The 69571-nt window shown below is 36.2% G+C and overlaps 7 protein-coding genes and 1 long non-coding RNA gene across 17 annotated transcripts; all 8 read left to right on the top strand.

Moving 5' to 3' along the window:
* Window positions 1-3608: 3608 nt before the first annotated feature.
* On the top strand, window positions 3609-5148 carry LOC125186456. Of its 3 annotated transcripts, none has more exons than XR_007170451.1 (2): window positions 3609-3778; window positions 4717-5148. XR_007170451.1 is itself a non-coding variant. In XM_048082823.1 (2 exons), the coding sequence occupies exons 1-2, from the start codon at window positions 3728-3730 to the stop codon at window positions 5083-5085; spliced, it is 390 nt and encodes a 129-aa protein (XP_047938780.1). In that variant the 5' UTR covers window positions 3609-3727; the 3' UTR covers window positions 5086-5148. The 3 variants fall into 3 exon arrangements, 2 of the variants coding, with proteins under 2 accessions (XP_047938780.1, XP_047938779.1); XM_048082823.1 differs by having other exon boundaries at window positions 3609-3748; XM_048082822.1 differs by having other exon boundaries at window positions 3609-3774.
* Window positions 5149-7102: 1954 nt separating this feature from the next.
* On the top strand, window positions 7103-20259 carry LOC125187951 (DNA ligase 4). Of its 4 annotated transcripts, none has more exons than XM_048084635.1 (27): window positions 7103-7538; window positions 8259-8350; window positions 8618-8703; window positions 8798-8934; window positions 9809-9883; window positions 10076-10167; window positions 10691-10762; window positions 11218-11297; window positions 11390-11427; window positions 11514-11520; window positions 11739-11894; window positions 12122-12197; window positions 12870-12994; window positions 13073-13107; window positions 13201-13259; window positions 15088-15171; window positions 15460-15555; window positions 15637-15685; window positions 15924-16011; window positions 16097-16297; window positions 16588-16713; window positions 16841-16940; window positions 17055-17160; window positions 17323-17450; window positions 17547-17702; window positions 18190-18345; window positions 19295-20259. In XM_048084635.1, the coding sequence occupies exons 1-27, from the start codon at window positions 7200-7202 to the stop codon at window positions 20190-20192; spliced, it is 3657 nt and encodes a 1218-aa protein (XP_047940592.1). In that variant the 5' UTR covers window positions 7103-7199; the 3' UTR covers window positions 20193-20259. The 4 variants fall into 4 exon arrangements, with proteins under 4 accessions (XP_047940592.1, XP_047940591.1, XP_047940593.1 ...); XM_048084634.1 differs by having other exon boundaries at window positions 7104-7538; window positions 17538-17702; XM_048084636.1 differs by having other exon boundaries at window positions 7250-7538; window positions 8240-8350; window positions 17538-17702.
* Window positions 20260-21017: 758 nt separating this feature from the next.
* Window positions 21018-26889, top strand: LOC125188222 (pseudouridine-5'-phosphate glycosidase). 2 transcript variants are annotated; one of them, XR_007170715.1, is made up of 13 exons: window positions 21018-21155; window positions 21228-21321; window positions 21775-21885; window positions 22634-22716; window positions 23319-23378; window positions 23469-23529; window positions 24253-24359; window positions 24610-24687; window positions 25195-25240; window positions 25327-25447; window positions 25818-25963; window positions 26078-26172; window positions 26542-26889. XR_007170715.1 is itself a non-coding variant. In XM_048084984.1 (13 exons), exons 1-13 carry the CDS (start codon window positions 21084-21086, stop codon window positions 26547-26549), a joined length of 1011 nt encoding a protein of 336 aa, XP_047940941.1. In that variant the 5' UTR covers window positions 21018-21083; the 3' UTR covers window positions 26550-26889. The 2 variants fall into 2 exon arrangements, 1 of the variants encoding a protein (XP_047940941.1); XM_048084984.1 differs by having other exon boundaries at window positions 25818-25903; window positions 26089-26172.
* A 2876-nt stretch (window positions 26890-29765) lies between these two features.
* LOC125188221 (scarecrow-like protein 3) lies at window positions 29766-31733 on the top strand. The gene is made up of 2 exons (XM_048084983.1): window positions 29766-30006; window positions 30083-31733. Exon 2 carries the CDS (start codon window positions 30149-30151, stop codon window positions 31565-31567), a length of 1419 nt encoding a protein of 472 aa, XP_047940940.1. The 5' UTR covers window positions 29766-30006; window positions 30083-30148; the 3' UTR covers window positions 31568-31733.
* A 4904-nt stretch (window positions 31734-36637) lies between these two features.
* Window positions 36638-48096, top strand: LOC125189515 (DDT domain-containing protein PTM). The gene is given in 9 exon segments (XM_048086788.1): window positions 36638-38336; window positions 38427-39047; window positions 40691-41768; window positions 44063-44348; window positions 44438-44562; window positions 44878-45338; window positions 45897-45925; window positions 46180-46770; window positions 47307-48096. Coding segments are annotated over 9 exon segments (5253 nt in total). The 5' UTR covers window positions 36638-36801; the 3' UTR covers window positions 47834-48096.
* Window positions 48097-49717: 1621 nt separating this feature from the next.
* On the top strand, window positions 49718-51686 carry LOC125188876. Of its 3 annotated transcripts, none has more exons than XR_007170797.1 (3): window positions 49718-50256; window positions 50708-50855; window positions 51176-51686. It is a non-coding gene; the product is annotated as an uncharacterized LOC125188876 (long non-coding RNA). The 3 variants fall into 3 exon arrangements; XR_007170796.1 differs by having other exon boundaries at window positions 50681-50855; XR_007170795.1 differs by having other exon boundaries at window positions 49718-50855.
* An 809-nt stretch (window positions 51687-52495) lies between these two features.
* On the top strand, window positions 52496-59707 carry LOC125189002 (magnesium-chelatase subunit ChlD, chloroplastic). The gene is made up of 15 exons (XM_048086163.1): window positions 52496-52816; window positions 53093-53271; window positions 53726-53810; window positions 53886-54202; window positions 54589-54712; window positions 55894-55986; window positions 56461-56556; window positions 57287-57427; window positions 57577-57789; window positions 57972-58127; window positions 58291-58398; window positions 58584-58718; window positions 59044-59199; window positions 59281-59401; window positions 59484-59707. The coding sequence occupies exons 1-15, from the start codon at window positions 52547-52549 to the stop codon at window positions 59567-59569; spliced, it is 2280 nt and encodes a 759-aa protein (XP_047942120.1). The 5' UTR covers window positions 52496-52546; the 3' UTR covers window positions 59570-59707.
* Window positions 59708-61560: 1853 nt separating this feature from the next.
* LOC125191130 (transcription factor BEE 3-like) lies at window positions 61561-62788 on the top strand. 2 transcript variants are annotated; one of them, XM_048088604.1, is made up of 6 exons: window positions 61561-61790; window positions 61896-62015; window positions 62085-62150; window positions 62252-62320; window positions 62406-62468; window positions 62550-62788. In XM_048088604.1, exons 1-6 carry the CDS (start codon window positions 61602-61604, stop codon window positions 62649-62651), a joined length of 609 nt encoding a protein of 202 aa, XP_047944561.1. In that variant the 5' UTR covers window positions 61561-61601; the 3' UTR covers window positions 62652-62788. The 2 variants fall into 2 exon arrangements, with proteins under 2 accessions (XP_047944561.1, XP_047944560.1); XM_048088603.1 differs by having other exon boundaries at window positions 62391-62468.
* Window positions 62789-69571: the final 6783 nt, after the last annotated feature.

Raw genomic sequence — 69571 nt, 5'->3', positions numbered from 1 at the left:
TAGAGTAAACTATTTCATTTACCCAGTCTAGGAATTAAAGCTCAACCCCAAAAATTGCGTGGCAGCAGCCAAAAATAGCTTCCAGGTCTTTGAACATGTTTTTCTTACACATCCGTCTCTGTGGATTCGATCCCTGCTTCCCTGTACTAATCTTTTTAGCTATATCGGGTTGAGGGTTTTGAAGGGCGAAGGAAGTGATTGTATGCCCAACGACAGGTTACCTAAGGATTCTATGAGTTCCTAGACCCGGTGTCTAGTGGATTCTCTGGATCGGGGGATTTTATTTCAAACACATCTCGCTTACTCTTCGACCGACTCTTCATCGGGTATCGGGTTATACCCGATCGAGTATACCCGAATTATCCGATTTGTTTTTTAAAATTAATAAATTATGGTTTTATTTTAATTAAATGTAATTATCTTTCTTAATTATATTTTAGTAAATAATTAGCATAGGCCCCAAAATTCATAGCGCCTCCCTCCCCTTCCCCTCTCCTGCTCTCTTGCCTACGTCTCCCTCCGCCACCGTCGTGTTGTCTCTTCTCCCAGCGCCGCGTGCTCTCCTCCCAGTCTCCGCTATCCGCGACTGCCAAAGCCATGGAAGACGCCGGAATAATAGTCTTGTCACTGCCTCTTTGGCTCTTATTGACATTGTATTAAATCCCCATGTCAAATTAAAGTTGCTGCCACCTCCACCTTATTTGAGTTGGATTTCTTAGATTATGTTTGAAGGGAAAATTTAATGTCTTGAGAATTACAATAAGTTTATAATTCAAAGCCTTGATTCTAAAACACAAACTAAAAATGGTGTATTGATTCTAAAAAAACAAGAAAATGGATCTTGATTCTAAAACAGAAGAAAAATGGCGTCTGGATTCTGAACACTAAAGAAAAAGGTGTCTTGATTTTGTATAGTTTAATTTCTTATACATATATTTAATATCCAACTAACAGTAAAAATAATCTAAATATAGATGGCAGAGGGTGAGGATTCAACTTTGTATTAAATTTGCCATTCGGGATAAATAAGAGTATTAAATCAATTTTAAAAGTTTGTAATTAATTTTAGAAAAAAATCAAAATCACAATCGGGACTGGATACCCGAGTCGGGTATCCGGTTATCCAAAATTAAATTCAGATAGGGTATCGGGTATTGATTTTTGGGAATTTTGGGATGCCCGAAAATTTCGGATCGGGTATCCACGGGTATCCGATTTGACAGGCCTAGATGAGGAGTGACTTTCCCCTATAAATAAGACCTCAAGCTTCATCAAATTAGAGCTTCTTTTTGCAACATAATTCCTAGAGATTAAAAGCTAGAGTACTTCATTGTGCCAGGAGTTGAAGAAGGATTCAAGAACATCAAGAACGACAAGGATTCAACCTACGGGTTTTATTTGCTTTAGTTTTATGTTCCAATTGTTTTACCTTCAATTTATGTGTTTAGATTATTCCATTATGTGTAACTAAACTCATAGGATTCTAGGGATGTGTTAGTAACGACGTTGGTTATACAATTCTTTTTTCTATTTAATATCCATTTTGTTTTTATTTTGTTCTTCCTTAAGTTATTCTTGATGCTTCACGTTTGAGTGACACATTCTGTGTTGATCCAATATAACTTGCTTCATAACTGTAAGAGAGTTCTAGCGAGTTAAGTCCAGTTAGTAGACACTACAATTAGCTTTCTTTAAAACGACATTGTTAATTGAGAGTGGAGACTTTTCAAAGGTCTTAGGAGCTTTTCGGAGTTACGTGTTAGGATTGACAACCCTAATGTTAGTAACCAACGTTTGCATCGCATTAGCATAAGCTAGGTGACTCGTCCTATCAAAGTAATAATTGTGCTAGGTTATTGTAGTTTGGAATTTGTATAACCATAACTGTGAACGCACATCCCTGGGATTCCCTTATCTCTATATTTTTATCTCCGTGTTTTATCTGCAACAAGTTGTTTATTGCTCTCTATTGCTTTCAGTTTTCAAAATTTTCAAAATCTTTCGGTTCTCCAGATAGTAATTGAATTTTAGTAGAAGGTAGACATTCTGTGTTTGTTTTCCCCGTGTTCGATATTCGGTACTGACCTTTAGCTATACTGTTGCTACTTTGTATACTTGCATGTATTAATTTAATAGTGCTAAAAAATAGTGCATCAGCTGGCATGGCACTACTCGATGCATCGAGCATGTCCGTGCCAGTGAGCACACTGACGTGGCATGACGGGATTGGCCAACGGCTTCGCATCGCTGCCGCCGCTGGCACGATGTTGCTCGATGCATCGAGCACGTCCGTGCCAGCGAGCACACTGACGTGGCGCGACGGGATTGGCCAACGGCATAGCCGTTGGCATTTTCAGCATTTTTTAAAAAATTATTTTTAATTTAAAAAATCAAAAAAAAAAAAAAATTATTTTTCCACTTCCCAAAAAATTATATCCTTTTTCTTCCCACTTTTAAAAAAAAAATTTCAATTTTTTTCCCCCAAAATTCACATTTTTCATCTATAAATACCCCCACTTCCACACCAAAAATTTCACACCATACTACACAATTCTCATCTAAATTCTTTCATCAATTCTCAATCTTTCACTCTTACAAAAAAAATGTCTGGCTCTCCTGCTCCCGCGGTTGGAACCACGATTGGTTCGGCTCAGATCCATTGCTTAGTCCGGAAACGCAATTCTCAGCCCCTCCTCAAACCCAAGGTTCTCAAGTTCCGGATGGCTACCGGCCTTACCCGGTGGACGACCAAGATTCCCCCGATGGGCGATACGGGTGGACACTCGAACCCGGATCGAGCGGCTCTCAAACTGCTTCTCCTCCTACTCCTCCCCCTCCTCCTCGTGGCACCCGAACCCTGTAGACACCAGCGGAGATGGATCCGTTATTCAAAGCCTATTTGATCATCTCCGAAGATCCCGAGGTTGGCACGAACCAAACCGGGGATAGGTTTTGGTGGCGCGTCTCTCGTCGGTATAATGAATACCGGCCGGTTGGAACCATCATGCGCAATGAGAGTATGGTGGGCAATGCCATATTCAGAGCCACCGACGAAATCCAAAAGTTTCAGGGGTATTACCTCCAGGAAGAGCGGATGGCGGGGAGCGGTAAGAGCGAGCTCGACATCATCAGTGCCGCCTTGGCGACCTAACAATCCATGAATTTGAAACCGCTCAAGTACCTTTGTAACATCCATGACCCTAAGTGAATATAATAGATGGAGTAATATTTATAATAAAACGTGTGACTGTGACCGTGTATAGTAATTGCATTATTGCATACACAAATACGGTAACATGAGAATGCACGTGTGTGGGAGGAAAAAACATACGTGTTTCTTATATGATATAGTAACATAATTATAGTACCTATATATTATTAATAAGGAGGTGGCTTATATTATCAATTAATAAGGAACATATAGTTTCGAAGATAGTGTACATACGTGTCAAATTTTAAGATTTGCATGCATAAGTAAATAATAAATTATTTACAAGGGTTCGGAAGCAATAGTTATTTGGTTTCTCCATGTCGGCCAAGCCGACTTAAGCATATATATTTCATTAACAGTTCATTTTTAAAAAAAAGAGGGAGGAAGAATAGTTAAAAAGGGAAGGGGAGAAGAGAAACAGGGGATTAGAAAGAGGGAAACTAGTGAAGGAAAAAGAAATGAGGAAGAGAAATATCATTTCAGTAGGAGAAAATTTTGAAGGAACAAGGGTCGTAGATGGCAAAGATGAATTCAAAGGTTTAGACAACTATTATCATAGACACGTGGGTATAAATCACACTTTTAATTTTACATATTTTATGTGATTGATTGCTATGTGTTAAAATTGAGTGAATATTTGGATTATATGATATGAGCCTAAAATAATTATGTGTTATTTGATATTGATGGTGTAATATGGATATGTAATTGGTGCAATGGATATGTTTGACATATGGTATTGGAATACTTGAATCATTGGATTAAAGAGGATCTGTGACAGTCATGCCCTGGGTCTGATATCAATGGCAATGGAACTGCGGGTCATATACAATGACAATGGACCTTGGGGTCATATACAATGACAATGGACCTTGGGGTCATATACATGTATACAATGGCAATGGACCTACGGGTCATATATACAATGGCAATGGACCTTCGGGCCATATATATGTATACAATGACAATGGACCTACGGGTCATATATACAATGACAATGGACCTTCGGGTCATATATATATGTACAAAGGCAATGGGACCTTCGGGTCATATACAATGGAATCCCGGGCAGATACCAGGCTTGATTTGTCACAGAATAATAAAATGGAATAGATTGGCATATGCATATGAACATGAAATTATTTATGATATTTGATGTTTGTTTATACATGTATTGATTAAATAATATGGTTGATAATTGTGATGTAAAATTAAATGTATGGTTTATTTTCACTAAGTTGTGACTCATGCAAGCTAATGCTATTATTTTTAAGGAGTAAGATATGGTTGATGTTTTAATTTACGCGAGTTATGTGTATTATCAAGATCGACAGTTGATGCATTTCTTTACATGAAATAAGCCTAATAAATGATAAATTTTGTAATTATAGTATTTTGGATGGCGAAATGATTAATATGTGATTTATTTACATAAATTTGTATTTATTTTATTATAAATATATACGTCAAAAAGGTTGGGGTGTGACAACCTCAGTTGTTGGCAGGAGTCGCGCCATCATCCGAAGTATAAGGGATGCGTAGTATCCTCCTCCAGCAAACGGTCAAGGTCGGTAGCCCTATCCGACAGTGCCTCCGATGAGGTGGCTACCCAGCTTGCCGCAACTAACTTGGGTAGTCCTGACGCTGGCCCGAGCAGTTCCCAACGCCGGCTGCAAGGAAGGAAGAAGGCGACGACCAACCGCCGTTGCACCGCGACTCCATCCGCCCCCGATCCCGATCCCGCTCCCTTTGTGCCACCTCAACCCTCCAACCACGCGTTGTGGCCCCTCTTGGCTCAACTCAATATGGCCGATACGTCTCGGATGACTCCCGAGCAACTTGATTCACATGTTCCAATGATATGGGGTCTCTGAAGAACATTGGGGATAGAGGACTAGTCTTCCACGAGGGTATTTTTTAGCTTTTAATAATGTAATTTTTAATTTGTAGGATTTTAATTATATATGTTTTTATTTTCTAAGATTTTAATTATGTATTTTTATTTATTAGGATTTTAATTATGTAATTTTTATTTTTTAGGATTTAATTATGTAATTTTTATATTTTAATGTATTTTTATATTGAAGACATGTTATTAGTAATTGAAGTATTTAAATTAAATAATGCAATGGTGGGACCCTTGAGCATGTCTTTGCGGAAAAGCATGAATGTGGGTGTTGTGCTCTTGCCTGAGAGCAGGGAGTAAAAGTCGGTCTGGGCTCACGTTCGTGCTCTTGCCAAAGAGCACAAATATGGATGCTCTAATGTCACGTTATTTTGAAAATTTTAATTTTGCCCATAAGTCTCACACTTGGTAAATAATATCACAAACTTTGACTTACTTATTAATTTCCCACTCGATAAATGTTAGCTAATGGGGCAAAATTTTGCGTAGGAGGCTAGTCAGAAAGTTGATGCAAACTACGGAAAATTATGAAAAGAGATGCAAAGAGTGAGGTGGAGATGGTCAAAACTCAAATGAAATAAGTGTATGTAAAAAGAAAAATTATAACTTGTTCACGATAGGTCATTTGTTTTTTTAAATAAATATTAAATGATTTTTCACGTCATCAATTAAATATCGATTCGTCTTCCATGTTACTTTCAATAAGCTAGAATCTATCATCAGTGGAAAGTTGATACTCTAGTTGAAATTTGTAATATTATTTGTTAAGTTTGAAGTTTGTGGGAAAAAATTAAATTTTCCAGAAGTTGCGCAATATTATATGCCAATAACCCTATTTTGTATTATACTAACTAATATTGAACTCTTAATGCAGTGTCAAATTATGAATAATCTGAGCAACCATTTAATTAATTATTAGCTCATGTTTAAGACGTCTAAGATTCTGTTATTAATTGAACATCTTGCTTATTTAATTTAACTAACCTATTTTAACATTTATTATAGGGATATTGGTCTCTAAAATCATGAACTTTACTCAAATTTTGGTATTTCTCATGAACTTTAAAATTGGACTATAAAATCACAAACTTTACATTTTGTTTGTTATTTCTCATGGTGGCTCAATCACCATATCCAACCAACTTCCGTGCTTTTTTTATCATACTTAGCACTACTAAGTCAACATGATTTTCTATATGGTCTTTTATCCTACTTGTCACGAATTTAAAAAGTAATCTAAAATATTATAAACATCTCACGATTGCCAAGTATAATAAGATTTTTGCCGAAGATTTCTTATTTAGGCTGCCATGGGAAATAACAAACAAAATGTAAAGTTTGTGATTTTTTAGACCAATTTTAAAGTTCATGGGAAATACCAAAATTTAAGCAAAGTTTATGATTTTAGAGAGCAATATCCCTTTATTATACTGCTATTAGATAAATTTCAAGACTTCAAGTGATATAGTTTAGGTAGTATATAATAAAACATCAATCTTAAAACACATATAATCAATATAATATCGATCAAGATAAAATTTTAATTCAATAACAATACTAACCTTCTGGTCAATAGTTACTATCCAAGATGTCTTGATCAAGTACGGTTGCAAAAAAATCAAACTCATGTTAACAAGACAAATCAATAGAAAATCAATATCATACACTCAATGATATAGATTAACCTATAAACAATAATTTTTGAGATGTTGTCTTTCACTATGACAAGAAAGATTTCTCTTAATATGGTATTTTCATTGCAATGCCACAAACTAGTGCCATTCCTCATTCCAAGGTTAGGAAGATTATTTAAACTTGACAAGGTAACCTTTCCTATTGCCTAATTTTTTTGCAAGGAACATTTTATATTTTATTTCCAATAAAAATATACACGTACTAACAAAATGAATAATTCTCATTAAAAATGAAAAAAAGGATTATGTAAAGAGTAGTAGAAACGCTTTAGCAAGTGGAAGTAGTAGAGTGTAGCAGATACGCTTTGGTCGTCGAAATAGATCAAAGTTGACAAACCGAGGCATTAAACACGAAGAGAAAAATAGCGTATTCCTTCTGCCGGCAAAAATGTCGGCCACAAAGTTCAGTGTGATGGTGAGCCTCTTCAACTGGATGCAGAAGAGCAAGTCCTCCTCCCTCAAGCGCTCCAAATTCCGCAAGTTTCTCGACACCTTCTGCCGCCCCAAAAACGGCGCCGACTACTTCGCCGCCATCCGCCTCATCCTCCCCGCTCTCGACCGCGAGCGCGCCTCCTATGGCCTCCGCGAGCACGTCCTCGCCACCTGCCTCATCGACGCCCTCGGCATCTCTCGCGACTCTCCCGACTCCCAGCGCCTCCTCAACTGGCGCAAGGGCGGCGCCAAGTCCGGTGCCTTCGCTGGAAACTTCGCTCTCGTCGCCGCCGAGGTCGGTTATGCAATCGATTCACATTTTCTTCCATAAAGCAATCACTTGTTTTCAATGTTATTTTAGGTTTTGTAGTTTTTATATGTCTAATCCGAATTACATTTTGTCAACTACTTTCACCGTTTTGGCCGCTTGTAGTTGTCCAACGATTAGGGGCAAATGAAGACAAATAGTAGTTTGATAGAATCTGAAATATTAAATATTAGGATAGATGAAACATAAAAATTGGTTGGGGGTGATTGCTAGTTTTCTGGAATAGAAGTGTTTCTGAAGCATAGTTGTCACTCTGATTACTCGTATCTATGTGATAGCATTATTATTAGGAGAAATGTACACTCATCATCAGTCATTCTATTGTTCTACATGGCTCCATTTGTTTTCGAATTTTCATTGTTGTTACGAATGTTATCTTTTGCTTGTGTTCATTGGTGCTGCTCCTGCCAGACATAAAGAGCGTCTAACTTTGATTTTCTAGCATTTATCATTCTTTTCCTTAATTGTTTGATGAGTCGGCAGGCTATGTACCAGTATTCAGACTCCAGTCTCTGCATGCTACTGTTTTCCCAATAGTTAGATAATAATCCCCTGCTCTCCTAATCTATGTCAATTTGTTGATTTAATTGACCATCATTGCATTTTTCACGCATCTTATGTACCCACATATCGGTGTCATGGTTTACTCTCTTATAAGATGTCATTAGTTCTTGCATGTGTTGGCAGGTGCTTCAGCGGAGGCAGGGAATGTCTTCAGGGGACCTTACTATACTAGAGTTAAATGAACTACTTGATCGTTTATCCACTTCTGAGAATAGGTAGAATTTGTCCTATAGGCCTATCACAGCATATTTTCTTATTTCCAGTGAAGTTATTGCGTTCATAGCTTGCCTTTCAATATATGTTCTTTTTTGGCCTTCCTTTTTAGTGTCTTGAAATTGTTTTTGATCCGGTCTCATGCATTTAGAAACAAATGGATCCTATTCTCACTCTGTAGACCACACATTAAATAATCAAGAAGATAGATACTTTGGTTGATTCATATGCATCAGAATTAATACATGGATTTGGGTTTCTTGGTGCAGATCAGAAAAGATTTCTGTTCTTTCTGAACTGATAAGGAAAACAAATGTTCAAGAAATGAAGTGGATAATCATGATAATTCTCAAAGGTGGTTTGGGTTTATGTTTAATTCATCTCTTATCTTGATGTTTTTCTCTTAAGCTTTAACCTTCTTCATCTTCTGCAACTCTTCCAAATTTCAGATCTTAAGCTGGGAATAAGTGAAAAGAGCATATTTCATGAATTTCACCCTGATGCTGAGGACTTATTCAATGTCACCTGTGATCTAAAACTCGTTTGTGAAAAGTTACAAGATCGCAGTCAGCGGCATAAGCGACAGGTTGGTCTCAGACTCTGGACTAAGTATCATATCTAATGACATTTATTTATCAAAAAACCATTAACGGGGGAGGCATCAAACTTCGTATGTCCAACTCTTTATAAAAAAACTATGCCTGTATGGCTGTATGTGTCCAGTATGTGTATTAGAATTGACCTAATCAATAGATGTATGTTATTTGACTAATGGAATTTTATTCACCTAGTCTAATTATTTCTAAGACTGCCAGTTGAGTTTGCACTGTCCAGAATCACAATTTCATATTCTCTTGGATTTTTTCTACGTCATGCTGCATTCACTGTATTTTCTTTGTTTTAGAAAGTGATTTACTGGACAGTTATATCTATTAGACTCTTGAAAAAGTAACTTTCATGACCGATATTGCTGTTTAGCTTTTCTTTATTTTCCTAACTAGGTTTTACTCCATTGCCAATATTAGGCTAAAAGCATGGGGCCTTTTTGACTTTAGATAGATTCTCATCTCAGCAGACTATGCTTTGTCAACTTCTGAAATTAATATCCAGATTTTACGGATAAATTAAGGTTTGTCAAGCTGTGACTTCAATTTCTTTCTCAACCAACCACAACACAAATGAGAGACCTCACCCACTTTCTTCCCTGCTAAAATGGAGCGTCTCTTTGCTTTTTCCTTTATCCCATCTGAAATCCCCTGATCGGTAGAGAAAACACCCTATTTAACATTATTCATACTCAGATAGCTCGGTTGTTTAATATTCTAAATTTCTAATCCATGCTCACATGTCTTTTCTTTTATCCCTTCTGTGTTATCTCTTTTCAAGTTTCGTATTAGATAATTAGTCCTTTCATCTGCAAACATGTGATTATGATCATGATGTTTTTTATTCTTATGTAGGACATTGAAGTTGGCAAACCTGTCCGACCTCAACTAGCTTTGAGAGTGAGCAATGCTGCTGCTGCCTGGAAAAAGGTTGGCCATTCAGTCAGAAGAATCATTTGTTAGAAACAATTTTATTTATATATTAGTATTATTTATATATTAGTATTATTTTTTTGTTTATTGGCAACATCGAGTTCAACTATTAGAAGGATATAAAATTGCCTTTTTGCCCCTGAATCCCAGCTTCTTAATTGTCTTGCATATTTCTTTCCGACCAAATAGCTTCATGGAAAGGAAGTAGTCGTTGAGTGCAAATTTGATGGTGATCGCATCCAAATCCACAAAAATGGAGCTGACATAAAATTTTTCTCAAGGTAGTTTGCTTTCTTAGAACCAACTCTTTAGTTACATGTGCTGAGTAGTTCAAATAATTATGCACCTTTCTAACTGGCTGGCTGGTACTACAAACTTTTATTTTTGGTTACCTGAGTGTCAATTTAGAAAGTAACTTGGGATCGTCTATATAAACAAAACAAAACTAAGGCGATTCAATCTAATTTAAAGTTCACAAGATGTCATGAAAGTGCTTGTAGTGCAGTTGATACTTGGTAAGGTGTTGCTTCAAAAAAATTTGACAAACCAGTTCAACTGGCTGACTGTTCACGGCCGAACTAACCGTTTTTCTGGTTCATAGCGGCAAAAAAGTTGCCAGTTTTAATGTTTGAATCAGACGGGACCAAGCACTGATTTGCGGCTGAACCGGCCACTCCAGTCCAGTTTTAAAAATAGTGTGCACCCCATACTTTAGTTGTCACCTTATAAGTTTCATGAATTATTAACAGCTATGCTTCAATAATTAGTTACTTCTTTTTTAATGTTGACACTTGAGTTTGACAGGAATTTTCTTGATCATCCAGAATATGGATATGGCATGTCAGACATTATAAGAGAGAATATTCTGGTGGACAGGTGAGTATTGCGAAAACCAGTAGTTTGCCTCAGCTTTTCGTTCATCTCTCTATATTTAACCTTTATTTAATTCTATCATCTAAAAAATGCTGATTACCTATTTTATTCTTGATTTATAAAGAAATGCTGTTATAATTTGAAAAAAAAACTCCATCCTTTGAAAAAATTGGAAAGGGCATCTTGGCTGGAAATAACATTTTGACCAAATAATGCTAATTAATAAATTGAACTTTCTTTCCCTCCTTTTGCAACCATGACTAATATTTCATCGGATCCCTCATTTTCCTCTCTCACTCTAGTCTCTACATCAAGAAACAGGGTTTTAGGAAATTCGAAATCATATCATGACCTTAGCAGTATATCCAAAAGAATCTGAACAGATTTTAGATGCCATTACTTCATCTTCATGTCAACTGATGATTACATGGCATAAATAGTTGCTATCTCTACTACAGATGTATTCTTGATGGTGAAATGCTGGTCTGGGACAAATCTGCAAATCGTTTTGCAGAGTTTGGTTCAAATCAAGAAATAGGTGTCATTTCACTGCCTTTGACTGTGTTTGCTGTATCTCTAGTTGCTATGTGTATAATGTTAAGCAGTCTTATGTATCCCTTGTTTTGTCAGCCAAGGCTGCCAAGGATGGGCTCGATAGCGATCGACAGGTCTCTTTATTTGTAATATATGCAAATAAATTTTCAAATTTAATTACATCCATTCTGTTTTTGACCTTCACTTTCTTCTAATGCAGTTGTGCTGTATCCATATATGGTTTAAGCAAAACGGGACATGATTTTCTTGAATTTCATGTTTGGTTCTAGTTGAGGTGTACAAGAAATAAAATTAATTCCTATCAGTTAAGAAGTTTTCTGGCCTTTGTTACAACCTTCTCTTCCCTTGTTCTCCTATTTTTCTTCACTGCTACTTCCCAGCCCTCCCCCTTTTTTGAATTTGCCTTAACATGACATTTGGCTAGATATTGCGTTTGACATCCTTTATGCTGGAGATACCAGTGTTATTCACCAGAGCTTGAAGGAGAGGCATCAACTTCTTCAGCAATTTGTCAAACCTATAGTAGGTCGTTTGGAAATTTTGGTTCCTAATGGCGGCCTTAATACACATCGTCCTGCTGGTAAAGATAATGCACTTGTTTCTTACTTCTTTTGCGGTATAATCTGTTGCAGTTATATTTATAAATGTCAATGTTAAGGAAAATAATACTCCGTTTTACTTTGTAATTATGATAGTGTGATAGGTTTTTACCATTGTATAGTACTAGTCGGCAGTGCTTTGATGTTGCTATAAGGAAACAAAATTCATAGATTTCCTGTCATTCTGAAGCATATTGTTATGACACAGGGGAACCATGTTGGTCTCTAATTGTTCATGATGTTGATGGCATTGAAAGGTTTTTCAAAGAAACCATTGATAACAGGTTATGTTTCCCATCCTTCTCACTTTCTTGCTTCCCCATTTTCTCTCCTCTTTGAGCTGTTTTTGGTGCTTGTGTCCTTGCATGAGCTTGTATTCCATCGATCAATTTGGCTTTTGCAATCTTTACCATGTGATTTTACTTCACGGAAGATAAAATATTGGGCACACTCACTTAACATTTTCAACGTTTACATTTCAGTTGAAATTATAACTAATGAAGTCCATTAAATTATCACGATTTATCTAGCATGTTACAAAGAAGACGATTTGCCCCATTTAATGATGCCATTGAACAAGTAGAATTGGTCTGTCTCTTGATATTTAACTAATTAATAATGATTAGAGGTTTGATTTCATTTACAGGGTTAGGTTCTTTGTGACCATCTTGTATATGCTGAAACCAAACAATATTTAAAGCCAGACTTCATACATTTATTTGTTTCTATACAGCACATATCTTTTTCGAGCTTCATTTCTAGGTTCTTGTTTAAATATAATCTACGATTAGGGTAATGGGACTATAAATATGAGGATGAAGGAGAGGATAGCAGACGTGGAGAATTGTCGCAGTTTTCATTTTCCAATGATGCTTTCACTTGAAGCTGTATTTATTTTGTTTAATTTCGTGATATCCAGCTGAACTTAGTTTCCTTTCTTCTACTGGTAATGTTAGAGATGAAGGAATCGTCCTGAAAGATCTCAGCTCTAAATGGGAACCTAGTGATCGTAGTGCAAAGTGGATGAAGTTGAAGCCTGATTACATCCGAGCAGGCTCCGATTTAGACGTTCTTATAATAGGTCTGAGATTTACACTTCTAACTTAATTTTAGAAGTAATTTTGGTGTTACCATCCTGTACTTAAGCTATTCAATGCAGGAGGTTACTACGGTTCTGGACGTCACGGAGGCGAGGTAAGAAAAGTTGCTTTAGCTGGTTGATTATGATTGCAATCTAACTCCCTCAAGAAACTATTTACATTGTGTTCAATGATTGAATCATTGAAGGTAGCACAATTTCTTGTGGGCCTTGCAGAGCGTCCAAGCCCAAATGCATATCCAAAACGGTTAGTCTTTCTGCAATCATTGGCTTCATTGTTTAGTCATGTGTTGCATCGGAGTTATGTATAGTGTTAAAAATGTATTTCTTTTACTTTATTCATCTGTTGCTTGTTGATTGTTTAACATTTTGTGGATGAAAGTTGTCTCTGCATCATGTATGTAAACTTCACCGGTTATAATAATAGGTATATTTGGGCATTACTCTACTTTAGCAATTTGTTACTAATCGTTTTCCTGAAATTATGTAGATGATTACATGGATTTTGTTATTATCTTTAGTTATTATTTTCTCAGTTGTTGATTAGTGGTGTCTTAGAGATAGGTTTAATTAGTAGAGTTCGAGTAGGAGTGGTGTCTTTATGTAATTGTGACAAATAGCTCTTCATTAGATGAGCTATGGGTCTTTGGAAAAATTAGATTATGCCGATAATTTATCTTAGCGATGGTAGTTTAGGCTAGCCGTAGGGCCTTGAAAGAGGATTATCTTTGTAATCTGTCGTTCAGTTTCTATCAATTATATTCAGTTTTTTTTTCTGTCCCTTGCTGATATTCCTGCTTGTCTTATGTTCGTTCTTCATAACAGCCGCCATATTTCAACACAATTATGCTCTTAAGTGGGATAGATTCCACCACCATAGTTCACCCAAGTAATATTATAAGCTAAGAAGCATAGTTTCAACCGAGAGAGCCAAGTATATATTTGTTGAGCAAGAAACGGCCTTGCTTTGATTAATAAATGTTCCATGTCCTAATATTAACTAGAAATCCCTAAGTCCTTCATTCAAATATCTTGGCCTGACATCTTTGAAGCTATAATCAGAAAGATAAAATTCTTAGTAAGTTATGCAAGAAAAAAGATGCATGCCATGGAAATTCAGTTCTAGAGTTTATCCATCTTTCTTTCAAGTAGTGGAGTTTCCAGCTGTAGGCAGTGTTTGAGATTTTTGGAGGATTTTTGGGGGGAGGATGTTTCCTTTGCTGTGTCTCCATCATTCTATCAGCACCTTCATTCCATAATCAATCGTTTGCTTCGCTTATCCACTTTTATTCGCCCCGCGTTCTGGATCTGCTCTCTCAGTGGAACTCTGGCACATCTGATCTTAGTAACATTTTGGGCCGATTGCAGAGTACCAGGATATGCAGGGATCAATTGGGTTTCTTCTGATGTTTTTTCTTGTAGACCTTTATACTGATCATACTTTTCTTCTCGTCCTTGTTTTCTTTTTCTTAATTTAAATAAGGATATAATATAATCGGTCTACCAAATTTTTAAAATAAGGTTCTTTTTAATAGACACAGATTTGGAGTGGATTCCTTACACTGTTTGTATCTTATCTTCTCATTTAAAATTTCAGCTTCTTCTAAACGACAATACATACAACACACTCATACACAAAACACCCTAAACGATCATTCCTGTTTTTTACTCATGTTAATTTTACGCTATTATCTTGCCATACTAACTATATTTATTTTATTTAAGATTCCTACTGCTTGTTTGGCATTAGGTAATTGGAATACTAAAACCTTGTTTATCTTGTATGCAATTTAATCAGTGAAGCTCCTGATGTAAATGGATATTTTTATTTTTGGACTTTGCAGTATATTTTTGTACGGAAGAAATGATGTACCATAGCTCATCTTATGCCTTAATTTTCTTTCTCCTTTTCAGAATGCATTTGCTTCCTCATATACTATAGCATATTAATGGTAGTTACTGCAGTCTACTCCTATAAGTTGAAATATATTTAGCGTTGGAATGCTGTGGGGGGTTTCATCATCAAAGTTGCAGTGTTGGTATTAGCTCCGATTCTGATTTTTCTGGTATTGCAGATTTCTTTCATTTTGCAGAGTGGGTACAGGACTTTCTGACGAAGAGCTCAATGCTGTTGTCACCAAATTGAAGCCCTATTTCAGGTGACTCTTAATTAACTATGTTTGAGATTGGGAATTGGGTATGCAATTTTTTTGGCTGCAAATTCATGCTGGGAAACTGTCACCATTTTTTATGTTTATCACAATTTACAGAGTTTGTTGTTTAGGAACTTGTGCCACTGTTTTATCTTTTTAATGCATTCCGTTACTTCTTATTTATATGCATACCACAAAGATGCATGCATTCTTACTCTTTTGCTGAGTTGTTTCTACTTAAACGGTCAACACTATGTCCTAACAGTTCCCTACATTGCATATACTCTATTCCAGGAAGTATGAATATCCAAAGAAACTGCCTCCAAACTTTTATCAAGTTACAAATAATTCAAAGGAGAGGCCAGATGTTTGGGTTGAGAGCCCAGAAAAGTGAGCTGAAAGCTTCAGTGATTTGTACAACTGTTTAAAGTTTTTATCTATTTGCTTACCATTACCTTGTTGTATACACAGATCAATTATAGTTTCCATAACCAGTGATATTCGAACAATCAGGTCAGAGGTATACAAATTGAACTGCTTCATTTTTTTCATAGTTGTGTACAAGTATTTCATCGTGCAGTGATACTAAAACTATCAGGGACTTTGATTGTGCTCCAGTTCCTTGTAAATTTGTTTTTCTCCTTTTAAATATTATTACTTGAGTCAAATGGAAATAATTCTTCAACACTACCCTATATCCTTTTGGGCAGTGTCAAATGCAATTAATTTAATATAACTTGCAATCTTTGGTGATCAAGGTATTTACTGCTCCATATAGCTTGAGATTTCCGCGGATTGATCGTGTGAGATATGACAAGCCTTGGCATGAGTGCCTTGATGTCCAGTGTGAGTATATATATTGATAGTTAGTTATGACAAGCATTCTCATCCATTTTAGGGTTTCTTATATAGACCATTTTACCTCTTGCAGCTTTTGTTGAATTAGTCCATTCAAGCAATGGTACTATGCAAAGGGCAATGGACGACACAGTTATTCCGGAAAATAACCCAAGACGTAAAAAGTTATCTAGAGGAACAAAGATGAATGTCTCTGTTGTTCCTTCCCACTTCATTCAAACTGATGTTTCTGGGGTTAAGGGTGAAACATCGATATTTTCAAACATGATATTCTGTATCCTATTACCACGAACATTTTATATCACTGACTTATTATGCATCTTGATTGTGATGTTTCCTATCAATGAGAGGAATGCATCATGACCTTTAACACTAGCATGGTATTATGCTATTAACTTGAATAAGACTGAGGAATTAATCAAAATTTTATCTGTTACTGCTGAAAGTCACTTGTAGAGCTTGTAATGTTTTTCAAATGCTGCACAGATGCCTTACCATGACACTTCTAATTTGTATAGTCGATTACGACAACTTCATTCGTAATTGTTCTTCTTTAACATTTAGACTTTGTTAACGTGCCTATATTGCATTCTCTTGATTCCTTGCACAAATTGGTGGTTGAGAATGGCGGCACTTTTTCAATGAATTTGAACAGTTCGGTTACTCACTGTATAGCATCTGAAAGTAAAGGTCAGTCACTCTTGTCCGAACAATCTCACACTCTAGTCACTCTACGTAACAAAACTTGGCCATCAACTTTAACCAAAGTAAAGTAACATGTGCTTCAAAAGGAATGACTGCTGAATATATATAATAGGAATCAAATTTCAAGCTGCAAAGCGCCAGGGAGATGTTATTCATTACTCTTGGCTCCTTGAATGTTGTTCGCAGAAGCAGTCCCTCCCTTTACACCCAAAGTCAGTCATAGACTCGTATCTTAGCAATTTCTCTCTCTCTCTCTTGGATTATTTCCTTGATTTTCTAACTGGCCGTTCTCTCTTGGATTATTTCCTTGATTATTCGCCTTGAAGGTATTTTCTTTTTCTATCCGAGGAAACAAAGAAAAAGCTGGAAGAAGAAGTTGATGAGTTCTCCGATTCCTACTTTTTGGATTTGAATGTGACAGAACTGCAACAGGTACACATATTAATTAGTTATACTTGTTTAATCTCATGAGAAAGTTAGCTATTAGTATTGCTTAGTGTGAAGTTGTGAATTGGGAGGTATAGATTTACTGTATCGAACACGGATGTTTAAGCCAATTTTTCATCTTCATTTGGGTTTAATGTTGCTTTGCAGATATTAAACAACATCAATAAGATTGAAGATTCCAAAGCAATAGAGTACTGCAAGAAATTCTGTCCCAGGGAGGAGTGGGTACGCTTTCATGGTTGTCGTGTTTACTTCCATCTACCCAGGCAATCTTTGTAAGATAATTGAGATTTATTATTTGATTGGGATTAAGTTCATCCTGGTATGCATTTGAGGCATTTACATTTTTCTTTGGTACTTAGAAAATATAGAAACTGGGAAGTTCCATTTGAACTAGCTATTAGAAGGATGAAGGTTGGAATCTGCAGTGGAGGTGGCAGTATTGCAGACACACTTTCTCATGCTACTCATTTGGTGATTGTCTGTAGTCCAGAACTTGGTTTCGACTTTGATACACTTTTGAATAGGTGAGCTGTGCTCTAAAAAGCATATTTTATAACGCTTTCTGGTAAAATATAATCTGGGTGTGGAAATGAAATTGTGTGACACTTTTGGTTTCTTCCTATTGTATGACACTGGTTGATGTTTTCTAATCCTCCATTAATTAGCGTTTTTGAAGGATAAAAAGTTGTATTAAGGTTTTAAGGTTTTCATAAGTAATTCCATCACACAAAATGTAGTCATTATTTTAGCTGCTGTTCCAGCTTGAAGTTAGTTTATCATTGATTTTTATTTGTTAAATTCTTGACAGTGTTTCTGTAAAAAGTTAACTTATATTCTTTACATGCAAAGGAATTATACCTAGATCATCTATTCATCTCTATGTAGACGATGGCGTGATTTAGTCACATTTAAATGAGAATGGAATTGAACTAGATCATTGCTTTGATATCGATTTCTGAGGAGTTTTCAATTTCAAAGGATCATGACCTTTTCTTTTCTCTATTGTGTCAGTTTTTCAGAAGCACAGAGGCTTCTTTTGCACCGTAGAAATTTGCAAATTGTAAAGTCCCAGTGGTTAGATGATTGTTTTGAGAGAAACCAGAAGTTGCCTGAGGACATATATAATTTGAAGCCCTTGCAGTTCCAACAAGTATCAAGTGGGGAGAGGTAAGTGTTTTTATGAATGTTTTCTAGTATGTAATAATATGATTGTATCATAGTGACTCATGGTAATATGATTCCTGGTAGTAACAGTGTAGCTGAAACTCTATTAGTGAGATGACGGTTGTCAGATTCTGACACATAGATAAGCCCCACTGTGGGGATGGTGCAGGAGTTCTAAAAGAATAAACTTTTTTCCAATATTGTGACTGTCTGATTCAGTAATTGAGAATGTATTAGGTGAAACTACCTTTCAGACCAATAAAATTTCTGTAACTATCACTACTACTGGTTTGGATAAAGAATGTAACTTGAAATCATAGGTGTTAGATTGAACACTAACTCATTGGAGGTTTATGTGACTGTCCCTATCGAATATTGATGTGCTAGGTGACATTGGCGACATACATCACTGACTTATCCGTAAGATGTGTAATTTATTATTTTCTGCTTATAGATTAGTATATTGCAATTTGTTATACTAATACTTTTGCACTTCTCATTGTTTCAGTTTATGCAATATATGGTGATGTAATGCATACTTTATTCCTTTAACTATTCCAAATGAATCTATGAAAAACAATTTCTCCCAGACGTGTCTCCTACGTTTTATAGCAATTTACTCCACACGACCACACCCACGTGCAACTTGTTCCCTGAGGCGATTTTCTAGGTTTGGAGTGTTACTGAAATGTGAAAATAGTTTGTATATAAAGCTTGTGATTGGTTGATTACAGTGCAAACTGTCTGATTAACATTGAAATTTTGGGACTATCTTGAATGCTGCTCTTGGTATTGTTGTACCAAACTTTGCTACGGGTTAATTCTAGCTTTCTAGGAGTAGTAGGGAGGTTGGTGTTGTCTTTTATTTCCTAAACGACGTGCTTGTGCTGTAATATTAACGCCAAAAAAATCAACAATTTGACTTGTATTGTGTATGTGCTGTTACTTGCAGTGATGAACACAAACTTGCTGGAGAAGAAAATGATAGCTTGTCGAGGGATGCTTCGTCTTCTTTTGGAGGGGTGAGAGAAGAGTATGCTGCACCACACGAGCCAAGAGTAGTCAGCCTGCCGGATAGGGTCACGAAAAGGAGAAGAGGCAGACCCACTGGGACGAGTACTGGAAAATGCAAACCACTGGCCAATCTGCCCCGGAAAACAAGACCACGGGCTGGAAAAAAGCCTGCTAAGATCAGTGAATATGAATCCGATAATGATGCTTCTTCTGGTGACAAGGCACACTTTGAAGTCAGCAGCGCAGATTGTGGGAGTTCCGCAAAGGTAGACAATAGAAAGAGAGCAGCTGTAAATCAACCTAGAAGAGCAAGGGCAGCCCGGCTTAGAAAAAAGCCCGTCGAGATCAACGACGACGAATCAGAAGAAGGCGCAGCAGCAGTAGAGGAGAAAACCTCGGATGGAAATTTCAACCCTAATCCAACAACAAATGAGAGGCTCCGCGACACTTCAAGCCAACAGCCGGTTCCCGATTTGCATCAGACCGAGGCAGTGAAAGGTTCTATACCAGATACTGGCAAAGCAGTCGAACAAGAGATTGCAGAACCGAGCGAGTACATTGCAAGATTTGACAAGTCTGGAGTCGGGCAGAGCAGCAGCAAGAACCCAAGTGAAGAATATGTTGATCCGGTTCAGTCGATGCTACTAAGCATGTTACCGGGACTTGCAACGAACAAGGTGGAGAGTGTGGGACCGGTTCGTGAAGAGGCTGGAACAAGAGCTCCTGATCATGTCAATGAAGAATATAAAGTGGGAATGGATGCAGAAAATAAAGCAGTTAAGAAACGGAAAGTAAGCTACAAGGATATGGCAAGTGAACTTCTCAAGGATTGGTGAAGTTAACTCAGCTTGTATATATGCTAGAAACACTGATGGTGGCTATGAACTTTTCATTTTGGTTCCACTCTTGCATAATCTTTCTGCTAGGTTTTAGGTCATGCATTCAAGTGCAACTATTGATAATTTATAAGTAAATTAAGTATTGATAGTTAAAAAGTAGTGTACTGAGTAGTACAAACTGTACAATTATTGGTAATGAATTTTCTCCGAGTAAAATTGAGCTAAAATTAGTACTACTACTACTACTACACAAATCTAGTGAATGACAATGAATGGAACATCAGAATTCACAAACTGAAATTTAAATCTAGTGAATGACAATGAATGGAACTCAGAATTCCCAAACTGAAATTTCTATTTCTTTATATGCTTCTCTATATTATTTTCTTTTTTATTTTATTATTTTTCCACTTTAATTATTTGTTGTTATTTTTTAAAATGAGTATAGAAATAAAATGTTTCTATTAATATGCAACGAGGAATACTATTGTAAGAGAGCTCCCAAATGTAAATCAATATGAACTATTTTCATTTATAAATATAGTGAAAATGGATGGGTAAAAGGTAGTAGTACATCAAGGGACGTGATCGAGTGGCATAAAACTTGCTCATCATTAACCAAATGTTCAGGGATCGGTTCCTATTTTGAGTATGGAGCAACTTTAAATTATCGAGTTAGTTGTCCCACTACAAACAAGAACAGAGAAAAGTCGCTGAGTCTGTCCGCATGTGGATACCTCAGTAATTAATAGAAAAATAAATAAAAATTTGCTCAATGAAAAAGCATTAAATGGTAAATAAGTTTAGTATATGTGATTGAATGAAAAGTCTAAATTAAAGAGACCTCTCTGAAACATAGTGGAAACACAGCACTGACAGAGAAGAGAAATGGCGTCGTGGGCTCTCTCTAGAATCAGCAACCTCCAAAAACACTTGAGCCCAGATATTCCCTCTCCGAAGGTACTATTTTTACTTCTCAAATTCATCCTATTCTCCCAGTTTTTGCCGTTTCCACTAAGTCAATTTATTTAGGGTGAAGGGCTAGTTAAGATATCACCAGAAGTTTCAGAAGCTCTGTCACTTGGGAAACCGGTGGTTGCTCTTGAATCCACAATTATTTCTCATGGTATGTAGTACAAAATTATACACTATCATTTTCCACAATTTGTGGACTGATACTACTTCCCAGTAAATAGGGGTGATCGCCATTTTGCTTTCATTCTTCGTTGTTGGTATTGAAATGTACAATTGTGAAGAGGAGATTCATTATTCATAGGAATTGCATTGTTCAATTTGGCCTTAGATTATTTACTAATTTGTGGTTTTTATGCGTTTCTTTGGATTATGATTTGAAAGACCTGCTTAGTTTACCCTTGGGCATACTTAAAGTCTTCAATCATGTCTTCTACCAAATTACTTGTTAAAAGAAATGAGGTTAAAGTTTTGGAGTTTGCAAATTGCAATGCTGTTTGGGTGCCGTGACGTCTTATTTACTTTTTGATTATGTGATGTGAATTTCATTGCTAATAATCGAAAAATGAATGTTATTCACCCCCTTCTTCATCTATCTTGTTCATAGGAATGCCATATCCTCAAAATTTGGAAACAGCTAAAGAGGTTGAGGCTATAGTAAGACAGAATGGAGCTATAGCTGCCACTATTGCTATTTTGGATGGTGTACCTTGCATAGGTGTTCTTTCCACGGGTTTCTTCTTTCCGTTTACTTTTAATTGCCTTTGTTTCTTGCTTGTTTTTCAATTCAATATCGAAATAACAGCATTAAGTTTCAATTAACAGAACTAAATTATAATCATGAACGGGTATATAGAGGGTCAAGCTAACCCCCCAAAAAAAAGTGATATAAGGTTCATAAGCATGTATCAAAACTGAAATTCATCTACACAAAAAGATCATGGTAGAATTCGAAGGGGTTTTACTAAGGAATTGACAGAAACTTGTGAATTTTGTAACTTGAATTCTATAGACGTACCATGTTATCCTCTCTATGTTTGTGTGCTCTAGTGTATAATCATTTTCCTCTTGTTGTCTAGTCAGTCGTAATGTGTTTGAGAGTAAGGATCAGATATACGGTTAAAAATTTCGTCATATTATGATTTACAGACCTTTTTCAAAGTTTCGTACTACATAGGAATGTTTTCCTCTTTTTAATATAGGAACTAAGTTTCTGTCACCTTGGTGAACTGATTATGCTCAGAGCTACTGATGAAATATAAAATATTAATGGTATTTTGTCAAGGAGCACTTCTTCTCTGATTTGACTGTTTCCATCTTTCCATGAAATCTCAAATTGTTCATCATTGTTTTTTGCTAATCCATTTATTTCTAGTAAGTTGTTGTCATTTTGTATCTTAACTGCATGAGATGGGAAAAAATGGTTAAGAATGCTGAATGCCTAATGTTTAGCATTATATTATAAGGTTTATCTCCAGAAGAACTTGAAAGGCTTGCTACTATAGGAAGAAAAGCTCGGAAGACAGCTCGCAGGGATATTGCACATGTTGTGAGTATTTATTGCTGAATTAATGTTACATGTCCGTGACTATTAATAGTTTAAGCTAAAGATATTAGAAATGCTGCACAAAAGTAGAGCAGAACCTTAATCATATAACTTCTGAGGAACTCCTTCAAGGTTCCCATTTTAAATAAGTTAATCCTCCACATTGATTGATGGAAGAAACTTTAAATGTTGTTAAGTGATTTAATTGGCAGTCTCCTTGGGAGAAATACTCACTGGGAAGTCCTGCATAGGACAGAATGCAATGACAGACATCACATGATGTCTCCGACTCTCTAATGGATAAAACTGTAGTGTACATTTTCCCTGAGAAAGAAAATATTAAATTTAAAAAGACGGTTCAATACACTTCTCTAATAATTTCTGGTTCCCATTTTGCAAAACTGTAGGAGAATTTTAAGAATTTTCTAGCATAGTCCATTGCAGTGTCATATTGTTGATGTCCCCTCCACCCTGCCTGTGGCCAGTGATGTTACTGAAAAATTATTGATGCCTCTAAGATGATTAGATGAAAGATACCTTATTCTCCATATCCTAAGCTAGGATTTATGTTCTTAAACCTAATTACTATGGGGCACCTTTTTCAGGTTGCCACGGGAGGGAATGGTGCCACTACTGTTTCAGCAACAATGTTTTTTGCATCCATGGTAATCACCCCGTGCTTAGTCAAATATTGTGATTCTCTTCTCCTTCCACAAAAAACTTAAAATTTTAAGTTGTATATGCTCACTGTGCAGGTTGGGATCCCAATATTTGTTACCGGTGGTATTGGGGGAGTTCATAGACATGGGGAGAGTAGTAAGTTCTTATTAACTGCTCAATCCAGTATTACACTGCAAATGTTAAAAATAACAAGCATTGCGATCTAATTACTCTTGGTTTCCCATTCTTGAACTTATGGTTGACCGATCAAGACCTCAGATAATCGGGCTGTATGGATTATCATCATACAGTTTTATAGTGTCAGAATTTTAATTAAAGTTAATGATGGGCACTTTTGATCTATTCATGAAGGGATCAAGGCTAATTCAATAAAAATTTGTTCTGGCTTCAAGATCTAGGAATTTAAAGAGTCTGGGACATAGTTTTCTTTTCTGGTAAGGAGTAGAATTCTATTTTGTTATCAAGGAGACCAATAATTTTGTCTGGGAACAATTATTGATCATCTTGTCATATTTAAATTGCTGAGAGTCTCCGAATTTGACTAGTAGATCACTGGAACTTTGCTTAGTTTGTTGTGCTATGAATTTGTCCCTTAATCTATTGACAGTACCAGTGTACCACATAAAGATTTTTATGGCTATCTGGAGCAAACATTGACTCATCTAATTTATGACTCAGGGCTGTGCCTGTGTTACAATTGTCTGATTTAGTATATATATAACTAACAAACATATTACTCTTGTTTAGGTCCTTAAAGTCCAAACCTTTCCCCTAATGTGCATGAAATTGAATAAATTCTTAATATTGATTAGCAGACAGCATAATACCATATTTATATTTTTGCACCATCTGTGACAGCTATGGATATTTCTTCTGATCTCGTGGAGTTGGGAAGGACCCCCGTTGCTGTAGTTTCTGCTGGTGTGAAGTCAATATTAGATATTCCTAGAACGCTGGAATATTTGGTAATTGTCCTTTAACTTCTATATGATTATCAGTACTTAGTAGGTCTCTTGTAAGATGAACTCACATACTACACTAATGTTTATTACCGCATAAGTATTACTCTAATTATCATTGTCAGAGATATTAGTATCCAGTACTACTCAGATATTTCACAAATTTTGGTCCACTAAACTGTTTTATACAAATGTCTGACTATTGTTCTACCCTTATTTACTTATCTATAAAGTATAACCCTTTGATGGAATACAGGAAACTCAAGGAGTTTGCGCTGCTGCATATCAGACCAGTGAGTTTCCTGCCTTCTTCACTGAAAAGAGTGGCTGCAAGGTATTTCCTCTCATATACTAAGCTGGTGGTTATTATCATTACGACTACTGCTTACTGCTCTACCTAAAAGGTTGAAAGTCCTTCGAGCTAACATATGAAATATGTCAGAACTTTATATGGATCACCATCATAAGTGATAATGTCTTTCTGTCATTTTATTATTACCTCATACAGATCGTCATAACTGATAACTCAAATAAAAGTCTAAAGCATTCATAATAGGCTTTGACTTGTTATGAAAGCACACCTCTGTTTAGTAGTCTGTGGTTCATCTTACATGTCAAATTCATAATATGTAGTGTGTCTCTGATAAAACCTTTATTCCAATGCAACATTATATGTGCTTCTTGATAAGTCGTAGGGAAATTTAAGTTGCTGGTTTTGATAGAACAGAACCCTAAATGCCTATCCATTTTCAGCTGTGCAATTGTTCTTTTGACAATTTATGTTCTCTTAAGCTATTAACTCATTCTTTAATCTGCTAATGGTGTTTGCCAATGAGTACAGGCACCCTGTCGTGTTGACTCAGCCGAGGAATGTGCTCGATTAATAGGTGTGGTTTCTAATTTTGTCTCATTGTTAATATGTTACCCATTATTTTGTGTGACCACACTGATTTGATGTTCTCAAACTTCCCAGAAGCACACAATAGTCTTATGCTGGGGACTGGAATTCTTATATCAGTCCCTATTCCAAGCAAATATTCTGCCTCAGGAAACTTTATTGAGTCAGCGATACAAAAAGCTCTAAAGGAAGCTCGGTAGTCTGTTCTTTTGTTGTCTTTTTTTTGTGAAAAATATGTTACTCCCTCCGTCCCGGATAATTCGGGTCACTTTGATCGGGCACGGGTTTTAAGAATTGTAATGAAAAGTGGGTTGAAAAAGTTAGTGGAATGTGGGTCCTACCTCTATATATTAGTTTTATAATAAAATGTGAGTAGGAATGAGTTAGTGGAATATGGGGTCCACTACCAAAAATGGTAGAAGTGAAGTGGGACAAATTATGTGGGATGGACCGAAATGGAAAACTGGGACGAATTATCCGGGACGGAGGGAGTAATAGATTAATGTAGATTTCATTCACTTATTCATTCTTATTCTCTACAATAATGTAATGGAGGTGTGATACAGGGAGCAGAATATTACTGGCAGCAGTGAAACTCCGTTTTTGCTTGCTAGAGTGAATGAGCTGACTGGGGGAGCCTCCCTCTCTGCAAGTATTCTTTGTCAAATTCCTTCATCTTCATAACCAAATACACTGATAAATTGAGACTAAAGTATGCTACCATTATTAATCAATCACGCCTTACATGATGCGGACCCCTTTTGACAAAAGTTTAGAGATGTCTTTAACTGCTGAATTTCATTTCATCATGACTTTTCCTTAATAGAGTGCTACTAGACATTGCTCTTGTGAAAAATAATGCACGTGTAGGCGCTCAGATTGCAGTCTCTCTCTCTCAGCTGCGCCAAGAAAGTTATAAAGGTGAGTTTGGCTGTTCAAAAATCATGCTATCTAAATCTGATTTATAGAATATATCTTGCAGTTCTTTAAAATGAAATCATTTATCTGTACTTTGTTATTGATTCTGCAAGATAAACAATTCTCTCTTAGTAAAATTAACAGTTGAGATATGTGAAATACTTGTGAAATGTTTATTAGTACATCCCATTATCGATGCATGTATATTACAAGTAGTCGCTCTTCAAGAAGATTTATAAAGTCGAAACAACTGAACATCCATGATGTATTATTTGTTTTGCAGAATACAGTTATTTTTAGATAATGTCCAAAATGGTAGTTCAGCAAGAACAATAGCAACTAAAGCACTAACTGTTGAATTTCTTATTTTAGGTACCTAACGGTGTAGAGGTGAGGTCGATTGGAGAAGCTAACAACTCCCTTTTACCAAAATGAAGTTTTCTATTTACCACACCCACAAGTCTTATAGCTCAGTGTTATTTGTCTCCTTTACAAGGAGAGAGATATCTCCATGACTCCAACTACGTACGAGCTGCCGATGGCTATATCATGTCCCTCGTGAAATGAATGACAACGATGCTACCGGATTTAGGGTTGTAAAAGAATTGGCAAAACACATCTATAAAAGCCCTTAAGCTTTGTAGTAGTACTCTATTAAGTACATTAAATCCTTGTATAATTTTTTTGTGTTTTAATAAATCCTTTCACTCTTACATTTAATTTTGTTAGGTCTTTATTTAACAGATTTAATAAAGCCCGTCACCATTTTAGTTATCTCATGGTTCCTTTCTTTTTCACTGTTTCAAACCCCAATCTCTTTGTTAATGATCTTGGTGTCGTCTTCGTAGGCGAATTGCCCGGAGATAGATCTCTGTAGGTGAAACAGCTGCAGAGGATGTAGAAGATGGTGCTGACTGCTGCATAGTAGTGTTGCATTCTTAATCACCTTGCACTCTAATGGTAATGAATAGTTGTTGACAGAAATTGGAAATTAACCAAAAAGATAATCAATAATTTGAAGAATTACAGTTTGAAGAAGGAACAGACAAACAGTACAACTTTTCCAAATAAATATTCTAATCTAATTAAAGCAAAAAATAAAACTGTAAGAATCTCTATATAGTGTTTTGCCTGTAAAATAAGTTAGGAGTACAATAGTTGGGCAAAATTACAAGCTCACCATACTTTTAGAGTTGGCAAATACTGTGAAAGGGTATAATGAATAGATATTATACTATAGTAGAAAAACAACCACAGTTTATGTAACAAAGTAAAATTCACTAATTAGATTATGACAGTGATATTATAATTGAAGTTTGTTGCTACTTTATTGTCTTATATCTTTAATAAAATAAAAAAAGAATAAAAATTACTCGAAGTGGGTAAAAGGGGGATGGTGGGATGAGTGGCAAATCCTACAATATGTGATGTATAGTTTTGGATGGTTGGTTGAAAGAGTCGATAATACCAATTTGAAGGTGCATGAGAAACAAAAACAGTGGTTGGAAGTATATATGAGAATTTCTTGCAATTCACAAACTAGTGATGGCACATTGTTTGTCTTTGTTAGGTTATGTGTTTGGACCTTAGTGATACTCCAAGAATATTCAACACTTTAGGCACCCCTTGATTCCCCTTCCACCTTATGTCATGACAAATATACCACATTTAAAAGTAGTTCCTACTACAAAACATAGACATATGGGTCTCTGTCTATGTCTATGTTTATGTCTATGTCTATGTCTTAGTGTGTGTGTTTGAGAGAGAGAGAGAGGGGTCTCATGGCTAAGCAATTAGAGAACAAGAGTACTAGAATATGTGACAATTCTTAAGTTGTCCATCTTTCTTTCTTTGATGATGGGACATTCAAATTTCAAGAAATGGTTGCTTTGAAATTTCATAATCTCTTATGAAATGATGTTGGTCATATTTGGAAAGACCAAGTTTTCTAGCAAATCTTTTGCACTAAGTTGTGAAGTAGATCTTGACATCCAAAACACACACAAAAAGTCACTCAATTTTCTTGTCAAAATAAGCTTATGAATATGCCAAATATTTCAAAATAATTATTGAAGCGTCTATCTAATAGCGCACTGTATAATACGCCCAAAATCAAAATTAACTTCGATAGAAAAAACAAAGAAGAAAGAAATCAACTTTGAATAGGATGTGTTACATGATAAAAGCATACGAGGCCGAAATTAAAGTGTATATTTACAATTTGCATCTCTCTTAGTTCCGCAGTATTGAAGTCATTTTGTCTTATTGGTATGTTCCAGTAGAGTCTTTTCTTTTTGGGAAATTGGTCCCTAATATCATGAACTTTGCCCAGATTTTGGTTTTTTCCATAAACTTTTAAATTAGTAGCATAAATCATTAACTTTCGGATTGGTTTGGTATTTCCCACAGTGGATCAAGAGTAAAATCCGGCTAATTTATATAGCATTTTGAATCCTATTTAACAGAATTCTTATAAGTTGCATGTCATGTTATATCTATTTGAAATATTAAACACAATCTACTTTTATTTGACAAAATAAAGCTCTAAAAATAAAGGAAACAAAATAAATTTAATAAAAACACAAATAATTTAATTAGAAATACACATATGTGACGCTATGCTACAAAAATTAAAACAAAAAGGCTTGTTTCTCTCTTTCACAAACGCTAGGAACACATTTTAGGGAATTTCCTAAAAAATTCTTGGATTATTGGGGAAATACCAAACCAATCTGAAAGTTCATGATTTATGGTACTAATTTGAAAGTTCATGGGAAAAACCAAAATCTGGGCAAAGTTCATGATATTAGGGACCAATTTCTCTTTCTTTTTCTAGCAAAAATCAGTAGTATATTTTATTTTACTTTCTCTTACTTTATTATTTCTTTCTCTCTACTTTTTCATTTCTTACCTTATTATTCTTTTACTTAATTTATTTAACACAATTTTTCTTAAATCGCGTGCTGAAAATAAACTCATGAGAGAGTACCGTTTGGTATGATAAATTAAAGATAATCAGACTTGGCCTTATCTTAAAATGAAAATTTCAAGTGCTACATTTATAGTACCCCCTCCGTTTCATTGAAAATGATCCATTTTCCTTTTTGGATTATCCTAATCAAGATGACCCATTATTAAAATTAGAAACATCTTTTTTCTCTATTTTATTTCTTCTCCCTTACTTTACTCTCTTCACTCAACACACAAAACAAAAGTGTACAAAATCCTGTGTCGCCTAAGAAATGAATTATCTTCTTTGGGATGAAGAGAGTATATCTTAGAAAAACGATTGAACGTGTCAAATTGTCTACCAAATGCAAGAACTTGGTGGGTCAATTCGATGATGTTGAATGTAGAAACCATCCCACCATTGCTCAAATTACAAGAAAAAATCGAACAAGAACAAGATTTTGGTACTATAATTTTCTTCAATTCATTGTTCCTTTTTAGCAATTAAATTTCTAGGAAAAAGCGAAGATAGTGGGAATTTGGCAAGCCCAAGTAATTCTGGGTAGAAGAAAATGACAAGAGAGAGACAAAGAATGAGAACAAAATTCAAAAATGGGCACTTGTTCTCATAAATTCCATATTCCTTCAACTCGCTCACGACAAAATCTCCCCTCACGTTTTACTCCACAATGCTGCCATCTAACAAATCCCCCAACACTGACTAATCTCTTCCCTCTCTCTCTCCCTTAAATCCCACCGATTTCATTCAAAACCCCTCTCTCTCTCTCATGAACCAGAATAGAATTACAAGAGCTTGCATGTGCCTTTTTGTGGGTTTCTTCTAAATTCAATAACCCACAAACGAATTGAGATTTCTTCGCTTGATTGGTGAGTTCCTCAATCGAATTTCCCTTGCTCTGTTTTCGCGCTTTACTCGTTTCAACTCAATTTCGCCTCGTTTCAGTGAAATTCCGCTAATTCAATTGCTGAATCGTCGCCCCAAACCATAAAGCTGCCTGCTTTTGCACTGATGTTTCAAGAGGACGGATCTTCATCTGTGACCTCATCACCGCTGCAAATGTTTCCGACGCCGTCGTCGTCATCGCCGCCTAGCTTAATCTCGCCTTATCCATGGCTCAAGGATCTCAAACCCGAAGAGAGAGGATTATACCTAATTCACCTCCTAATCACCTGCGCAAACCATGTCGCCTCCGGCAGCCTCGAGAATGCAAACATAGCCCTTGATCAAATTTCCCACCTTGCTTCCCCTGACGGCGACACAATGCAGCGAATCGCCTCCTATTTCTCCGAGGCTCTCGCCGATAGGATCCTCAGAGCCTGGCCGGGTGTTTACAAGGCCTTCCGGTCGACTAGAATGTCGGTTTTAGCTGAGGAAATCCATGTTAGGAAGATGTTTTTCGAGTTCTTGCCGTTTATGAAGGTTGCATTTGTGATTAGTAACCAGGCCATCATTGAGGCTATGGAAGGGGAGAAGATGGTTCATGTGATTGACTTAAATGCGACTGAGCCAACGCAGTGGTGTGCCCTTATCCGAGACCTGAGCGCCCGGCCTGAGGGGCCGCCTCATCTCAGGATCACGGGGATCCATCAGAAGAGGGAGGTGTTGGAGCAGACTGCTCATGTCTTGATTGAGGAGGCTGAGAAGCTGGATTTACCGTTTCAATTCCACCCCGTTGTGAGCAAATTGGAGGATCTTGATGTTGAGAAGCTTAGAGTCAAAACAGGGGAGGCTCTAGCTATTAGTTCAATAATGCAGCTGCATACATTGCTAGCTTCTGATGCCGGTGGGAATAGGTCCCCAATGGCCCCAATGAAAGGCGTAGGCGTGCAATTTCAAAGGGCTGTGCAGATGAATCAAGGCACTTTAGGGGAGTTGCTTGAGAAGGATATGGTTAATGGCTATAGTCCAAGTACTGATTCTGCCTCCTCGTCGCCATTGTCTTCCATGCCCTCCTCGCCTAAGATTGACGGATATCTCAGCGCTTTGTGGGGCCTTTCTCCCAAAGTCATGGTGGTGACAGAGCAAGACTCAGACCACAATGGGAAGAGCTTGATGGAGAGGCTGTCGGAGTCATTGTACTTCTACGCTGCTCTGTTTGATTGCCTGGAGTCTGCGTTGCCAAGGGCATCCATCGAGAGATTGAAGATGGAGAAGATGCTGTTTGGGGAGGAGATCAAGAATATCATAGCGTGTGAGGGGGGCGAGAGGAGGCAGAGGCACGAAAGGCTCGAGAAGTGGAATCAAAGATTCGAGTTAGCTGGCTTTGGAAATGTTCCTCTAAGCTATTACGCGATGCTGCAGGCGAAGAGATTGCTGCAGAGTTATAACTGTGATGGTTATAAGATCAAAGAGGACAACGGTGGCGTGGTGATTTGCTGGCAAGATCGACCGCTCCTTTCAGTATCGGCGTGGAGGAATAGAAGGTGAAATCTATGTCTGATTTTAAACCACCATACTGTCTGATTTAGGTGTAGAGTTTTTAGTATTGTTCTACTACTATTTTATGCTTTCATTGTGTGCTCACAGTTTTTGTAGATATAGCTGGAATTCAGACAGTGTGTTTGCCTATGCTTAATCATCCATATTTCATTTATTTTGAGTTGCTCCTTTACATTTATTTGGCTTGTGCTTTAGAAAATAAGAGAAAGGAAGCTGCATTTTCTTAGATTAGCAGAAACTGCTTATAACATAACTAGCTTAGTAATGTGTTAAGACAAAGTTGCATAGGAAATAAACATTCAAACATTATACAAAGTGTATATGCAGCCATCTAATCCAATCTTAAACATTCAAACATTTCTTGAAATTTCTTGGTTTCAAAGTTGGTTTCTTATTATTTATGAGTGTAATGTTTGTGGTTTGGTAGTCACCCTGAGGGAGAGGCTCACTTCACTTTGACCATAATGCAGAAAGAGGAATTCAGAAAAACATTAATTAGTGAAGGACAAAAGAGCTTTGAAAAATGTAATTAAATAAGAATAACAAGTTTTTATGGTTTTACTTGGAAGTTTCCCTGTGGATGCATTTGAGAGGCCTACACAATAAAATCATCTTAAATTTTGTCTTTCCTTATTAAATATGGGGCATTATGAAAGCCATATATAAACCAGCATAATAATCACATAAATCTTCTGGAATAGAATGGTGGCAGCAAATATTAGATACAAAAGGAAGATGAATTTGGTTGAGTTACACTATTTTAAAATGAAAGAAGAAAGAAAGTGAGGTGTATGAAGCAATGAAGAAATAGAGCGGTATATATAGAGGTTTTGGGGGCTATATTTGTGAATAATCTCAATCTTCTAGTGGATATGTTGAGTGGTACATTTGATCCATTGAAGTGACCATATCGCAACTCATCCCAACCTCTCAATCTTAAACAAGAGTTAATTGGCAAACGAAATTATGTAGTATGTTTTTGGCAAAGGAAAAATATCATGTGTACAAAACATTTAACTATTTAAACGACGTCATTTAATACATTTAGTTAATTATGTCTTTAATTTTTACATATGCATGCATTATGTTGATAAATATAGAAACATAACATAATGAAATTTTTTGCTATGGGACAATTGAGAAAAATATCAAAGTTATAATTTAATTGGTCATTTTCAAAATCACGTGATTGACCAGAATTTGACCAAATTTTATGATTTTTTAGACATTTATCCTAAAATTTATTAAGTATGAGGTAGAAGTCTAGTGAGGATACTTGCATTGATTCGGTATCTATATATGTTAATAGAAAGTTACATGAAGGCACAACACAAAATAAGTTAAATTTTGTGGAATGGTATACTCTTATTTATATGGTTACTTATTATCTTGATATAAATCAAAAACCCTGATTATATCCAGTTTACTCTCATCCTTCTCTACAATCTATAGATTATCCCTACTTCATCGCACTAAAACAATATCACATTCAATTACTAATGTGTTAGAAAATAATCCCATAGCATATTAAGTAGTATTAACATGGAAATAGGATGTTAGATTGTTGAATTGCATGAGCTAAAGGAGAAAAATGAGAAAAAGAGCAAAGTAATGGGCCATCACTTATAATCCATGTGCCTAAAGCAAGTAGAGTGATGGACGAGTCCATAACATGTGGAATCACATGCCCCTTGTGTTTCTTACGTAAATGTATATATTATCTCACACCATATACAAACTAGATTTGTGACATATAATTGCACGACTGATTTTTATAATATTTTACTCAATATTGATTTTTTTTACATTTTAGCTCAAATTTACAATATTTATCACATACTAATGTGAGCTTTATCTCAATTGTTCCTTCTATATGATCTGAGTTAAAATTGGCCAACTAATGTCGTTGTATTGATGGGGTACGTAAATTATAAAAAAAAAGAATCTATTTGTTGAATACATAATTAACTGAGTTCATGTTAATTCAATTAATTGTTTGCTAAATAATTCATGTAATAGCAATTAAAATCTAGATAATGAAATATATAGTTACACTAAAGTATTGAATGATTCTCTAAAAAAATTGTCAATTGTTTGCTATGTCTCCACGTGAATTATTGTACTCTACCGCAAATCTCTCGATCTATTTCCCGAACTCCTTATTTGATCTTTGTGTGAGCAAAACTTATCGAATAATTCAAGGACTAGACTAGAAGAAAGACAGAAAGGGCTTTAAAATAAAATCTAACAATTTTTAAATTTCCAGTAGGAAAATTCAAAATTTACTAGTATTATGAAACTCAGGGTTTTTGTATTATGTCTAATATTTCATTTATAGAGTTGTAACGAGTCAGATCAGGATCCGTGAAGGTTAAACTAGATCATATCTGTTTGGACTATCTTTTAATTAAAATAAAACTAAACCATGGTTTAATTCAAGGTAAAAAGAATATTATTACAATAGGACAATATTGATTGTTCATTTAAGCCCTAACTTATGAATAATCTGGCATTTCCTCTTTAACTAATATTATTTCCCCGTTCAAGATAGAAATATCTGTTAATTAATTTAAGTATGCTAATGACTCTAATTAACTAACTTCATTTTTAAAGAGTGGTCGAGTTCAGAAATATTATGTATTATTCGTGTAATATTTTTGAACAGGCAATTCTTCTGAACACCTTTTGAGAATATTATCAAACCTGACTCTCCCAAAATGCGATTCAGTTTAATAACAGTCCAAGCCTCTAGATGTCAATTACCACTACTCAACTTATCAGGATTCTTGGATTAGAAAAAACTAGGACCTTTTGATAAATCAAAACATGCATAATTTCTTGTTAAAAATGGAGATACAAAAATACTAGCCGGGCATAATACAATTCAAAAGAAGAACATAGAAATTACAATAAACTGAAACGTACTAAACTAGAACAGAAACCACAAAACCGTAAAAGAGGATATGCCGAGTCACAGAGTACTCTTTCTGCAAGATGATACACGCCCTGGTAGTGCTATCGGATTGACATATCGTTTCATAATGATGAAATGGTTTCTTTTTGTTTATTGCAGCACCACAGACAGAACAAATTCCGGCAAACTGGATGAAGGCTAGGACAGAACTTTGACATAAGACTATGTAGAGAGGGGGAGAGAGCTTATAATGCATAATGTTTTGCAGTGTTATGTATAATGCATGGAATGACTAGCCTCTTTATAGGCCTAGTCCACTACATGTAACTGATGTTGTCAATATGTTTGTTATGATGGCTTGACTATAACCGTCTAGGTTTACAGGCCGCTACGAGTTGGAGGCAGAGGCTGATCCTGGACGGGATGTATCTGGACATGCCTCGTGTCTAGGTTTGATGATATGTTCCACTATTCAACATACAATGCACAAGACTTAAACTCGTTTACTTATTTATGTTTATAAAACATATGCTAATAAGTCAAGAACCGTGATCAAATGCAAACTCTAAATATTATACAAACTCCAAATTATGATCTGAACCGTTAAAATGTCAACAGATGATAAAATAATAGCAATAAAAAATATCAACACAGTGTCAATGGTTAATGCTGTGCTGACATTGTGTTGAAACTGTATTGACATTTTTTATTGCTACTATTTTGTCATCTGTTGATGTTTTTTAACGGTTCAGATCATAATTTGGAGTTTGTACAATATATGAGTTTGCATTTTATCACTACTCAATAAGTCAAACTGTATGTGAAAAAATTATTTATTCACATATCAGGTAGAAAATGAATATAGAGTTTATTATACTATCATCTTGATTTATATAAGGACTCGAAACATGTTTTTTAGTACACTAATTGTAATAAATAATACTACTTGAATTATACTCGTTATATTGAGACCCACTTACTATATTTTATTAACTCATTATATTCACATTTTATTTTAAAATATATATTTCATTTATCCATAAAAAATAGGCATAGTTTTTCATTTTGGTCCATCTACCAAAATTAGTTCCATTTCTATATATGACTTTCTTACCATCTATTCTCCTCTGATCCCTAACTTTTATCCACTTTTTAGTCTCTTTCTCTTAGAGTATCCACTATAGGGGAGCCGCGGCTCGTGGTCAGCCACGGTTCCCTATAGTGAGAGCTACGAAAGGCCGCGGTGGGTGGGCGCGCCCATGGGAGAGCCACGACGGCGGCTCGGCCAAGAGCCGCGGCTCAAGCCAATTTTGAATTTATTTATTTTTTTAATAATTTCAAAATTATTTATAAATACCCCATTCCACACATTTTCACCTCACACACATTTTTAATATTTTTGAAAATTATTTATAATTTTTTAATCTTTTTATTAAATTATGCACTTTTTATAATTATTGTAGTTCGATAATTTTTATGCTACTTAAATTAAAATACCTCAAAAAATAAAAAAAATTAATATTTGGTGGCTTGGGCTTGTCCACTATAGTGTGAACAAGTTTTTTGTTGTCCGGCCAAGTTTTGTGGCTTGGCCAGGACCACGAGCTTAACTATAGTGGATACCCTTAATAACCAATTACATGTCAATTTTTGAGGTCATATATATATAAATGTAAGATTTTTATTCCACTGACGTTCACCTTCTCATTCTTTTAAAATCTGTCTAAATGAAAGTGGGAATATATTAGACAAGAGAGTATATTTATAGTATAAAAATTCGGATGTTTTTTCCTTTTCTGTTATTCAAGTTTTAAAACATAGAACTCACTATTATTCAGTTTCAGCAGTCATCGACTTTTCTCTTTTTGACTGCAATTTCTTTATAATGTTTCATTATCCAAAAATACTCTTAATCATAGCTATATCTACTACTAGTATTTCTAAAAAAATAAGGAAAATTTATTAATTGCAGACCATATTAATTTCAATATTAAAAAACGCAGGGCAAAGTAATTTGTTCGAAATCTGAAATGAGAGCAGTAGTAGTACATTCCGCCTAAAGAGTTGTACTCAAAATTTATTGTATCACGAAAAAAGGCTCCTCTAATTTCGTGTGTATTGTAGTCCCCACTTCTTCACACCATCAGCACGCCAAACTTTCCCCTTTTTAGAGAGAGAAACAAAACCCCTCAACCATTTTCTCTCTCTAACCATAGGGCTTTCTGCTGCCCAATCCAATTCTCCATTTTCTCAATTCAATTTCGAATTTGTTAATTTTGGGGATTTTTTTTCCTTCTGAGATCGGGGGATGGAGTATGTGGGCAGACAGGTGAAGAAGAAGTTCAAAGGGCACGGCACGTTTTTGGGTTTGGTAAAGGCGTACGACGCGGAGACTGGTTTTTTGAAGATCGTGTACGACGACGGAGATTCCGAGGAATTGGAGTTGACTGAAGTCTCTTCGCTGTTGATGCCAGCTGAGCCTCAGCCGTCGGGATCTCCTGCGGGGAGGCCGGGGCGCAAGCCGAAGAAGCGACGCCGCATTGGCGTTTCCGGTGACGATGTGGAGAATTCAGCTGATGGGGCGATTTCTGACGGTTTGGAAGGTAGAGATGGGGAGTCTGGGGAGTTTGACTTGAATTTGACTGAGAGAATAGATTTGAATGATGATGGCGTTGATTGTTTGCGTGATGTTGGTCATGCGAATGGCGGGGGGAGTAAGCTGCATGGGCTAGATTTGAATGAGTTGGTGAATCTAGAGCTGAATAAGGAAATTGTTGAAGATGGCTCCCAAGAGGGAAAGAAAATGATTGACTTGAATCTGGATGTAAATGAGGGTTTTGAGAAATTGAGTGACGAGAGAGAAGGGCGATGCTTTGACTTGAATTTGCAGCTAATGGAGGATGAGGTGAGGACTTTGGAAGGTTGTGATGCGAGACTTGGAGAAGGTGACAATGGTTGTTCTAGAGAAAATGAGAAAATGGAGGAAGGGTTGGTGGTGGAGGATGGTGCAGTTGAAGTGTTAGAGAATGGAAATGGAGATAATAAGGTGGATCATGTAGTTCACATAGACAAGGAAGAAGATAGCCAATTGACGAACCATGCCAGTGTGGTTGATAATGAGAATGTGGCTCCATTAAATGTGCAAGTCAAGAGAAGGGGTAGAAAGAAAAAAAATGTATCAAATAACATTACTGAATTGGCTCCACAATTGGATACTGAAACAGGGAATGTGAACTTAGAGCTGGAAAGAAGAGATGAAACCCCATTGAAAAATGTTAGTGGTTTAGTCGATCATGATAATGAAGTCTCAGAAACAGTATTGAGCGGGAGAAGAGGTAGGAGAAAAAGAGAGCCACCAAATAATGAAGTTACCTTGACAACTCCCGAGACTGGACTGAGAAGGAGCAGCCGCAGAGCAAAAAGAACTGCTTTGTCTGATCTAGACCAAGTATTTAATGAAGCAGAGCTTGTTGGCATCAATCAGCAGTTGTCCTCTCCAGCCATAAGCAACGTGTCTCAAGATAGGGTTACGGTGGCAGCTCGTGGAAAAATTTCCAATGATGTAGCTCTTCCAGAAAAAGTGAAGCTGCCGCCACCTTCTTGCAACATGGACTTAGTTGGAGTTTCACTGTTTGATTTGGTTTCTGTTTATACGTTTCTGAGATCATTTAGTACTTTATTGTTTCTAAGCCCCTTCAAACTGAACGATTTTGTAGCCTCTGTTAAATGTAGTGATTCATCATCATTGTTCGACTCTATTCATGTTTCTCTTCTAAAAACATTACAAAAACATTTGGAGACCCTGGCATCTGAAGGCTTCGATTCTGCATCGGATTGTTTGAGGTAATGTTTCCACTCCTGTTAGAAATCAATCAATTTACATTTGAATCCAGTTCGTTGTACTTATATTTTCCATATCGGAATATTATATAGGTCGCTTAATTGGGATTTTCTCGACTTGATTACATGGCCAATGTATGTGGTTGAGTACCTGTTATTGCACAGTCCTGGCCATATTCCTGGTTTAGATCTTTGTCAACTAAAGTTTTTCCAGAATGACTATTACAAACTGCCGATTTCAGCAAAGGTTAAGATCCTGCAGCATCTTTGTGATGATGTAATTGAAACGGAAGCCTTTAAGTTGGAGCTGAACAGAAGGATTCTGACAACAGATAGGCAAACAGATTTGGACCGAAAGATGAAACTTGAGAGCAGCAGAAAAAGAAAGACCACAGTCGATGTCGCGAGCACTTCCTGCATTACAGGAGAAGGGATTGGCGCTGAGGATCCTGCAGATTGGAACAGTGATGAATGCTGCCTGTGTAAGATGGATGGGGACTTGATATGCTGTGATGGCTGCCCTGCAGCATTTCATTCAAGATGTGTAGGGGTAGTCAGCAGCATGTTGCCTGAGGGTGATTGGTATTGCCCTGAATGTGTGATTGAAAGGGATAAGCCTTGGATGAAAGTGAGTAAGTCAACTCGAGGGGCAGAACTGCTGGGGTTTGATCCATATGGCCGACTGTACTATAGCAGCTGTGGTTACCTGTTTGTGTAAGTTCCATTTAATAGTTAGCTAAGAAATTGCATGAATTAATTTTCTACAAGTTAATATATAACTTTTACCTGCATTATCCGTCTCTAAGTGTGGACCGAAAGTGCATATCTAAACAAATTGGCTTTTGTTACTTGTTAGGTACTAATATCAAGCTCAAATTCAATCCTAATAACTCTAAACTATTAAAAAACCTAATTCCATTTAAAGTTTTGTTAGTGTTTATTTCATTGCTGGTTGCTGCATTGTTAATATTGTTATGAAAAGCTCTGAAGGCACATGAGTTTGTATTTGAGAAATTAATATTAGGACGTCCCAAGAAATGCTCATCTCATTGTGCATAGACGTCGCTGTCAACTTGGAAACTTATCATGGACTAGAAATCGTGGCATGTGATATGCAATCATTTTACTAATAAACACGAGTGTCATGATTATGCTTCTTTAAGGTTTAATCTTGAAGGGGCTAACTTTAAATTGAAAAATTCCTCAGTTGTTGCATATCAATCAACTCTGGGATTTACATAACATAACCAATATCATCTATCCCTCTAGTCTAGAAAATGCTCATAGTTTGATGCTCTTAATCTGTTATGATAATTATTTCAATTCTTTTTCTTCCTACCTAATGTCAAGATTATATGAGGTTCCAAATATTTGTAGCTTATGTTTTCAAGTTTATGTGATGATTTGATTCTGTTGTCATGTATAAATTTGACTTAACTTCCCTGATTAACTGTGTGATTGGGAAGTCTTTTTTTTTATGAGGCAATAGAAAACCTCATGATAGTCTTGTTGCCCTCTCCTCATGTTAAATGTCATGAATTGGAGTACTTCTTCTGGAAGGAGTATTGCAAATAGCATTGCTGTATCTAAACATTTAAATTAGGCTTAAAACTTTAGTTGGCTCGGCATGCATTTTTCCTGGAGCTTCAAGCCTTTTTTCTTACCCCATAGAATGTAGATTAGTTATAAAAGAAGCATTGACTATGTGTTTTTTTATGCGGGTATGGGCATCATGCTGAGGGGTTTCAGTGTTTTGCCAATCGGTCTCATCTGAACAAAAAAGTTTTTTAATTACTTATGGTTCTCACTGGTGCTATCCTTGCTATTCAGCCGTATCAATGCGTTGGAACACCTGAATAAGTACTGCGTCTCATAACTATATTAGGGCAATAGTCAAAGAAGTGACAGGTGAATCATTTTCAGGTGATGTCTAAGTCTTGTTTCATCCTTGAATACAAGTCAGGGCGTTCTTTTCACCTGTGACCTCAAGCCTTTGTTTTCATTTTGCCTCTCTCATGAATTCAATATACCTAATCAACTTTCTTATAATAGTGGTGATTGCTTGCAGTTAATTAAAGGTCAATGTGACCTTGCAGAAGCTTTGTTCATGGGGTCTTGAGTGGTCTGTAGGGTTAATTCATTATTTTATTCGGAGTTGCTTTTACTTTCCTTGGTCACATACGTCTTTAAAAGTTTAACATTATAAGAAGGACCTTTCGAACAAAATCAACACAAAGAGGTCTTGCTTCTTTTTTTTTTTTTTGTTCGAGTGTTGGCGCGGTCGAGTCCATCTTTTCGATTTTAGATAAAGGAAATTCCTGATTTGTGGATCTCTCTATATAGAAATAATAGAATAGAGAAAGAAACGAGAAAAAGAAAAACTCCTTAGATTATGTGTAATGTAGTAATTGGAATGTAAGTCGTGGAAGTTGTGGTGCCAAAACTGATTTGGACACTCGGTCTTGCTCTATTCAGTCAGTCTTTCCTGAAAAAATCGAAATGCCAGATAGGCTTATGGTACCTTCAGAATCCATTATCAGGAATGTCAGTTCTAAAAAAACATCAGATGAAAAGTCTATGGTGACTACTTATTCCAGTAATGAAGAAAATCTGAATTCTGAGCGTGTTACAGCTATGCTGGAGATTGGCAACCATGGACTGAAGATGGAAAATCATTTAGCAAGTTCTGAAGGATCAGCTGAAGTCTCTCAGACTTCAATGAAGATTGATAACCCAAAGGAAAGTGTGCTGGAGTGTACAAAAACATGCTTTGATCCTTCAGATTGCTGCGATATTCCAGAGAAACTTATCAATGCTGGTGATCATGATATGGCATCTACTTCTTTAAACTTTGAAGAAGGGAAGGGTCTTCGTTCCAAAAGTTATAGCCTTAAACCCTATTCCATGAACTCTAACGTAGAAGTGGGTTACGGGACAAATTATGTGAATTGCTATGAGTTTGCTCGTACAGCTTCAGATTATTACGAAGAGTATTCTCGTAAATCATCAGATAAGACCTCTGGTGATGCCCCAAGATCTATTGAAGAAGTCTTATCAGGACAACTGAAGATTGTATCAAATAGATTTGTTGAATTTTCTTGGTCAAATATTCAAAATTCTAACATGTCCTCAAGGAAAGAAAGGTGTGGATGGTGCGTCTATTGCCGGGTTCCTGGAGAAGAAAGGGACTGCTTATTTTTTATGAATGATAGTATCCCAGCAGTAGAGAAATTTTCCCATGAAGTTTTAGGAATCCCGTCACAAATGAATGTGAAGAACCATCTGATTAATATAATGTGCCACATTATATGCATGGAAGATCATCTGCAGGGTCTTCTGTTGGGCCCATGGTTAAATCCAGACTATTCCATGCTTTGGCATGCCAGTGTTCGTGGAGCAACTGATATTGCTTTGTTGAAAAATTTGCTGCTCCAGGTATTTATAGCATTCTGGATCCTTTTTCCATAAGCTCATATACCTTCTGAACCTGTATTATGATTTCATTGCTTAGATCAGTTTGTTGGTTTTATTGGTTTAGTTTAAAGGCTCTGTCCCTTTAAAAGGATAATCTAGTCTTAATCACACTAATGAAAGTAACTTACAGTAAAAAAAGAAGGAATGATTAGGCAAGTGTTTGATTAGCACGTGCAGAAGATCTGGGGAAACTCAAAATTGAATTTAGTCAAAGAAGGTGATAAGAGAAGATGAGGCTGCTGAACTGGAAAATAGGTAGAGAATACAGAAAATAGAAAGAACATGAAACTAATGGTTGGATAAACAATTTAATTATAAGATATATTCTTCTCCATTGGGGCTGCTCCTCCGAAAAAGGCCACAAACAACACGACAAACTCAAAACTATTTTTCTTAAAAATTAAAAGATAGGAACACAAGCCCCATTTATAATAAGCTACTGACATACTCTCAACTGAAATAAAACTCTTAACTTGATTCTAACTCTTAAAGATAAAACCTGTCACTAACAAACTACTAACTTGACTCCTCAAGTAGCAAAGACCTAATTAATTAATTAACAACTAAAAGATTATGCAGGGACAGTACAAATGGACGGTCTCTATCAGTAACACAGCAGGAACCATTGTTGTTAAAAACGCGCAGGGCGCACAAGGCGTGGCTGGAATTTCCCCTAGGTGGCTGGGGTGAGCGAGACCTAGGGGCGAGGCTGGGGCTTTGTGTAGATCTAACGTCTAAGAATACACATTTATACCTCTCCACCCTCCTTTATAGTTGATCTCTCTCTCCGCCCTTCATTAACGTGTCAAACCATGGGGATCCTATACTCCCTTAGTCATTTATATCTCTGCACCTCCTTTTATAGTTGATCCTTTAATATCTCTCTCTTCTCTCTTCTGACTGGTTGACAACACCGGTGTCATTAACGAGTGCTTTACTCCCTTTACGCCATTAATGTGTTGATCCATGGGGACCCTATGTTTGTATAATCCCTGCACCCTCATTAATTTGTGACTATAAACACAAATTGTTGTTTCTTCTTCAAATCCATTAGTAAGCCATGATTTGTGTAGGTGGGGTGGAGGGGGGGGGGGGTGGAAGCTGGAGTAGGAATCGTCCATGGATAGCCAGAGGATATTGGAACGAAATGCTGCTGCGGCAGGTGCAGGTGGTGCGAGAGGCTTGGATTAAAGCAGGGGTGTAGTTGTAACGGCCAGTGGTGTTGCAATAGCATATAGAGTGGGGGTGATGGCAGAGAAATGGAGGCGGAACATTAGGACTGGATAAAAGCAGGGTAGGGTGCGACAGGAAACAAAAGATTCCATTGTTACCAAACTTAGACGATCCCCTGGCTGCAAGACTACCCTAGGGGCAATGGCCTTACCAAGCAAAATGGGCTGGGTTTGGCAAGGATAGAAAGCTACATAGTTATCTCGAACTTCATGTTGATCGAAGCATGTTTGCCTAGTCTTCATTTTGCTTGCTGCCGGTACCAAAGCCGCCTTCTCTAAACCCGCTAAACGAGCATAATTGTTTTGTATGTTAACCATTGTTCACAGCACCAAGCACCAATTGATTGAGAAGATGCGGTTGTTGAACTGGAATAGATAGAGAATACACATAAGAGAAAGAACAGGAAACAAACGATTGAATAAAGTAGCAAGTAAAAGATAAATTTTCCTAGTGGTCGGTCCTCCGAATAAGGCTATATCAAATTATCAATACTCTGAAATCAAACTGTATTTCTTAACAATTAAAATGTAGGAACATAAGCTACTAACATATTCTCCAACTGAAATAAAATTCGTAACTTGACACTAACTCTAAAAGATAAAACCTATCTCTTCTTGTTAATCATGAATTACTTTGGAAACCTTACACAACTCTCGACATGTAGGGTAATACCTCAAAAATATTAGGGGCTTAGCAGGAGAATTCATTGGCATTTATGATGAATTGATGACCATATGGTAATGTTACGAGGGTTAAAGTAACATGATTAATCGCTGAGGTATATGTGTGTCAGTGTATGTACTTACTTTCATGTTTGTAGCCTTTTTGTGTAATTGTTCTTTATCTTTACATTTGGAATCCTAACAACCTTCATTCAAATGTAAATATCATATGAGGAAATAAATTGTCATTTTGTTTGTGGTTTTAGTCATCTTATCTTGTAGGCTGAACTGCTGAAGTTCTTTTTTCTTTTCCTTCCAATCGTTGATGTTCCATTTCCAAATTTTGCCTTTTGGCTCCAGCTAGCGTCAAATTTACATCATCTAGCACTATCTGCTGACTGGAGAAAGCATGTCGATTCTGTTGCTACGGTTGGCTCTGCCACTCATATTGTCAGCACATCTGCACGAGCATCGGCAAAACATGGAATTAGCAGGAAAAGAGCGAAGTCTTCTGATGTGAGCGGACCATCTTCGAATGCTGCAACTGGTCTGAGCTTATTCTGGTGGAGGGGTGGAAGGGGCTCACGCACACTCTTCAGTTGGAAGGTTTTGCCTCACTCTTTGGCTTCCAAAGCTGCCCGACAAGGTTAATAGTTTTGTTTATTGGTCCTCACTTCAATTTGTGATCTGTCAAATAAGTAATTGACCGAACATTTCTGTGTGGAGCTGTTTCAGGTGGACGTAAGAAGATACCTGGCATACTGTATCCTGAGATTGGAGATTATGCCAAGAGAACTAAATATGATTCCTGGAGAGCTTCTGTTGAGACCTCAAGAAGCGTGGAACAGCTTGCTCTGCAGGCATGTTTATTTCACTTAATTCCTAATGCTATCTAACATAAAGGACAAAATAAATATAAATGCCAGTAACTTGCCTTTTTATAAATTTATTTTGGTACCCTATAAAGTTTCTACTGGAGTTTGGCCATATTGTGTATAATATCAATCTGCAGATGGAAAGTACAGATTTGGAACTATGTCCCTCTATTAACGCGTCTAATGGTGTTAATACTTAATAACTAATCTTTCAATGGCGAAATACTAGGGATATACTTTTTCTGTTGTAATATTTTGTTAGTACGAACTGAGAGATAATGAATATTTTCATGTTTGCAGGTTAGGGAGCTGGATGCTAATATTCGATGGGATGACATTGGAAATAATAAGCTTTTTTCCAAGATAGAAATGGACTCTAAAAAACCTGCCAGATCATTTAAGAAGGTTATAATTCGTAGGAAGTGTTCTGAGGGAGCTGTGGTCAGGTACCTTCTGGACTTCGGCAAAAGAAGGTTCATTCCTGATGTTGTTGTCAAACATGGGTCCAAGCTTGAAGATTCCTCGAATGAGAAGAAAAGATATTGGCTTGAAGAGTCTCATGTTCCATTGCACCTCTTGAAAGCTTTTGAAGAGAAAAGAATCGCTCGCAAGTCCAATACTATGAAGTCTGGAAAACTTAGTGAGAGTAGTAGAGTAATGAAGAAGCCCTTAAAGGAAAAAGGATTTTCATATCTTTTCTCAAGAGCAGAAAGAGTGGATTATTATCAGTGTGCTCATTGTGAAAAAGATGTCCTAATCAGGTACTCCCTCCGTCCCAAGATATTAGAGCAACTTTCCTTTTTGGGATGTCCCAACATATTAGACTCATTTCCTTTTTTAGCAAAAAATCATCTATCTTACTTTATTCTCCACCTACTTTTTTCTCTCTTCTCTCCTCTACTTTTTCCCTCTCTCATACTTTACTCTCTCTACTTTAACTATTTAAATATCAATTCCTTAAATCCCGTGCCCAAAAGAAGTTGCTCTAATATCTTGGGATGGAGGGAGTATTATACATTGACATTTTGTTGTTATATTCTTTTGAAGCAGGAAAATCTTTTTCCTAGAAATGACTTCCCAGAGCTTACTTAATGAACACCTTTTCTGTAGTTGATTATAAATCAGTGTCCTGTCTGAAGGAAAAATATGTACACTCAAATTCGATGGATAGATGATTATATTTTCTGCTGAACACCCAACTATATGTTGGCATCTTCTGCTCACTAAAAAAATGCCTTTTTCAAAGAATTTTTCTTCTTCTATTTTGGCTGTGTTTGATTTGCAAGGTCACTGATCCAGTATCTTGTGCTGATATACAGGGAAGCAGTGAGCTGCCAGCATTGCAAAGGTACCTCAGTTTGCATAATTAATTATTTTTTGAGTTATTATATTTTTCCCTTTTCCGTTGTGAGATTCTCATTACCCTAACAATTACTGCTGCATTGTCCTTTTAGATTTAGGTTTTCATTTTATTGAGTTTTACTTGAGGTTTGTATTGGTAATAGTGGATGGGCAGCTAAATGATTTATGAATATTTTCTAGTTTTCTCTTATCCTTTTGGCATGGATTATAACAGAAATTTGTTACTTAACTAAATTTCAGGCTTTTTCCATAAACGACACGTTCGGAAATCTGCTGGATATATCACTAAATGTAAATATACTTGCCATAAATGCCATGATCTAAAGGTTGTGAAAGTTGATACAAGGAAGGGGAAATCTGAATCCACAAAAGTTAAGAATGCCTCCAAAAGTGTAAAACTGTTACGCTCAGGGAGAGGGAGAAAAAGGGGGAAGGGAAAGCTACTAGTGAATTCTATTAACAAAAAAGGCGTTTCTGTCGCTCCCTTACGTCGTTCAGCTAGGAATGCTGAACGTACTGCAAAAATTCCAATGCAGAACAGTAAGTTAAAAAAAAGAAAAAGGGGAAGAAAGCCGAAACCAGAGAAGTATAAGTCTATGAAGCCCAAGGCTATTAGTTGCAAGAAGCAGAGAACGACTGTTACGAGCAGTTATTGGTTGAATGGTCTACGACTTTCAAGAAAGCCAGGTGACGAAAGACATCTCAGGAATAGGAAGCTTCTTGTCCTTTCAGGTGAGGTGGATTCCATCCTCAATGAGACTAAATGCAGCCTCTGCCATGAAGTGGAACATAATTCTGAACTGAATTATGTGGGTTGTGAAATTTGTGGAGGTAATTTTTAGATTTTATTAATCTGCACTGCAGTTACACCCACACCCACTAATTGTCTGCCTGCCTAAGCTCTTCTCTAAGTAGCTCTCCACTCCTTTTGGCTGTTATGCGACTCTTTTGTGCAGTAGTGTCCGTTAATTAATACTCTCACCGTCCATAAATATTTGTCTCATTTTGATTTGGCACAAGTTTTAAAAATGCAAATGAGAGTGGGTGTACAAAGTTAGTGGAATGTATGTCCTACTTTTATGTATTAGTTTTATAATGAAATGTGAGTGTAATGACTTATGAGTTATGGAATGTGAAGTCCATTTACCAAACTGGTAAGAGTGAAATGAGACATTTGATGGTGGACATCCCAAAATGGCAATATAGGACATTAATGGCGGACGAAGGGAGTATCTTGTTGTGCAATATTTTATCGATAGATAAAAAATGAAAATCTTGTCAGTTGATTTGGCATTGGTTTCCTTTTGATTGAAGCCATTAGTTGCTTCATTGAGCTTATTTCTTTTACTTCTTGGGCAATTCTGCAGATTGGTTTCATGGAGATGCTCTGGATCTTGGAGCTGAAAAAATTGAAAACCTTATTGGTTTTAGATGCCACATGTGTCTCAATAAGCCACCTCCTTTTGGCTCTTGTAGTCTAGATGAAAACAGCAAGCCCGATTTTATTCCAGAAAATAATGCCAAAACTGAATGCAATGAGGGAGGTCCTTATTGTGTGGCCAACCCGGAGGATGGATTAGCCTATCAAAAGACACATTTAGATGATAAATCCATCGATACACTTGCAACTGTTAAAATGGAGAAGCAGTTGCAAGGATCTGTGCCTGAGTCAGACCTAAAAGATAAAGATTTAGAGATGGCTGAGAAGACTTTTTTAGGGAAGGATCCTACTGAACTTGGTGGAGACAGAGGAGATGTGTTGAATACTCTTGAAACTGAATCTGTTTTCCCAAACTCTGACATCGTCAAGGAAGCTGAATGTGAATCTGTACAGCCTGACCTTGTGGAGAATGGTGTTGCCAACAATGATCATTCTGATATCTGTACCAGATAGAGCTCATTCTGACACAGCTAGAGTTGTATTCAGAAACCAATTTTTGATGTCGGTCACTTGGGTAATATGCTGTTTGCGGGGAGAGCAAAACTTAGATTAGATGTGTTCATAGTTTACCCTTCACAAGGCATTGATTGCTCTAGTATTAAAGATGTTAAAATCTTTTATGGAACTTGAGATATTAGCTGAAATTCAAAAATTTATGGAGATGATTTTCTTGAAATTAGAGCAAATATAATCACATAAGCTAATTTTCTCTTCGATATTGATATGTTTTCCATCCCATAGTTTTCCATCACATTGGAATTTAATCTAATGTGAAAGGTAGTGTCTCTCTTTATGTCTGTGTATATAAATGTGTATGCCAGAAAAACATTTGACATTTTAGAGCTCTTGCTATTAACTTGAACTTTGCCATAATGTGAGGGTGTTTTAATGTTTTTTCATTTTTACTGGTCAAGAATGATCTGTGAAAAGTATCAGGCCAGTTATAGATTTTAGAGCTCTTGCTATTAACTTGGCTTGATGCTACTCCGGAATTATAGATTTTGCGACAGTTATGCAAACTGTTAAATAGCACTGTTGTTTGACGATAAAGCTTTATCTCCAAGTTGAGTGGTGTTAGTTTTGATGACACCGCAGCTACAAAGCAGAACCGTCCAACATGTAACTGAAGCAAATTGAAGACATTGATCAAAATTCGAATGTACAGATAAATGCTGGAGCATAATATGCAGTTGATTAATGCTGAACAATCATCTTGCCCTTTATAGAGGTTTGCTGTTCTTTCCTATTTAATCTGATTTCTTTTATTACCTATCATGGCATTGATGTGCTTTAAAAAGCCTTTGCCTCCGTAAGATTGACAAATAAATCTGGGAACAAATCATAAATTAGCAAAAGTGTCTTAGCGGGTAAGATCAGAGTTTGGATATTCTGAGAATTTTATTTAATGTCACAAAAGTAAGTGGAGAGGTTGTGGTGAAAAATTGGCTAATTAGTAGTTTGATGCATAAATGGGTAATCTTCTCCTTGTGAAACTGTCTATTTTAGGTAATAGAGAGACATTTAAGCTAAACTTAAGGCCCCTTGATATTTCTATTGTAACATACATATACTATCTTTTTTGTCGAAAATGACAACAAAGTTAGTGAAGTGCAGTGATCATTGGTCTGCTTTTAAAATCTTGATATACTCCTTTTAAATAAGGGGTTTGAATCCTCTTTACTTCTTTCCATGATCCATCCTTAAACTTTGAAAATTCCTTTTCTTTAGAGTTCCGATTGTGTCCTTTTTACTTGTAAAAATTATTGACAATTTATTTTCTGCCACTGCCCAATAATAATGTCCTTCTAACTTTAAAATGCAAACCTTATAAATATCTTGAAACTGTAATTGTATTAATTGTTTCATGTTTTAAATTAAAAGGAAAATATAAGTCTATAAATTAAAGGGACTTACTCTTAAAATAAACCTTCCCTTTATCACTTCATGGACAATTTTTCTTTTTGAAATAAACACCTCTTTAGGAAAAATTTATTTTCAAGTTTCAACCTCTGCTGCCATCGATCAGATTATAACTGATCTATTTTGAATTTTAATGTTTTATAATTATTACAGTAATATACTATATTTTTAGTAAACTAATAAATAATTTTCCATTTAAAAAAACAAGAAAGATGAAAATTAATTTTTTTACATTTATGTTATGCATACTCTTTTTTACATGTATGTTTGTTTAAGGTTTTGCCTCAGGCCCACAGTTCTCTTGATCCTGGTTATCTTCATTGAGCGCTTGCCGCCATACATTTACTGGTACATCTTTTGTTGGTGCTATGCATGTAACAGAGTGAGTGTGCTACACTCAGATGTACATGGTATGTGTTTTAACCCCATCTTGAACTTGAGCTAAATAATCATGTCATGTCCCATCCTGATGTAAATGGATGCCTCTGATGAAAAAATTCTAGAGGGCGACTCAAGTTATTTTAGGGAAAATTTTCTTGATTAGTGGGCTAGTTAATAATGAAAGATGTTGTCACAAGCTACTAGATTGAAATTGGATTCAAATATACATTAAAGAAACATATTTGAAGTCCAATTAACAATAACCAGCAACATAAACCTTTTGAGAGTCCGAGACATGATGACATAAATCAATAAGATATGGCATGAAATAAATTGAAAAACCATCCATTGTATTTTTTTTTATCACACATTGCTTTTGTTTTGTGTTCAATAAACATTGGAAAGTCTTTTTCACTTTTAAGTGGTTAGTAGTTTATATTGCTAATCTTTGTTGCTCGCCTTTGTGGTTTAATGTTGACTTCAAAGCGAAGAGTCTTAGCTTGATGTCAACGCACTGTGTAACCCCCCTCCCCGCTCTTCTCTCTGATGGCGACTTCAATTATGCTTTGGATCAGGTAAGTTAAACTCTTGAATGAGATGCTGTGGTGGATAAGTTTGTGATGTTTTTTATTCTGTCCCCTTTACCCTTTTTGAACTACTATAATTTATATAAAAGGGAGGTACTTCATTGGTGCTGTAAGATATATATGTACCCACAGTAGATTTGAATTTTATGCTTTTGTTGTTTTATACTTGGCAATGGAATTCTTACAAACACTGTCAATGGTTTACCGTTTATGACTTCTTGTGAAATGCGTCACAATGAGATGAATAGGCATTGCATTTGCTGAACTTTCTGCAGAATTTATTATGTCTACTAGTGAACTTGTTCGTACTTTTTACTGGAATACGCATTTTGGGAGACTGCCACACTCCATCTATGAGGCTGTTTATTGTAACTGACAAGGCAGCATGGTTGACAGATTTTGGATTTTGCAGTTAAATACAAGGTAGCTACTCTTGCAGGACAGATCCGACTTTGCACCCTCTTAGCCTTGTTGCTACAGCTGAAGCATCACGCTAGCAAGAAGTTATGGGATCACCACCATCACTCTACTCTATGCTTGTTTTAAGCGCATCATTATAAATGAATTTTCAGACTAAACAGAGACAAGTACGTCGCGATTCCTTCCATATTGCAATTTTGATAATGTCCATGCTGAACAAGTTGATCAGGTTGAGATTGTGCGTGTTGCCCTACACAGATTCATTGATTTTGCATGGCAATCAGACCTACCATTTTTTAATTGGAAAACGTTAGAAAGTTGTGTGAAATGAATTGGTTGATTAGTACATTTATTAAATGTGTTTCATCACCATTGTTGAACAAGAGCCACTTTGAGGAGAATTAGTTAGAGAAAAGGCGTAAAAGCCCCCTATTGTATATCCTGAGGCGTCCATTTCTCATAAAGTTTGTTGGTTTTGTTTGGTTAGGTTGAAAAGGATGGGAACACCCTCTTTTCTCATGGTTTTCCTCTGTTTGATTGGATTGGTATGTTTTCTGCTCAACCCGGGCTCAACTCTGCAATCCCACAATGTGAGGTAAAATTCTTTCCCATCTTCAGTGCTCTATTCGGGTCCTAGTTGTCGTTCTCAAAAATCATCCAGATGCAGTACTGGCGACACAAGGTGCTCCACTGCATCTAATTTATTGTAGCAGATCTATGGATATGGAGGGCTTAACAACCTGCGTCGATGGGTTCTTTCTAAATTTACGAGAGCTTTTTGGCACCACCACCACCACCACCACCACCACAACTGATGCTCCGAGCTCGTATTCATTATTCCTTCTACAACATATGGATAATGTGTTCATTTTCACTCGAAATTGAATCCATAGATGCCAAATAATTATAGGAAATAAAAGAGCTTTTGCACTCCAGGCCCAATAAATCATTGTAGACTTGTACTCCCTCCGTTTCATAACAATGGTGTTATTTTGCTATTTTGGTATTTCCACAGTACTAGTGGAGTTATTTCCTTTTTTTTTATAGTAAAAGTCAATATATTTTTTTTTCCCACTTTTCTTTCTTTTACTTTATTTTCTCTTCATCTTTTTTTTTTATTTTTTATTTTTTATTTTCTACTCTATTCTTTCTTTACTAACCTCACTTAACACAACTTTTTAAAAATATCACGCTACAGTTGCTCGTTTTTCATTTTTCATTTTTCATTTTTCATTTTCGCTTTTCACTTTTCTTTATTATACCCAAAATAAACATTACAACTATTATCCAATTTTAAAAACATTTATTTATACACAATAAAACAAGGGCCTTAACAGTACAAACAATTTACGCATTCATGTAGCAAAGTAGGTTTTCAAGAATAAACCAAATACTCCCTCAGTCTGCGAATAGGAGTTCCGTTTTTCCATTTTAGTCCGTCCGTGAATAAGAGTCTCGATTCATTTTTACTATAAATGGTAATAAAGTCTCACCTTCAACTAACTCATTTTACTCACATTTCATTAAAACTAATATATACAAGTGAGATCCCTATTCTTCTAACTTTTTTTCACTCACTTTTCTTAACATTTCCTAAAATCCGTGCTGCCAAGGAATGAGACTCGTAGTGGCAGACGGAGGAGGTACAATATCGTTTAATGAATTAAATCATGCTACAAACAAAACAGTAGCTGGGAATAGTAAGCACTTTTAAAAAAGTGCTGAAGTGAAGAAACACGAGTTTGAATGAAAAACAAGTGAGAAATCTAGAAAGATAAGATGAGTTGGAAATGCAAAGGGATAACATTTGGTATTCTTAGTAGCAGGCAGCAGCTACTTTTCGTATGATTTTAGTGTAATGGCGTTTTCTTCTGCTCCAATTCCACCATATTCGCCATCAAATTCTTTGCTAAGTTCCAAATCATTCAATCCGCTGCTTGCATTGTCCCGCTCTTTGAAGCCTCCAACATATTTCGTGCATTCAAAATCTAGGCGGGGGAGGCTGAGTGTGGCAGCCACCGTCACTCTAGATTCCAAAAATGGCTCTCTCAAAGTTGACGAAACAGCCGATCAAGCTGCCAATCCCTATGGCAGACAGTACTTCCCATTGGCCGCTGTCGTTGGCCAGGTTTTCAATTGATTTATTGTGATCACAAAATTGGCTCATTGTGATTCTATTTCTAGACATATCTTACTGTTAGTTTTAAACAGAGAATGAGATTAGGATGGAATCAATTCAGAGATTAAAGTCCTATCAGTAAAATGAATGACTGGATTTTCATGGTTGCACTCCACAAATTTGAATAATTGGCTAACTATCTGAATCTGTACTTTATTCATTGCCCCAATCAGCTACATTTATATGTGAGCTCTTCTATAAATTGGAAACATTGAATTTATACAGGATGCCATCAAGACTGCTCTTCTGCTTGGGGCTACAGACCGTGAGGTTGGAGGAATAGCCATATCTGGAAAGCGGGGAACCGCAAAAACTGTAATGGCACGTGGTTTGCATGCAATTCTTCCTCCTATTGAGGTTGTTGTCGGATCATTCGCAAATGCTGACCCAGCATGCCCAGATGAGTAAGGTTTACTACTTTAGAAACATTATTATATGTTATGGAATCTATGTAATGCTAAACTATGAAAATAAAAGATGGTTGACAATTGTTTTAATGGGAAGCCAAATCGACTAATTGTACAATAAAGACTGCTCAAATGAAAATCTGGTTTGTTAATCAGTTGGGAATTTATGGTAAGAAATGAGTGGCAACTCTTAATATTCATTTTATTTTATTTAATGGATGCACACCACTGAGTCGAGATTCTTCAGTCTTCCTGTAACAGTGGCTCAGCTTGATATGAAATACAAATCAAATAATTTCAAAACTGAGTTGTATTGGTTCAGCTGCTTACATGATATTTTAATTGTTGTTCTGTTTCTGTTGTCTTATTCCAAAATTGGAAAATAATCATGTGGTTTAATTTCACTGTTCTACAAGCGTTATGAGGTATCTCCTTTTTCATTAATTTAAAGGTGGGAAGATGGGCTTTCAGATAAGTTAGAGCGTGATTCTGCTGGTAATATAAAGACCCAAATTGTCAAGTCACCTTTTGTCCAGGTAGTTTCTGAAGAAGCAATTTTTTCAAGTAGGATATCTGTTATATATGTTATGTTAATTTCAATTGTCTTGCAGATTCCACTTGGTGTTACAGAGGATAGACTGTTAGGATCTGTTGATGTTGAGGAGTCTGTGAAATCTGGAACAACAGTTTTCCAGCCGGGGCTTCTTGCAGAGGCTCATAGGGGAGTATTGTATGTTGATGAGATAAATCTTTTGGACGAAGGAATAAGCAATTTGCTTCTCAATGTATTGACAGAGGGGGTCAATATTGTAGAGAGGGAAGGCATAAGTTTTAGACACCCATGCAAACCACTTCTCATTGCTACTTATAATCCTGAAGAGGGAGCTGTCAGGGAACATCTATTGGATCGAATTGCGATAAATTTGAGGTAAGACCAGTGATCAGTTTGAATTTTGAATGCCCCGGTATTGAGGCTGGTATATGAATTAAGTCACTGGGCTCATTATTTAAGCAACAAATAGTTTCATGTCTAATGTCAAGTTGACTTTTGGACGTTGATAAATAATTCTTTTAACCAAGATTAATATTATCAAGAAGATATCTTTTGTTCAGCTATCCATTTTGATAGAATGGTGAATTTCGGCAATATAATATTTGTTTCTGTACAAGCATGGTCCATGTTTTACATGTTTCAGTTAAACTGAGATTTTTTTAACCAAGAATAATAACCTCTAGATGATATATTGTGTTCAGCTATCCATTTGGTGATATTCTAAATTTGAATTCCAAGGCTGATGACACCCTCTTCTGCAGTGCAGATCTTCCTATGAGTTTTGACGATCGTGTTGCTGCTGTTGAAATCGCCACAGAGTTTCAAGAAAAAAGTGGTGAAGTTATTAAAATGGTTGAGGAAGAGATGGACATGGCAAAGACACAGGTACTTTGTGTCTAAAAGAATAACCTTTGCTTCCTATGTCCACGAAAAACAAGCCAATCTTTCCATTTTCATCTGTCCACAAAAAACATGCATATTCCTTTTGTTGGACACTACACCAGAAAAATCTTCTTCATTACCAACCTCAATTCACCAGAATATGTACACAAACACCTCTATTGGGCCCACCTCTGATATTTAAACATCTCACAAACACCATAAAATACTGTGGGACCCTTCATCCCTTACAAACATTCAACCAAAAATGTTCCAGTGACACTAAACATTAGGAATATTTTTTCATGGGAGTATATTATAGTGTAAAACATGTTATCAGTAATCAACAATGGAAATGTCAATTCCCATACATTGAAAATTTTCACGAAAATAACCCAATGTACACGTAACTACAACAAGGTAGCATACATTTTCGTTTATTTTCAGATATAACTCCCTTAGAAAAAGAACAGTTTCACATCAATGATATCTTCATGGCTTATGTGGTCTCCTTCCCAAAGAATGAGAAATAAAATGGTATTTACCCTTGGTATCATCACTTGTAATTATAGTACTAATACTGTAAATGGAGATTTTGTTGCATACCCATGCTTCCATTGACACACAAACTAAATTGTTGGTTTTCTACCTTGACACATTTTTATGTTTACAATGGTTTATCCTGTTTGTCAGAAGCTATTATCAAGAGTAGTAATCTAGCTGAGTGGACAGTGTCGGAGATGAAAATAGATGATTTTGCAAATACTCTTGCACACCATACTGATCAAATGGACAGTTTAATAGTTATTAGGATTCTCTTTTGTAATTTCATTTACTGTACCATGTCAAAGGGATTACGTACTTGCTGCTGTTTAGATTGTTTTGAAATGCATCTGGCAAATGGTACTTTTAGTTGCCCTGTTAATACTAAAGTGTCCGATGAGAATGAACAAATTAAATCCATGAACAACAGATTAAACAAAAACATGTAATACATACACGATCACAAATCAACTAAATGTGATTGTACATGTGTTACATTTATCAGTTCATCTCTTGTTAATGGATTTTTATGTGTTTGTGCATGTATTCCCATTTCTAACATAAAAACTCCATTCTCACTTGATCTTCTTTCTCTCTCTATATAGTTAATGTGTCATTGACTAATAATATTATCTTCTATGCAGATAATTTTGGCACGGGAGTACTTGAAGGATGTGAGCATAAGCAGAGATCAAGTAAAATACCTTGTCATGGAAGCCCTCCGAGGTGGTTGCCAGGTTTTTGGTTTGAAACTCTTCTTAATTTTCCTAATGAGTTCTCTTATACCATTATGAAAGCTTATACTCATTGTTACGTTGACATAAAACTTTCTATATTGATTAATTTGATTATACGTTTATGTATTCTTGTCTATTCTTTCCCTTGGTCAGTCGATTCAAACGACTTTCTTTAATTCCATATAGGGAGAAAATCTGTTAGTCTTATGTTAATACAACTTACCATGCAACTTATACTTTTATGGTGTCTTTTAAGTCTGGTGCCATACTGCTAACACCAGAAACTTATCCATACAACTTGGTGAAACTCTCGCATTCCTTCTTGGGCATTTGATATTGTCAGTTGCCATTTCATTAAAAAGGATATGCATCTGTTTGTTATTTATTTTATGATTGGTTTTATATATGCAAGTGTAATGAAAACTTTAAAAGGTTATGCATGAATCGCATATTCTGTCCATATTTGAATTGCAGGGGCACAGAGCTGAGTTATATGCTGCACGAGTCGCCAGGTGTCTAGCTGCTCTAGAGGGCCGAGAGAAAGTCAACGTGGATGACCTGAAAAAGGCTGTAAGTAACACTGCATAATTGAATTACGTCATTTTATTAAAATGTCTATCTGAGAGATGCCTTAGAGTCGAAAGTGATGATGTGGATATCACTGTTGATTATCAATGTATGCAATGAATTTTTTAGCATAAGTCTACCGATTAGGCTTTTGCCGCTGACAATATAGGCAAGCCTATGGTGGCTGTTTATCAGCATGCTTAGCTCATATTTGATTGGGTTGGGACTGAGTTAGTTCTTAAGGTGCACAGTTTCTGAGAGGATCAAGCTTTTATGACAAGCATCTGTTGCACATGAATCTCAAATATGTCTAAAGGACCTTGAAAGCATTATAAGTAGGAATTATAACATGATCGGACCTGCCAATCAGAGATACCTGAACCATCTGATACATACCAAACTTTAGCAAAAACTTAACCAACATTATCCCAACATGACCTAAATTAGTAGATAACAAACCCCAATTCGAAGCTAAAAAAAGCACCAGAAAGATCCATTATGTTGAAATCTACAAGCACTCAGTGACATCACAAATTTAAAAGATGGACAGCAGACTATGCTCGAGTTTAAATGTAAGAAATGAAGATATAAAAGTGAATGAAAGCATGTCCAGTCATCGATCCATAACATCATTCAGAAGAATAACACTGCTTAGAAATAAGTTATAACCCTCTCAAGACACCTTAAAAAAAACTCTAATGGAGAGAATTATGAGAGATTGCTGTTAATGCAGGTAGAATTGGTTATCCTTCCACGTTCAAGCATTAATGAGACTCCCCCCGACCCGCAAAACCAGCAACCTCCTCCACCCCCTCCACCACAAAATCAGGATGCTGGAGAAGAGCAAAATGAAGAGGAAGATAAAGATGAAAAGGTTTGCCAGTTCATTAATTTTAATTGATTTGCTTGCCTTTTCCAATCAACCATTTGTGACTAATTTGATGAGTAAATGAACTCCATTATGAGAATTCCAACGCTTGGCCTTGCTAATCATCATGAATGTTCTCTTGTGTTTGGTAATAGGATGAGAATGACGAGGAGAAAGATGAAGAGAACGAGCAGCAACAGGACCAAATACCTGAAGAGTTCATCTTTGATGCTGAAGGAGGTTTAGTGGACGAGAAACTTCTATTCTTTGCCCAACAGGCACAGAGACGAAAAGGGAAGGCTGGAAGAGCAAAGAACGTTATCTTTTCTGAGGATCGAGGTCGTTATATTAAGCCTATGCTTCCGAAGGTCAGATGTCTTTCCTTTCATCTCATCCCTGAGGAAGCTTTACTTGGGCTCTGAGACATTAAAATGGTCAATAAGCTACTAGTTAAATTTCACTTTTACATATCTTTTCTTCTAAACTTCTACATAGAAGTGTGATTAATTGTGTAGAAACTTCTCTTATAGAGTTCTATAATGAAAAGCAGGGTCCTGTAAAGAGGTTGGCTGTTGATGCAACACTAAGAGCAGCTGCACCTTATCAAAAGTTGCGGAGAGAGAAGGATCTCCAGAAGACAAGAAAAGTTTTTGTAGAAAAAACAGACATGCGTGCTAAAAGAATGGCTCGAAAAGCAGGAGCCCTGGTAAGAGTAAAAGAACCTACATCTTTTGATCCTTACTTCTGTCCTTACTACTTCTTGGTAATGCTAACAGAAGCAATATTTTGTGTCTTATATCAACCAAGCTTCTTGATATTCTCATTCTTTTTACAACAGAACTAGTAACTGAGATTACTAATTATGGCAGGTCATATTTGTTGTTGATGCAAGTGGAAGTATGGCACTAAACAGAATGCAAAATGCTAAAGGTGCAGCACTTAAACTACTAGCCGAGAGTTATACGAGCAGAGACCAGGTGCATCTAAAATGATCCTCTTCCTTTCCATAATTTCTGGGATTAGCTTCTGTCTACTCAATTGTTTCTTCACTTCAATATTGCTTCCGGAGGTGCTTTTGCATGGACTATTTTAAATTAGCATATGTAATGGGGGCTTGAAAATGAACTACTTCCATGTTCTTATTTGATGCTTGAATATATAGGTCTCCATCATACCATTCCGTGGAGATTCCGCAGAAGTTCTGCTGCCTCCTTCCAGGTCAATTTCCATGGCAAGGAAACGTCTAGAGAGACTTCCATGTGGTGGGGGCTCCCCTCTTGCCCATGGTCTTACCACGGTATGTATATCTGATGCTGTTAATGATCTGGAGCTTTTCTTGGATACGCTGCAATCAGTGGACCTGCTATTTTGTTAGGTTTCAATTCATTTACATTGCATGGATAAAGATTACCAAAATCTAGTGCATAGAAGCTTCTAATTTTTCATAAGCTTCAAATAGACGGTCTCATATTTGAGCAGATCATGTTTTCCAACTACTAATCTTAATGTGAAGAAACTGCAATTACTGATATCATATCATTTACACTTGAGTAGTTGCTCGATAACCCTTAATTATCTCGTATAATGTATTCTGATCCCTGTTTGCCAAACATTTTCCGTAGGCTGTTAGAGTTGGGATGAACGCAGAGAAGAGTGGTGATGTTGGGCGCATAATGATTGTTGCGATAACAGATGGAAGAGCCAACATATCACTAAAAAGATCTACTGATCTAGAAGCTGCTGCTGATCTGCCTAAACCCACCGCTCAAGAATTGAAGGTAAAAACATCGAAGAGTGGTGGAACATACTAAACCTAAATAACTCTACTCATCTTAATGAACAAGTCTCATTTCTTTCAGGATGAAATTCTTGAGGTCGCTGGGAAAATATTTAAAGCAGGGATGTCGCTTCTAGTTATTGACACAGAGAATAAGTTTGTTTCGACAGGTTTTGCCAAAGAGATCGCACGAGTGGCACAAGGTACGTAACTTTAATTAGTACATTTAGACCCTTTGAAATGAAGCTGTTATTTTGATGTCACTTTTGTGTGTTAAATTTCCAGGAAAATACTACTACCTCCCTAATGCTTCAGATGCTGTAATCTCAGCAACTACAAAGGATGCTTTGTCAGCTTTGAAAAACTCATAAAATAAATGAAACATGCTGAGCATTTTGTTCAATTTTGCACTTTCGATGTTCTTTTTGTGTAAAGAAATGTAATTTATACAAGCAAAAACTTGTAGTATATTTTATTATGGTGACAGTAGAATATATATTCTTTGTTTCCCTGTTAAATTAAGTAGTTAGAGAAAAAATACAAAAGGTTGTGTTTATTAAATTTGGATAGACAGAAATGTGAATTTTGTTAGATGTAAGATTGCCATTCTTGAGAATAATGGAGATAATAGTAGAATTCGTTTAAAGTTATTTTTTCGTGATAAAAAGAAGCAAACGTTTTTGCGTGTAAGACACTTGCACTACTTACTTATATTCACCTAATATCTTTTTTGGGTAAATTTCACAGAAGAATACTCATTAGTCATTTGGAGGTTAAATTAGTTTAAGAATACACAATTCTTTTTTGGGTTGATTATAGATTCTATCCTAACCTTAAAATATTTTCAAATCTATCCAACACTTACAAATTATCAAATTTATACATAATTTTTAAAATCTTTATTAAATCTATAACCAAATTCAATTTCCAGTATCATATTAATGACATGGCATGCTAGAAAGCTTACGTAAATTGTGCAGATTTTTTACGTGATAGAAACTATGTGCTTTTGTAAGTGAGTGTTGCAGTTTTTTATGTTACTATATGGAGTAGTATATTTGTATGCAGTTTTATTATTTTTTATTTGGGAAATGACACCTAGAATTTTATTTGAGACATTGCATTAGCTTTTGGCATGCCATGTCACGAATATGATGTACAAGAAATTTAATCTTGTGAAATTTGATAGTAATTTTTGAAAATACTTACAAAGGTTGGGGTAGTATCTATATTTAGTCCTTCTAATGGTGAGACGGTTTAAGTAATTAGTCCTTTATACGATAATGTATGGAGAACTTGTTATTTTGTCTCATCTAATGATTCTGATGAATTATGTATGGCATTTCACCACTACCTATTGTTTTGGTTTGTTGAACAAATAAATGACATCCCCCCTCTTTGAATGCTCCGTGCCTCAAGGCTGAAGCCTGAATGCGACAACCAAAAATGTTCTAGTTTAGATAGACAACAGAGAGAGAGGATGGTAGAGTTATTGTGCAATACAGTAGTAAATTCTGACTTGTGCAATTCACAAATAAATTTCCAGCTGCATCTCAGTTTTTTCTCATTAAATTTGTGGCATATTCCATTCGAGATTGTAGCTACTACCACTTGACTAGTAGTGGGTAATATGAGTGGACCCCAGTTTTGTGGATGTATATACGCCACCTCCTAAGGATGGGTCCCACACGTCTCGAATTTGTACTGCGGCGTGGCACTCGTTCTTACTCATTATTAATCGAAAATTAAAAGAAAAAAAAAAAAGAAACCAAAGAAAATATACTATTCCATCCATCCCAAAATAGAGATTTTGGGAACAGTATGACCTTTTTGGTAAAATAGAAAAAATATAGAAAGAAAAAAATGATCAAAGTATTGTTAGTGGAGAATATGAACCACTCGTACAGAGAGAAAAGACTTGTCAAAAATAGAACGACGAACTAAAATATAAAAAGAAGACTATTTTTATGAGACGGATGAAGTAATTGAGACGCGTATACTAATATTCCCTTCATCCTTACTAGTTTGAACTGTAGTAGAACATTTCAAGATAGTAGTTAAATCGTTTTTTACTTTTTAATTTTCTCTTTTACTTTAGCTGGTTTAGGGGGTAGAGTTGCAAGAATGTATAAGGATCGATTCTCACTACTCCCGTGTGTAGTTGCAATATTTCTCAGGCACAAGTGTGAGACGATGGAAGGTGGGCTTCTGGCCGGACAGTGGCTAGCGTACCCTAATTGAACACCCCTTGCAATACTGTCGACCTGACAATATAAAATTTTGAAATAAATGTTCCAGTTTAGGTGGGACCGATTGAGTACTATAAATAGGGATATATGGTATGTGAAGAATTTGAAGAGAATAAAACTATCCACGCACAAGTGGTATAGCTACTTGGCTTCAATGGGCAACGATGAAGAGATGGATGTCTCCTCGTTGATCAACAATTTATACTCCCTATTTGACGATCAATATTTCAATCTCCACAACTCATTAAACCAGCCTCAGATTAATCAAAGGAAGAGGAAAGCAGCCGATTTGAGCACTTCTTCATCTTCTTCATCACCTCAACCAAACCTACTTAATGCTAATGTCAGCTTCTCTCCTTCCTACCTATTCAACATTTTGTTCAATTCAAATTAATTACTATATGAACTAATTGTATATATGTGTGTGAATTATTACATCACATTACAGCGTCGTCGAGGAAGAAGAGCAAAGAAAGAAGACGAAGAAGAAGCAATTAAGAGAGGTGAAGTGATTCATGTAAGAGCCAAGAGAGGCCAAGCCACCGATAGTCACAGTTTAGCTGAACGGGTACGTTTTTTAATTTATGTTCATTTATCAATACAAAAATAGTTAAATAATCATCTACATATATATCAGGTTAGAAGAGGTAAAATTAATGAGCGATTAAAGTGTTTGCAAGATATTGTTCCTGGATGCTACAAGGTATGTGTATGTATATATATATATATTTTTCTTTTTAATTAATTAATTTGGATTTAGTGTTTTATAGTATGAAAACTAATTAATGGGATGAAATGAAACAGACGATGGGCATGGCAATGATGTTGGACGAGATCATCAACTATGTGAAGTCGTTGCAAAATCAAGTGGAGGTACCAATTAATCAATTAAATAAATTAGAGTATATAGATAGTTAATTTCGTGATCTAATTGTGTTGACAGTTTCTGTCGATGAAGCTCGCAGCCGCAAGCTCCTTTTATGACTTCAACGCGGACACGGATGCCATGGAGGCAATGCAGGTGCACACTTGGTTCAGTCATCAACTATCGATCTCTATCACTCAAATTAAGTGTGATTTTTGACTTTTTTTCAATTTTCAGATGGCGAATGCATTAGAAGCAATCAAGGCCGAGAATGTAGTGGACCAACGACTCTCTTCTGCAGCTCAACTAGGCTACTACTATCCACATCAACATTATTAATTCAATATTCTTTAATTTTCTATTAAAAATTTGTATAACCACTCATCTCTCTATATGGAAAAAAATGGAAAATATAGTGTTTGTTTTCTTCATCATCATATACTATGATATATATCTAATTGGATTGGTACTGGTTATCTTTATTGTATTAATTCATGAATATATATGCTTTTCTAATCTAATTTAAAAAATATATATAGAGGGTGAACTTAACAATTAACATGGAGTACTTCTATGTTTTGAACACGTTATAATTTGGTTAAATTTGATCCATATATGTGGATATGGACTCGGAATAATTATTTAATTTATTGGTTTGAGATGGATGCGTTCACTTCACTTGTTTGTCCTCACCAAATCCACACTCTGTTCATCAGTAGCTATCAACTTTGTATCAATAAAGAATATTTAATATTTATGTCCAAAGGTAGGGCCTCATCAACAATTTGTTGAGTAATTATTGGTAGAAGAAATATCTTTTTCTTTTCTTTTTGAGACAAAGCGTTTGGTTGTTTTTCTTCAAACTATCCACACAAACTTACTTCATCAAGCCAGTAAATTTTATTTAGACGTAGTTTTGTATGTCAATTTCATATTTTTAATGCATGTATAGCTAGTTTACCAAAGGTGTGTTGATTTTTGTAAAAAGCGTAGCTCAGTTTGTGTGTAACTGAAAATATTGTGTTTAATTTGACGTTTCTATAAGTTATGGTGGAATAATCATTTTAGATTTGTGGTTAATTAGAACTATCGACGGTATTATGGAATACTACTACAGTAATATTTTAAGTGGTGGTTTCGATAAATGTGTGATATAAGCTACCTCAACAAACTATTAGAGGCATGGAGCAAATAACTAATAGGGGTGACAATTTATTTTTTTCTATAAGCTAAAATGCTCAAGCCAAAAAAGTGGCGAGCCAAAGAGTACAACAGGAAAGTCCAGCAACAACCAAAACAATAAGGCCAAGCAAAACAAGTGCTAAACACCACAAAAGGAAAAACGCTACCAAACAAAGAGGTCCCTGAAAACGCATTCCACGCAGCACAACCAAAAGAGAGGAAAGAGCAACAAACAAGCAGATAAAAGACAAGGAAAACGAACCGTAACACACACCCAAGTCAAGCCCAAAAAAGCAAGCAAGCACCTCTTTGCATCTTCTGTGGTCACAATGATTTGAAGTTTCATCCACGCAATCAGTCAAGAGACCCTTTTTTAGGGGAGTTTCAGCACCAGCCCTTTGCTCGGGTATCTTGGAGTCTTCCATCCTCTGATGTCACCAAAATTTTCCATTGCTTGCATCGGGGAAAATGGGAAATCGGGGCACCATCCTTTCACCCATATGCCTAAGCGCCAAAAAAGTCATCTCTTTTCGAATTTCCAATTAGGCTTGAAAGCTTGAAAGATAATCTTATTTCGAATATCCCAAATGGACCATGTGATGACGTAGAACATGGAGATCCATAGTTGCTTGTCAAAGTTTTTGAAAGGATCACCGAACCAAGAGAGAAGACACATCCTTATATGCTTGGGGAGGCAGAGAGACAAGTTCCACTGATTGCAACAATAATACCAAAATCTGCTGGATATCTTGCAACTAAAAAAGAGGTGATCAATGATTTCTAGTTCCTCCATGCATAGAGCACATCGATCATCCTCAATGCCGCAAATTAACCTATATAATCTTTCTTTTGTATTGAGTCTTCATTGGAGAATGAACTACGACTAAACGGGGTGACATAATTAACGTAACATTGACTCATATATTTGATACCCTTTAATTAATTTATTTATCGATTAATTTTATTTTAGTTCTTTGTTAATGCATGTATTCTAATTGTCACATTAGATAGATCTATATTTCTGTAAATTTGTAATACGAATTAATAAAACTAATTAACGTTAACTACTATCGTTAGTATATATCTTTATATTCTTAACCATATTCTCAACTTGTTAATGCATACTTAATTACGAGTATACTGATCAATTATTGAAATAGAAAACCTTAATTTATGTGCCAACACTATAACGTGAAATTAAATTAATGTTATTGTAACATAATTATCGTATTTTCTTAACCCTGCTGTTAACCTTATTTTATGTGCCAATATGATTACACTTACAAGCATATAAATATTTTGTTGGGGGCTCAAGTTCAATTAGTAATGAATGCGACACTATTACATGATCAGTCCACTACATTTATCAAGAATAACAACTAACTATTCACCATTTAAAAAATTAAAGTAAAGATAAGAAATCTAATCTAGCTACAATGCACTAGAAATTAACCCTTTGATCACTTTACCCACTATAGTTAAATTCAAGTAGATATATATCGAGATGTGCAAGTGGATACCCAACAAATTAATAATGCAAAGTTCAAATCTGATGGATGTTGCCAATTCATGATATGAATGATTGAGATAGGGGATTTTTTTTTCCTTGTATTTTTTGAATTGATTTATAACATAAAGTAGATAGCTAGATGCAATGCATTGTCTTGAAAGGTGGGGTAGCCCTATATCAAAGAGGATGAACAATGTGTGTTTCCCTAATTTGATAAAAGATTATGAACCCACTTTATATTTTTCACTCAAAAAATTTCTCTCTCATGTGGAATTCCTTTTGACCAATTGCTATTTTGTTGTATGTTATGTTCTTTTGTGACATGGCATGTCCCCATTCTAACGAGTTTGATACATGTATTTATACTTTATAGTCGCTTTATATTCTTTCATGCGATCATTACTCATCCTATCAACTGAATATATCAATGTCTTTAAGATATCTACGTACACAAATTAAGAATTAATTATGGATTCATGTCAATTAACATTTCACAATAATTTGATATACATTTCTTAACATAAGTAAAAGATAGTATTTGTAAATGATCACGAAAATAGGTAATAGGACAAGATAAAATGGAATTTATATGGAGTATTTAGAGCATAACATATTGTATATACGAAAATTCCAATGTTCCATATTATTTATCGACGGAACCTCAAAGCCCAACTCATATTAATAACATACATTTTGATCGTATGGTGATATAGATTTAAAAAAATTAATTAGGTTGATATTGTTTTTATAGTATAAAATGGCCACATCAAGAATAATACGCAGGAGTAAATAGGTGTTAGGTCATATGATGATGGGATATATCATATGCTAAATTCTTTTGTAAATAAGAAAATACGATATTAAATTATAAGGATTGAGTGCGACAGTTTTAACAAAGAAGAATAGGTTATAATTTTTAGGTGGACATGTTTTTTAGGTAATTGTTGAACATATTTTTATGGATGAAGAAGGTATATGCTATGTATACATGACTTCAATAGCTATAAACTATATATGTGGGTGAAAGTGAAATAAGGTAAATCTTAGAGCATCCGCAGCGGTTGAAGAGGAGGCGTCCATCCGTCCGTGCCGCTGAGCAGAGCTCGTCTGTCTGCCGCTGGAGCTCGTCCATCCGTGCCAGCGGCACAGCGCTGCTCTTAGCTAAGAGCACGTCCGTACCGCTGAGCAGCCCTACGTGCCGTTGGCCAATTCGATTTTTCTTTTTTTATAAAAAAAATTCATAAATAATTCGAAATAATACCAAAAATAAAATAAATAAAAAATGGATTCCCGAAAAATAGAGCCGTTTATGGACGTTTTTTTTGGATTTTTGTGATTTTTTTTTAATCCCAAAATCATCTATAAATACAAACATTCATCATCCACTTTTCACATCAAATTATCTCTCATTCATACTTTTTCATACTAAATCATCTACATCTTACTTTCTCACCTAAACCCTCTCTAAAAAATTCAAAAATAGATTTCACCGATCTCATTGCGGAAGCGGAGCGCGAAGAACAAGAATATTATGAACAATATCGTGCCGCCTATGAAGCCTATGTCGCCGCCAATACCCCCGCCCCTCCTCCTCAACCAACTAGAGCAAAACGTCGCTACATCCCTCGTGATCGAGAGGGAACCCACGAAAGGCTCATTGCCGACTATTTTTCCGACCAGCCGCGGTATCCAGAAGATTACTTTCGGCGTCGTTTCCGTACGTCAAAACGGTTGTTTATGCGTATTGTCAACACATTGTCCACCCGTGTTGAATACTTTCAATCAGGTGTAGACGCAACCGGTCGGCAAAGTCTCTCGGCGTTGCAAAAGTGTACTTGTGCCATTCGACAACTTGCTACTGGGCAAACGGCTGGTCTCTTCGACGAGTATTTGCATGTCGGTGAGTCAACTGGAATCCTATGCCTTAAGAATTTTTGCGACGGCGTTCGTTCTGCTTTCGGTTAGGAATTCCTTCGGGCACCCACCACCGATGATTGTCAACGGTTGCTTCGTCTTCACGAACAGTCCACGGTTTTCCCGGTATGCTAGACAACATTGACTGCATGCATTGTGTGAGATATATGGACCAATTGTGAATTGGGCTGAAGGAATTAATTGTGGGCTTAATTAATTCGAAGCCCAGATTCTATTATTTGTGGCCCAATGTATTGTGGCCCAAAACTTACCTGGGATTAACCGATGGCTGCCACGTGGCTGCCACCCAGATCGTGAATGAAGGACGTTGGATCTAGGCCATGGTTGTTGTGAGTGATTAAACTCGTCTCTCGCTTATCCGCCTCTCCATCTATTCATTCTAGACTCTATCTCTCTCATCTCTGCCTTCTCTCTAGCGATTGCTCTCCCTCTCTCTTCTCCGGTTATCTTCTCCGATCATCTATGTGAGGAAGAGTGAGATCCTTTCAACGTTGTGTTGATGTGGTGGATCTGTTGGTGATCGAACGGTTGAGTTCTGATCTTTTGCATTCGGTGAAGTTTTGAGAAGATCTCGGTGTGTGAGAGACAATTGGTGATGTTCTGGCAGTGTTCTTGGTGATTGAGACGAGTCCTTGTGATTTCTGTGGTGAATCGCTTCTGTGAAGTAGTAATCGGTTAATCCCTAGGGTTTGGGGGTTGTTCAGTCTCACGGTGCTCCCTTGTGACTCGTGGTGCAGATTGTTCTTACTTCAGATCCTTTAGGGTCTGAGTTCTTATTATACTAATCGTTCTACTTAAGTGTGCAAGTCAAGATTCAAGAATATAGCTATGGAATCTGAACTAGTCAAGGGTTCAGATTAGAGCTAGGGTTTCTTTGTATCTTGTAGCATCTATAGATTGTTTAGTTCGATTGTATACCTTGTATCTTGACTTGTAACTCTGAGATTATCCATCTCAGAACAATTGCAATAAAGAGGTCCCGATAATTAGCGAATCCCGAGTGGTCTGATCCCTACACATTGGAAGTGGAAGAATTGTCCGACTGCTTAGAGGGGGCAATACTTAAGCGGCCACAAAGGCGGCGGCCCAACGCTTATCCTTGAAGCGGTCGCCGACTACCGCCTATGGATTTGGCATGCATATTTCGGTGTTGCCGGATCCAACAACGACTTGAACGTGCTATATTCTTCACCACTCTTCGATGATGTTTTGAATGGTGTAGCACCGGCGATCGACTTCACCGTCAACGGAAATGCATACCACATGGGTTACTATCTCGCCGATGGTATCTACCCAAGGTGGTCGACTTTCGTGAAGTCGTTCAGCAATCCACAAGAGCAAAGACGGATTCTTTTTGCGCAGCGTCCAGAGTCTGCTTGGAAAGACGTCGAAAGAGCTTTTGGTGTCCTTCAAGGTCGATTCAATATTGTGAAGTCCCCTTCTCGGCTTTGATACGTTAAGAATATCGTCGACATCATGTACACGTGTATTATCTTGCACAACATGATTATAGCTGACGAAGGACCGAGAACGACTAACTTTTACGACGAGGATGAGCCGGAAGCTCAACCGCGAGGTCTTCCCCATGCCGAGGTGTGCATACGACGGTGAACGAGAGGATCGAAAGAAGACACACAATGCGCGATACAAGAGCCCACACTGGGCTACAAAAAGATCTAATCAATGACATTTGGGCGAAATTCGGCAACGAGTAGTGGGTCTTTTTAATTTTATGGATTTTAATTGTGTAATTTTTAATTTTTAGGATTTGAATTATGTAATTTTTAATTATTTTATAATTTGTAATAGTATTTCGGATATTTTTAATGTATTTTAATATTGTGGAAATGTTTTTATTTAAATTGAATAATAGAATGGTGGGACCCTTGAGCTTGTCCTTAGCTAAGAGCACGGATGTGGGTGTTGTGCTTTTAGCTAAGGACAAGGAGTAAAAGTGGGTCCGGGTCCACTTCTGTGCTTTTAGCTAAGAGCACGGATGGGGATGCTCTTAGCGTATAGAGAATCATAAAATTAAAACAATTAATGAAATTCTGATAAGGCCTAAAAGCGCATCCATCTAGCCCAATGGGCTGCTTCTAATCTAGGCCTAAACCCTATCTAATCTCTTGACCAAATAGTAGCAGGGACATGTTTTCATTTTTAGTTCAAAAAAGGGATAATAGTAAAAAAAAAAAAAAAAAAAAAGCAGCATCAATTTCATATTTTTCCCACGAATTTCGAAAGTGGTGAAAAATACACGAACTTTGAAGTTTTTAGTCCATTTCCAACAAATTTAATTTAACCAAATTTAGTCCTACGTGGCGACCGTGATGTCCATAGAATTTTTATTATTTTTTGTTTAACCACAATTCAAGCTTACGAAGGTAGAGTACATAGAATATAAGTTGGAAATTTTTAAAACAAAATGCAAATTCAAAGCAAATTCTTGTATAATTAGACCATGATCATTATTAACCAGTCAGGTTTGTACATGATTATCCCATGGAAAAGGAACCTAAGATTTGATCACCATAATATAAAACCATATTAGCAAAAGTTGCTATATTTTTTTTGACAACATTTAAAGCTCGTGTAATGTTTTATAATATTCAAACTTCGTGTATTTTTTCAC

Source organism: Salvia hispanica, chromosome 5 (genome assembly GCF_023119035.1).
Source record: "Salvia hispanica cultivar TCC Black 2014 chromosome 5, UniMelb_Shisp_WGS_1.0, whole genome shotgun sequence".
Taxonomy (NCBI): domain Eukaryota; kingdom Viridiplantae; phylum Streptophyta; class Magnoliopsida; order Lamiales; family Lamiaceae; genus Salvia; species Salvia hispanica.
The sequence above is the reverse complement of the archived record's forward strand: the minus strand, read 5'-3'. Positions and strand labels throughout refer to the sequence as shown.

Excerpts from the sequence above, each read along its gene's own strand:
- LOC125186456 (XM_048082822.1), top strand. The coding sequence starts at position 3,670 with ATGAGGAAGAGAAATATCATTTCAGTAGGAGAAAATTTTGAAGGAACA. Across the intron at positions 3,775-4,716 it reads ACAACTATTATCATAGACAC|GAGTCGCGCCATCATCCGAA; the intron begins GTGGGTATAAAT and ends AGTTGTTGGCAG.
- LOC125187951 (XM_048084634.1), top strand. The coding sequence starts at position 7,200 with ATGTCGGCCACAAAGTTCAGTGTGATGGTGAGCCTCTTCAACTGGATG. Across the intron at positions 9,884-10,075 it reads CTGCTGCTGCCTGGAAAAAG|CTTCATGGAAAGGAAGTAGT; the intron begins GTTGGCCATTCA and ends CCGACCAAATAG. Across the intron at positions 16,012-16,096 it reads TGAGTGCCTTGATGTCCAGT|CTTTTGTTGAATTAGTCCAT; the intron begins GTGAGTATATAT and ends TACCTCTTGCAG.
- LOC125188222 (XM_048084984.1), top strand. The coding sequence starts at position 21,084 with ATGGCGTCGTGGGCTCTCTCTAGAATCAGCAACCTCCAAAAACACTTG. Across the intron at positions 23,379-23,468 it reads CAATGTTTTTTGCATCCATG|GTTGGGATCCCAATATTTGT; the intron begins GTAATCACCCCG and ends CTCACTGTGCAG. Across the intron at positions 24,688-25,194 it reads CTGAAAAGAGTGGCTGCAAG|GCACCCTGTCGTGTTGACTC; the intron begins GTATTTCCTCTC and ends CAATGAGTACAG.
- LOC125188221 (XM_048084983.1), top strand. The coding sequence starts at position 30,149 with ATGTTTCAAGAGGACGGATCTTCATCTGTGACCTCATCACCGCTGCAA.
- LOC125189002 (XM_048086163.1), top strand. The coding sequence starts at position 52,547 with ATGGCGTTTTCTTCTGCTCCAATTCCACCATATTCGCCATCAAATTCT. Across the intron at positions 57,790-57,971 it reads TTAAGCCTATGCTTCCGAAG|GGTCCTGTAAAGAGGTTGGC; the intron begins GTCAGATGTCTT and ends AATGAAAAGCAG. Across the intron at positions 58,128-58,290 it reads CTCGAAAAGCAGGAGCCCTG|GTCATATTTGTTGTTGATGC; the intron begins GTAAGAGTAAAA and ends TAATTATGGCAG.
- LOC125191130 (XM_048088603.1), top strand. The coding sequence starts at position 61,602 with ATGGGCAACGATGAAGAGATGGATGTCTCCTCGTTGATCAACAATTTA. Across the intron at positions 62,016-62,084 it reads GTCACAGTTTAGCTGAACGG|GTTAGAAGAGGTAAAATTAA; the intron begins GTACGTTTTTTA and ends CATATATATCAG. Across the intron at positions 62,469-62,549 it reads ATGCCATGGAGGCAATGCAG|ATGGCGAATGCATTAGAAGC; the intron begins GTGCACACTTGG and ends TTCAATTTTCAG.